The 72,089-nt window shown below is 39.0% G+C and overlaps 1 protein-coding gene across 2 annotated transcripts; it reads left to right on the top strand.

Moving 5' to 3' along the window:
- Positions 1–19,630: 19,630 nt before the first annotated feature.
- Positions 19,631–65,725, top strand: TMX4 (thioredoxin related transmembrane protein 4). 2 transcript variants are annotated; one of them, XM_004610978.2, is made up of 8 exons: positions 19,631–19,958; positions 34,268–34,383; positions 43,275–43,320; positions 46,157–46,285; positions 47,785–47,830; positions 55,760–55,861; positions 60,100–60,163; positions 61,462–65,725. In XM_004610978.2, the coding sequence occupies exons 1-8, from the start codon at positions 19,798–19,800 to the stop codon at positions 61,821–61,823; spliced, it is 1,026 nt and encodes a 341-aa protein (XP_004611035.2). In that variant the 5' UTR covers positions 19,631–19,797; the 3' UTR covers positions 61,824–65,725. The 2 variants fall into 2 exon arrangements, with proteins under 2 accessions (XP_004611035.2, XP_054987537.1); XM_055131562.1 differs by lacking the exon at positions 19,631–19,958 and adding an exon at positions 20,329–20,476.
- Positions 65,726–72,089: the final 6,364 nt, after the last annotated feature.

The following is a 72,089-nucleotide window of genomic DNA, read 5'->3' as shown; positions in this document are numbered from 1 at the left end:
TATTTCCTAGTCTCCTGAACATAGGAAAGGAGTTTTTAATCACTTTCAATGATGTGGTGAAACATGTCTCCTTTGCATGATGTATGCCTATATACAGGAGAAAGTAATTACACTTTCAAATTACGCATCTGAAAATAAAACGTAGCTCATATTTCTGGCCCTTTGGTATAGGAAAAACACTCATCATCATGAAGTGTAACTTAATTTATTTTTGTCTTTAACGTTTAAAAGGGAAAAACTAAACACTGGGTAACAGTCAGCGTGTTGTATATTGCAAACTTTGACACCTAACTTCTTAAGCTGTGAGTCCTAACCCCATGTGGGCTTGCATAACTGAATGTGGGGTGGGTAATGAAAAGTTTGGCAGAGTAAAAGGTTTCTGATTATGGAATGACCGAAAATTAATTCAAAACCAAACATGTAATGAATCTGAGATGTTAGTTTCTGCCCTCATTCATTGCTTTCCCATTTCTCTGGAGAAAAGTACCAGGAGTGGAAAATATTTAAGCACTCTTGGTTTAAAGTACATGGGGTTTTATTTTTATAAAGGCATTTGAAGGAAAAATTAATATACTTTATTAGGATTTAGAAAGTGTCATTAATCTGCCATCAAACAGGAAAAGCAACGTTCAGTTATGTCTGAAAAAGGATTATTGCGGTCCTACAACAGTACTAAATAGAATCACTTAACAACTCAAGGTTGAGTCCAGGATATTGCTCAAAAATAGAGCACTTTGTGTGGCCCTGGGTTTGATTCCCAGCACCACACACAAATTCCAATCACTAAACATATAATAAATAAATACAACCTACAAGTTATATGCCTGTTTTCAACAACAAACACAAGAAACTCAACAGTGGTTACATTTGCATGTAAAATCTCACTTAGAAATAAATGGGTTTTGGGAGCTGGAGCGATAGCATAGCAGGTAGGGCATTTGCCTTGCACACGACCAACCCGGGTTCGATTCCCAGCATCCCATATGGTCCCCTGAGCACTGCCAGGGGTAATTCCTGAGTGCAGAGCCAGGAGTAACCCCTGTACATTGCCAGGTGTGACCCAAAAAGGAAAAAAAAAAGAAAGATTTTTTTTTTATGGGAAGGGGTCCTAGCTTCTTGCTCAGGAATGACCTCTGGCAGTGCTCAGAGTCCACGCATAGTGCTGGGAATTATTTATTTATTTATTTATTTATTTATTTATTGCTTTTTGGGTCACACCCGGAGATGCACAGGGGTTATTCCTGGCTCTGCACTCAGGAATTACTCCTAGTGGTGCTGGAGGACCTGGTGGGATGCTGGGAATTGATCCGGGGTTGGCCTCCAGCAACGCAAACAGCACTCTACCCGCTGTACTATTGCTCCAGCCCCTCTAGGAACATTTTAAACTGGGTTGACTTCATGCAAAGTTAGTACAGTACTTCCTGTATTTCCTTTCTGTCCTAAAATATTTAAGCTCTTTGGCCTCAAAAGAAGTTTAAAAGAAGGAAATTTACTACATGATAAAAAGCATACAATTGAATTGTGCGTAGTCCTGTGCTTTCCTGTGTTCCGCAGAGATGCGTTAGGGACTCCCACAGAGGCAAGGACAGCAAATACCATCAAACCTCACACATAATTTCTTCCTATACATACCTGTGATAAAATGTGCCATTTGGGATAGAGACAGCCTCCCACGAAGTGCTCAGGGGGCCCAAGGTCCACTCCTGGTGATCGATGCTCAGCCAACAAGGCTACATGGTTCAATGCCAGGGTCTGAGGATACAGCACCGCTCAGACCATACCAGAATCATCAGATGCACTTGTGTGGTGAATAAGAGGTGTGGGTCGTCTGGTTCAGGTTCAAATCTTAGCAATGGCCAACCATTAAGCTCAGGGTTTAATTATAAGTTAATAGTAAGAGTGCTTAATAATAATATTAAACTATTAAAGCAGTGTAATAAAAATATAGAGGAGATCTCATCCTCATCATCGTCATCCTGTTGCTCATCGATTTGCTTGAGTGGGCACCAGTAACGTCTCCATTGTGAGACTTGTTTTACTGTTTTTGGCATATTGAATACACACGGGTAACTTGCCAGGCTTTGCCATGTGGTGGGATATTCTCGGTAACTTGTGGGGCTCTCCAAGAGGGTCAGAGGAATCGAACCCGGGTTGGCCTCACTCAAGGCAAACGCCCTGCCAGCTGTGCCATAGTTCCAGCCTCTCATCCTCATAATCTTATTATATTAAACTACCTCTTTTTATAAGGTGAATCAAAATAACTGCACAATCCCATGAGATGAGGTGACTAACAGGCTGTCAGGAGCCGCAGGTTATTCTTGAAGATTCTAGAGCTCTGGCACCCTTATTGAGTGATGTAAGATTTACTTGAACAGAAGCTCTGGGATAGCAGGATGAACAGCCTGACAACTGCTACATGAGCAATAGCTGAGTTTCATGTGCAGCATGGATCCAATGGAACAAAGAGATAATTCACATCCTGGGCAGAACAAAACAGGACATGGGAGATTCCATCATGCTACTCAGAACAACCTGAAATTTAAAACAAATGTTTGCTTATTTCTAGAATTTTTCCATCCAATATTTTCACATCAAGGTTTACAACATGTAGCTGACACTGAGAAGTGAAATGTCAGATAAGGGGAACCTATTTGATATAAAGTTCATAAATTGGACAAAAATACAAAAACCCGTATCTGTATATTTGTAGGCATTTTGGAGGGGTTTATCAAGGGGTATTTTTTTTCTTTTTGGGTCACACCTGGTGATGCACAGGGGTTATTCCTGGCTCTGCCCTCAGGAATTACTCCTGGCGGTGCTCAGGGGACCATATGGGATGCTAGGAATTGAACCCGGGTCGGCTGCATGCAAGGCAAACGCCCTACCCGCTGTGCTATCACTCCATCCCTATCAAGGGGTATTTAAATGTTCATATTATTAAGGTAACATGGCTGCAATTATGTTAGTGTATGCACTTTTTGTGAACTGCACTTCCACTAGCACCAAAGGGCCCAAGACCACCAACCCACTCTATTGTTTCTATTCTGCTCCCATTTTCCCTCTTCCTCTAATTCTTGCCCCAACCCTGCCACACACATGCACATACATTCTCTCTCTTTCTCTCTCTCCTGTCTCTCTTTCTCAACACTCTCACTCCACTCTCTCATTTTTTCTCTAATCTCTAACATAAATTTTGAGTTCAGAGCCCAAGTGTCTGTTTTCAGTGGACTATCCTTTCCTTGCCTTTTTTTAAATCATACGTCTGAGTAGATCATTCAGCAAGAAATCACACACACACACACACACACACACACACACACCAGGATTTCTTTATTGTTTGTCTTTGTATACAGGGTCATTGGGTCATTTTTGTGTTTCAGTTTTTAAATCTGAATCTCTATTGCTGAAATAAACACAGGGAAATCATTTGCTTAAATGGTAGAGTAGCATTACCAATGTTTCTGGTGAGGTGCTGCAGTCCTCTTGCATCAGAATGTGAGAATCAATTGACACATTTTCAGAAATGTTATTACCTGGTGGACATCGAATTAGTGGTTTGAACATCAGTTATGATGGAGAAATGTAGCACAGAGAAACTGGCAAACTCAATAGCTGCCTGATTTGTGCCTGATATATGTTTGCCAGCATGCCGGGGGGTATGGGCCGAGTGGTGCAGTATAGAATCTATTCTATTGTGTTTATGATTTAAAGTGTTATATTTATGCTTAAGGAAATTGTATTATTATTTAGAAATATAGAATATTTAATTATGTCTTAACATTAGTCTCTTTTACAGAATATAGCTGAACTGTTTTCTACTTTTGCTCAGGAGCATATAAATTGCTGCTTAGCAATTACCCTGAAGTATTTTATTATATAAAGAGCAAGATGGTGAATAATTGACATCCATTATCTAATCTAATTTTAAAGCTGGTATGTATCTAATTTGGTATTTTAAATTTTTATATGAGAGGGAGAGAAGCTTGAAATAGGAACAAAGATTATATAGCAGGAGTATAAATTTAAGCATAGTAAGTGCCAACCACTTTTTTCAATCCTCATTTGAAGATAAAAAAATAATTGTTTTTATTCCATGATAAGCTACCTTGGGAAATATTTGGTAAAGAAATATTTACAAAAATGAGATCTGTGAAATGAATCATTGTACAGAGACACAAAAACTGATGGTTTAAGTTACTGCCTGGAAGCAGAACAATGAATACCCAGCAGATCACGGGGTACCTTTGTTCCTTTCAATAAAAGGAGCAATAAAAATAAATCTTGACTTAAAATGGTAAGTGCTCAAATGCAGTTTCTGATTTTTTTGAATCGTACTTTTAATTATGCCATTTCCCCACCTCTGGAAACTCTCTGCACCTCTTCATTCATTCTATTTCCACCTTATTGTCTGTATAATTCTAAAATTTATTATCTTTACTGACATATTCTCAAGGTCCTATTCTAAAGTACTTTATTATTTAATTATTACTAGTGTGTTAACAATTAGTACTTTTCTCATTAAGGACAGAGAATAATACCTTCTTTGCTCTCACAATATTTAACACAAGATCTGCATATAAGATGTCCCCAACTTGTGAAATGAAATGAATATATCACCTAGTAGCACTGTAGCACTGTTGTCCCGTTGTTCATCGATTTGCTCGAGCGGGCATCAATAATGTCTCCATTGTGAGACTTGTTGTTACTGTTTTTGTCATATCAAATACGCTAGGGGTAGCTCTGCCGTGCGGGCAGGATACTCTTGGTAGCTTGCCGGGCTCTCCCAGAGGGATAGAGGAATCGAACCCGGGTTTGCCACGTGCAAGGCAAATGCCCTACCTGCTGCGCTATCGCTCCAGTACCAATACCACCTAGCATGCTCCAATATCCAGGACTTGGTGAATATTAAAGATTACCAAATGTTGTGAGTCATTTTTTGTTTTTGTTTTGTTTTGTTTGTTTTGGGGCCACACCAGGCCAAGTTCAAACCTTACTTTGAGTTCTTTGCTCAGGCATCACTCTTGGCCATGCTTGAGGACCAGAGGCAGTGCTGGGGACTCAACCCAGATACGCTGCGTGCAAGGCAAGTGTCTTTGCAATCATCTGTGCTAGCTATCCAGCACCATGAGTCTTCCTTTTGTGCCCAAATTCACAGAAGTAATTTCCTCCCATCCATGTAGAATTTTCAGCATACAATTGTTATAGAATGAGATTTGTAATTTTTTCCCATTCCAGTTAATTCTACTTTAAAATCAATACACATACATACCAGCTTCTCAAATGTCATGTAATCAGAGAGCATTTTTAGAAGAGTGAAGAGAGCCAAAGAGTTACAGAAAAGTAGTTATTGGATTTAGATTCTGCTGAGGATTTTATGACATTAAGATTGCTTGCTCTAAGCAAAGTTAATTAAACCCCAGGAGTAATGAGAGAATCTCAGATAAATAATATTTGCATCTTTAAAAGAACTTTCATAACATTTTCTCATTATGCATGAGAATTCAAACCTATTTTCCATTTGTATTTTTCTTATTCAAAAATATGTTCTCATGATTTATGTCTTTTTCATAATTATTCATAGAAATTCTAAATTTCAGAAATATGAAATCTTTGTGCATTGTGAAAACTTGACTTTACTTATAAGTTAATTTTTCAATTTTATTTGTTTGTTAAGAACCATACCTGGTGGTTCTCAGAGCTTACACCTGTCAGGCTTGGGGTACCATATGGGGTGGTGGGGACCCAACCCCGGTCTGCCCCATGAAAGGCAAACACACTACCAGCTGTACTTTCTGGACCCTAAAAGTTATTTTTAAATTTTGTGGCAAAATTAACCAAATCCTTTTTTATAATTTTTTTTTATTGAATCACCATGTCACTGTGAGAAAAAGTTACAAAGCTTTCATGATTTTCAGTCATAACAGAACCCTTTTATGGCCTTGTGCATTTCATTTGTTACCTAGGAATGCTTTATGATTCTATAAGTATTATTCCAAAATTTTGCAAATGCCATTTGTTATTTGATTGATTTTTACTGAAATTTATTTGGTGAGAGGAAGGGCAGAAAAAAATTTTTTGGTTGTTCCATTTTGAATGAAGAGAAAATTACCACAATACTACTGTGTTTTAGTGTGATGCCCTGTCCCCCCCCGAGTTTACCTGCCATTTGCGGTCATAGTAGATGTACCTCAATATTTCATTCTTATGAAAGATCATTCTTCCTATTAGGTACATGTTCCTGTGATAAGGGCTGAACCGCTATGTCATACATCTGTACCAAGAGCAAAAACTCCTTTTAGTCTCTTATTTTGCTCTTTCCATGGCATGATTCCTTGGATGGATGAGTCCTTGAGGACTCTGAGAAGGCAATGTGAAAAGGCAGAGTGCTCAATTTGAAGTCTCCTGTGTTCTTAACAAGCTGCTTACTGTGCGCCTTCACAAAGAATCCCTTAGATTCAAGGTGGATTTTGACTCACAATGAACATTTTGAGGCTCTGAGAGTTTTACTGAAGTTTACCATGGCTGTATACTAGCTTAGCCTGACTAGGATTCCACCTTTAATATATGTCAATATTAAATACGTATTTTTTTTTAATTTATTTATTTTTAATTAGAGAATCACCGTGAGGGTACAGTTACAGATTTATACACTTTTGTGCTTATACTTCCCTCATACAAAGTTTGGGAACCCATCCCTTCACCAGTGCCCATTCTCCACCACCCGTAAACCAGTGTCCCTCCCACCCTCCCCAATCCCATCTCCCCCCCACCCCACCCTGCCACTGTGGCAAGGCATTCCCTTCTGTTTTCTCTCTCTAATTAGCTGTTGCGGTTTGCAATAAAGGTGTTGAGTGGCCGCTGTGCTCAGTCTCTAGCCCTCATTCAGCCCGCTTAAATACGTATTTTTGTTTCTTGAGTCTTGGACTGGAGCGATAACACAGCAGGTAGGACGTTTGCCTTGCACGTGGCCAACCCGGGTTCAATTCCTCTGTCCCTCTCAGAGAGGCCGGCAAGCTACGAAGAGTATCCTGCCCGCACCACAGAGCCTGGCAAGCTACCTGTGGCATATTCGATATGCCAATAACAATAACAATAAGTCTCACAATGGAGACGTTACTGTGCCTGCTCGATTAAATCGATGAACAAGGGGGGCATGACAGTGATACAGTAAGTCTTTAGTCTGATTCTTTTGTTACAGTGAAAGTGAAAGAGACAAGCCTCTTCATGTATACAATCTGGGTGGTGCCTGTAACAGGCCATATGATTGGCAGATCTGATTGGTTGTTTTGTATAACCAATCAGATTAATCAGGTTTCTCATCCTCATTAATTTTCTGGGCATGACCTGTTAGACAACAGGGCTGGTATATATGTAGTATACAGACTACATCCTGGGATCCTGGAAGAGAAAGAAGCCATGTGGTAGAGCTGCATATATATGTGGGCATAGAACAAGGATCAGTTGTGTAAAATGTGACATAGGTAGGGAACACAGTTCCTGGAAAGAGCTAGTGTGGTCTCTGTTCTGAACTGAGGTTGCTACTGATCTCTTGGGTGCATAAATAAAAGCTTAAAGATACCCAGGTGTTGGCATGCTATTCTTACCCCCCAACTCCTATTCCTCATCATGAACCGAGCCAGACGCTAACAGTTTTAGCCTTGTACTATAACAGTTGTTTAGTTGTTTGCTTGGTTGGTTTGGGAGCCATACCCAGTGGCACTCAATGCTTCCTCCTGGCTCTGTGCTGATGGCTGGGCTTGGGGAGAACATATGGGGTGCCAGGGATCAAATCCCAGTCTTCGTGTATGTGGCTAATGCCCTGTTGGCTTTATAATATCAAGATATATTTAATTCCTTTTTAAATTGAATTACCATGTGAAAAGTTACAAAGCTTTCAGGTTAAGTCTCAGTCATACATTGATCTAACACCCATCCCTTCACCAGTGTACCTGTTCCACCACCAAGAACCCCAGTATACCTCCCATCCCATCCCCCAATCCCCGCCTGTGTGGCTGATGATATTCACTTTACTTTCTCTTTACTATGATTACATTCAATATTTCAACAGAAAACTCACTATGATTATTTGGAATTTTCCCCCCAAAACCAGACCTGCCCAAAAGGCAGCATTTGATAATTTGTTTTCCATTGCTGAGAATGAAGATCATATGAGGTTTTGGGTTTCTGGTATTTTAGTATCTACGTCCAGAGAAATTTCTGCCAGAAATTGCAACATTGCAAGCTGGTACCTCTGTTTAATGGGCCTTATAAGATGGCAGTTGCCACAACACCACTGGATAAAGGAAATGCTGACAGAGAAAAACATTTCCCCTCCCAGAGAGACATGGGGCTGTAGCTTAGTTCACAGTCTAGAGGCATTTCTGCAAGAAGCTGCTGGTGCCTAAAGTGGTTAGTTGGCCACTGGGATCATGGGCGTTCAGCAACGGAGAGGCCGCACATATGCGGCCGCTCGGGTCACATCTGGGCAGAGAGCAATATATTTAATTCTTGATATATATATTCGACTTGATATATATATATTCGACTGACTTTTTTCAGAATTGTGTTGTTATCCTTAAGCATAAATTTATAAGAAAATTTTTCTAAATTCTATAAAAATTTTCTTGATTGAATTTTGGATGACATTTCATTAGATTTATTGATTTATTTGGTAAAAAATAGACATCTATATAATATTAAGTCTTCCAGTTTTCTTCCATTATTGGATGAAACTATTGTCATCATCACAATTTTATTTATTTTCAAAATTTTGTTTTAAATATATTTTATTTTTGAATTACAGCAAGATAGAGCCTTTCAAAGCTGTTCATGATTTGGTTGCAGTCATACAGTGTTCCAACACCAATCTCTCAAACTGTACTACAAAAGCAATAGTAATTAAAACAGCATGGTATTGGGATAAAGACAGACCCGAAGACCAATGTAATAGAGTTGAATATTCTGACACACACCCTCAAATGCATGAACATTTAGTCTTTGATAAGGGAGCAAGAAAAACGAAGTGGAGCAAGGAAAGCCTCTTTAAAAAGTGGTGCTCAAAACTGGACAGCTATATGCAAAAAAGTGGTCTCAGACCTCTATCTAATGTCATGCACAAAAGTCAGATGAAAATGGGTTAAAGACCTCAACCTCAGACCAGAATCTATAAGGTACATGGAAGAAAATGTAGGCAAAACCTTCCATATATATATACATATATATATATTCTGTATATATATATATAGAATCACCATGTGGAAAGTTAAAAAGCATTCAGGCTTAAGTCTCAGTTACACAATGATGGAACACCCATCCCTTCACCAGCTCACATATTCCACCACCAAGAACCTCAGTATACCTCCCCTCCCCCTCCCACAACCTGCCTGTGTAATTTTCACTTTACTTTCTCTTTACTTTGATTATATTCAATATTCCCACAAAAAAAAAACTGTTTGGAGTTCCCCCCACAAAATCAGACCTGCTGAAAAGGAAGCATTTGATAATTTGTTTTTCACTGCTGAGAATGAAGAGTTATGAGGTTTTGGATTTCTGTATTTTAGTAACTAAGTCCAGGTAAATTTCTGCAAGAAATTGCATCATTGCAAGCTTGTACCTCGCTGTAGTGGTCCTTATAAGATGGTGGTTGCCATGCCTTCCCCCCCCCCCCAAGGAAAAAAAAAAGAGAGAAAAACCTTTCCCCTTCTGGGGCAGCATGGGTTCATGGTTTAGTTCACAGTCTACAGGCATTTCTTTTTCTTTTTCTTTTTCTTTTTTTGGCTTTTTGGGTCACACCCAGCAATGCTCAGGGGTTACTCCTGGCTTTGCACTCAGGAATTACTCCTGGCGTTGCTCAGGGGACCATATGGGATGCCGGGGACCAAACCCGGGTCGTCCACGTGCAAGGCAAATGCCCTACCCGCTGTGCTATCACTCCGGCCCCACAGTCTAGAAGCATTTCTGCAAGAAGCTGCTGGTACCAAAAGTAGTTTAGCTGGCCTCTGGGATCATGGTCATCCAGCAACAGAAATGCCGCACATGTGGCCACTCGGGTCACATCTCGGCGGAGAGTGGCGCCAGTAACACCCTCATCCAGAGATCTCACATGCATCCCATTGCTTCCCAAACCCTCCATGATATTGAAGCAAACGGTGTCTTCAAAGACGAAGTGCCACTGACCAAGCAAGTGGAAGCCAAGATAAACAAATGGGACTATCTTAAACCAAGAAGCTTCTGCACCTCAAAAGAAAAAGTGACCAAGATACAAAGACAGCCTACATAATGGGAAAGGTTATTCATCCAATACCCTTCTGATATGGAGTAATATCAAAGATATACAAGGCACTGGTTGAACTCTACAAGAAAAAAAAATCATGCAACTCCATAAGAAAATGGGACAATGAAATGAACAGAAACTTTCTCAAAGAAGAAATTCGAATGGTCAAAAGGCACATAAAAAAATGCTCTTCATCACTAATCACCAGGGAGATGCAAATCAAAACAACAATAAGATATCATCTCACACTTCAGAGGCTGGCGCACATCCAAAAAAAACAGGAGCAACCAGTAACCAGTGCTGGCACAGATGCGGGGAGGAAGGGACTCTCCTTCGTTACAATTTTAATGATCTCTCAATGATGTAGTGGGAGTGAATATATTTGTGCACATTTCTATTGCACATAGCTACTCTATTCTTTCTGATGGGGAACTCACAAAAAGTATTTAAGTTTCTTGGGGGTCATTCTGTGATACCTGACCAATCAACTGGACCTAAAAGTTTGCGAGGTGCTGGGGCTACTAGGGCTACATGTCATGGTGCTGGTGTGGACAATGCAGTACTTCGGATTGATGTTGTGTCCTTATAATTGTAAGGCATCTGTTCCTGATCATAAAGCTCTCTCTCTGGCCCCAAGTTGCTCCTTTCTTTGGCTCACTATTTTATAGAAAATTAAATATCACTCATGAGAATATGTCCTTGGGTTCTTGTATCGTAGAGATTTGTCAGATTTTCTTCCAGATTTGTTTCTAGTTACCAGTCTGGGACAATTCAGTGTATCTGCATACCTCATGATTTCTTATACCATCTGTTCTAGCAAGTGTCCTATTTAAATACTCCCTCCACCTCTTGTTCCTGTAAGGCATTTAGCAAATCTGTTTGTGTAATTAAATTCCTGTACCATTATTACTCTATGGACTAATTTTACAGCTGAGCATAGTTATTTAAAGTTTCTGTACCATTTTCACCACCCTCAATTGGGAAACCGTTGTATATACCTCTGTGCTTTGTTACAATGAAGTTTGCTACCTTAAAACAATTTTGTAATGTCTCATTGATTAAATCCTGAGTTAGCACTTTCTTTTTTTTTGCTTTTTTGGGTCACACCTGGCAATGCACAAAGGTTACTCCTGGCTCTGCACTCAGGAATTAACTCCTGGCATTGCTCAGGGGACCATATGGGATGCTGGGAATTAAACCGGGTTGGCTGTGTGCAGGGGCAAATGCCCTACCCACTGTGCTATCGCTCCAGCCCCCCTGAATTACCACTTTTATCAAGGTCTTTATTATTATATATTAGAACTTCTTGTCATTGGAATATAAGTATAAATTCCTTAATCATTTTGTAAATTTTTATTGCATTCTGCAATATGGAAAAAGGGTTTAGTGTACAAAAGTTATCTGATACTTATGTGTCTGCTTACAAAATCTCATCCTATTGTTTTGAATTCTATATGAACAACTTTAGCAAAAATCCTGTGAAGTTCTTTGAGAATCTAAATACTATGGTGTCAAGGCATTTGGCTGCTCAAGTGTTCAAAACCAACAGGTACCTACAGAACAAGCCCACCCACAAACAGCAAAAGGGAAGAGGAAAATCCACTCTGCTTTCTGAAAATTTCACCTCTCCAAATTCCCTAAACTACTTGACTAACCCATCAAAGAAAGAGAAGTGTAAGATGATGCTCCAGTAACAAATAATTCCATATTTTCACAGTGACTTTTTGAGAGATAGTCAGAGTTTGCCTTCCTGATGCTTTTTTGTTGTTGCAGGTAAAGTAACATATTTCATGTGGTGCTAAGAATTATGGTCATGATGTACAGCTTCCACACTTTACCACTACCAAAGTACATGATACCCTCCACCAAAGTCCTTGTGTTATTCGTAGCCACCTTTTCATTTGTGGTTTTCAAGGGGAAAAATTTAATCCCACTTCACTTAACCTGGGTTGGCCATACATAACTTGTTTGAACAATTTAATGTGGTAAAAATAATAATCTCATACTTCTGAAGTGACATCCTAAGAATCAGTGCACAAGAGGTATTGCTAAGTTCTATGGAAATTCAATTTCTATTCTTTTGAGGGATGTTCATCCTATTTTCCAAAAAGTCTGCATTCCCAGCAGCAAAGAATGAGAGTCCTTTCTCTCCACATCCACACCAGCATTGCTTGTTTTTTTTGTGTGTGTGTTTTCATGTGTTCCAGTCTCTGTCATGTGATGTGATATTTTATTGTTGATTTGATTTTCATTCCCCTGATGATTAGTGATGTGGGGCATTTTTTTGTGTACCTTTTGTATTTCTTCTCTGAGGAAGCTTCTCTTCAACATTCCTCCCCATTTTGATGGGGTTGTGTGCTTTCTTAAAAAGTTCTACTAGTGCATTCTGTATCTTTGATATTAACCCTTTATCAGATGGCTGTTGAGTAAATAATTTTTCTCTTTCTGTGGTCCCTGGTCATTGTTTCCTTTGAGGTACAAAATAGGGACCCAAAAACACAATGCAGAAAAGTCATCTGCACTCTTTCTCATTGCAGCACCATTCACAATTTCCAGAATCTAGAAATAACTAAAGTGCCTGAGAACAGATGATGATAAAGAAACTATGATACATCTGCTTAATGGAATACTATGCAGCCATTAAGGAAAAATGAAGTCATGAGATTTTCTTATACATGGATGGATGGACAAGGAGAGTATCATATTGAGTGAAATGAGTCAGAGGAAGAGGGACAAAATTAGAATGACCACACTCATTTGTGAGATATTTTTAAAAATGACATAGTATGAAAATAATACCCAAAGATAGAAAGTAGTTTCAACTTTTATCCAAAGTAGAAATAAAGACCAGGAAGACCAGTCCATGGTAGGAAGCTTGCCATAAGATGTTGGGGGGGGCAGTGCATTTAGGACAGAGAAGGGACCACTGTGACAATGATTATTTGAAATAATCACTCTGAACAAGTACTGAGTGCTGAATGGAGTTGATATTGCAAACCAAAGTGCAGAGAGAGAGAGAGGTTGAGAGAGAGAGAGAGGAGTTTGCCATAGAGGCAAGCTGGGTGGCTGGGTGGGTGGGAGGGAAACTGGAGAATTGGTGACAGGAAATGTACACTGATGAATGGAGGGGTATGGGACATTGTATGGCTGAAACCCAATCATTAACTTTATAACTATGTGTCTCATGCTGATTTGATTACAAAAAAAAAAAAAAAGAACCAGTAAAATTTCTACCCATGCCTCCTCTGGGATGTTTCTCTTACTTTAGAGAAAGTATGTCCCCAGATCACCACCTGAATGAAATACAAGTGATGATTATATAAAACAACTGCCTGGATATGAGAGATCTCTCATCAGTCTCTCAGGTTTCCACTGTTCTGACCATTCTCTACCAGAGACTGCAAGACTTAAAGCCCTAGGATGAAAGCTTGTTTCAGTCATAATATGAAAAAAATCCAAGCAAAACACTGTCCTTAAAATCATGAGACTTGATATTGTAGCAGCTGTAATTAACCCTATTAAATTTATTATAATTAAACGGCATTTAAAGATTTTTTATTTCTTATCTTGTGTTTCGTGAACACTGCTGGACAATTATTCCGCATAGTACATACTAGCAATTCAGGCTCCTCTTGGATTAGAGACTTCTGAATCATGATCTGTTCTACAATGTACATGCTAAAAGAGCAAATGCCGAGTAGTCTGGTACCTGTTATTAATTATTTCCTCCTACAAATCATACATATTTATTGCTTGCAACCCACTGGTCAAAACATTGACCCTGGAAGTGTTCTTTTCAAAGGAAATTTTGAAGCATACCTTTATGTGTACTGGGAAAGAGAAAGGAACCTGATATGCATCTACCACATTCTTTCTCTCCTGCTATCTTGTCTCCTCATCACAGTCCATGGAATTCTTGTTGTTATTCAGAGTCATGTATTTGTTGAGGGGGATGAGTGTGGAGAGATATTTTGGGGTTAAGGCACTTACCTTGCATGCAACTGACTCTAGTTTGATCCCCAGAACTGCAAATGATTCCCTGAATAGCAAGCCAGGAATAGTCTTTGAGCACTGCTGAGTGTGGCCCAATCACCCCCACCCCAAAACAAACAAAGAAACAGACTAATGTGTTTCTGTGTTACCATGGTTTCCCAAAAGTGCCACTATTGGAAACTATTTTGGGAACAACAGCTCTTTCTTGCAGGACCTTGTGCCAACCTTCTTAAAGCTGTAATTCCTCAGATACAAATGAAAAGGATTGAGAACTGACCCAGTATCTATGGTTTACCCTAACGGATTATCCCAAATGTAATTGACTTTACAAAATGATCGTTATACCTGTGGGCATTCCTGTGGGTTTGAGGACCCAATGAAACTTTTCTCTCTGACTGAGTTTTTCAAAAGGTTTAACTATCTCACTAGTAAGGGAAAATTCTGCTTATAGACCAAGGGTAAAAACATGGGCGTTTACAACAGTGATTTCCAACTGCTAATCTGTGTACATAATGTTCTTTAGTAGCAATGAGTGGTTGAAATCCCTTGGCTGGCTGGATTTTGCTCTAGCAGGGCTCTTGGACTGAAGCTTTATTTTATCACATGAAGTTGGCTGGAAAACATCACAAGATGACCCTTTTTTCCTTACAACTTAAACATCTCCATGTACTGTTTAACCTCAGAGTACGCAAAGAAGAGAATGCAATAGAAGCTTTGTGTACTTAATCACAGAAGTGATAGCTCTCGTCTTATTTGGGGGGGGGGGTTGACACATGCTCTGTGCACAGGGAATCACTCCTGATGGGGACTGGGAGACCATATTGGGTGCCAGGGATCAAATCCCATGTTGGCCACATGCAAGGCAAGTGCCCTACCCACTGTTACTCCAGCTTCGATAACCCACTATTACAAATTATCTTCATGAACCATGAGTCAGTAGACTCAGTACTGAGTGAAGTGGGATGATTACACAAATGGCTTGAATACAAGGGAATGGGTATCCTGGAAGCCAGGTGGAAAGATGACTATTCCAAGCAGCATTAAGAGATGGGTATTCTGTTATGTTGTGGCTCAGATATAACTAAGGCAAATTTTTAACCTGGAAGAGCTCCCATTAGGGGGTTGCAAAATGGAGAAATAGGGCATTAACTATGCCAAATTCCATGTTTTCTCATGCTAGGAATGTGGTTCTGAGTAATTTGATCTGAGAAGATAGAGTACCTATAGCTACTGGAGGCTTCTATACTTATAAAATTGCAGCCAAATCAATTATTTAATAGGCAACTAAAGAGTGCTCTTAGCAGAACTGAGCAGCAAGGAGGAAAACAAGTACCACCCCCACCCACTAGAGAACACAGATTTAATGACACAGTGGCTGTAACATCATGATTGTGGGTGTCTTTCTTGCCCTTCTGTGAGGTGCTAGTCATGCAAGCTGGTTTCCTTCTTTCTTTCTTTCTTTCTTTCTTTCTTTCTTTCTTTCTTTCTTTCTTTCTTTCTTTCTTTCTTTCTTTCTTTCTTTCTTTCTTTCTTTCTTTCTTTCTTTCTTTCCTTCTTTCTTTCTCTCTCTCTCTCTTTCTTTCTTTCTTTCTTTCTCTTTCCTTCCTTTATATTTCTCTCTCCCTCTCTTCCTCCCTCCCTCCCCCCTACCTCCTCCCTCCCCCCTCCCTCCTCCCTCCCTCCCTCCTTCCCTCCCTTCCTCCCTTCCTCCCTCCCTTCCTCCCTTCCTCCCTCCCTTCCTCCCTTCCTCCCTCCCTCCCTTCCTCTCTCCCTCCCTCCCTCCCTCCCTCCCTCCCTCCCTCCCTCCCTTCCTTCCTTCCTTCCTTCCTTCCTTCCTTCCTTCCTTCCTTCCTTCCTTCCTTCCTTCCTTCCTTCCTTGCTTCCTTCCCCTATTTCCTTCTTTCCCTTTTTTCTCTTCCCTCCCTTCTTCCAGATTTTTCTCCTTTCCTTTTCTCTCTCTCCTTCCTTCCTTGGTTTGGTTTTAGAGGTACACATGGCAGTGCTCAGTGGCTTACTCATGATTCTGTGCTAATGTGTCACTCTTGGTGGTACTCTGGGGGACCAAATGCATTGGCAGGGATTGAACTGGAGTTGACCATGTGTAAAAGAGCCTTATCTGCTGTACTATCTTGCTGGTCCACAAAGAGTTGGGTTTTTCTTAGATGGGTTCTTGCTACTTTGCTGTGAACTCAGAAGAAACCATACAAGATTCTGCTTAAATATGTCATTCAGAAGATGTAAGTGGGATAGAGATGTTGAAGGAAGAAGTAAAGGGCAAGGAGAATTGTTGGAGGCCTGGAGCATAAAGCTGTCATGGACTATGTGATAGAACACAGCAGTGTTCCCAGGGAACTGAAACTACTTGAATGCACAGGCATCATTGTCTGCATTCTGACAATGTCACCACAGCCCACATACTCTCGAGTTTCCTTTGAAAATAGAAACCAATATTGGCTTCTATATTAACCTTAGGAATTATTTTCAGTTTTGCTGTTTTTCTGATTACTGCACACTTGCCTCTTACCCTGATATGTAGACACTTTGTACTTGCTCAATAAATGTCCATCTGGCCAAGGGACAGTAGCTTATTCCTGAAACAGTGCCATTGCACAGCCTCCTGATGTGCTGAAATGAATGTGTGCTGTGTCTGATTGGTTCGTGGTAGGGGATGTGTTAAATATACAGAAATGAGCCAACTCTGTCTAATAAATGTTAGCATATTCATGTTTTCTACAGATATAGCGATTGTAAGTAGAATAATGCAATGCTTGACTATAAAGTAAATCGAATAACAGCATGACTACTATGGGAAATACAGAGAACTGGGGATAAGAGAAAAATGATTCTGATACTCAAATCCCTCGTCAACTACTAAGATGAGGAAGAAGTGTAGGGCCCAGTATATATTGGATCTTTAGTATTATATTCTAAAGGATTTTACGAGTGTTTGGAGGATGAGTAGTAGCTTTGTGGTAGTGGAGCACTGGGGATCATGGGAATAGTGGAATGTAAAGTGGGCAGAATTGAAGCTATTTTGAGGACTTTGTGTATCATGACAAATAAATTTGACTTTAATGCAGGAAAATTTTAGCATTTGATAGTATGTTGTTGCTTTCAAATTGTCATTGTCATTCTGTTGCTCATCGATTTGTTCAAGCAGGCACCAGTAATGTCTCTCATTGTGAGACTTATTGTTACTGTTTTTGGCATATCCAATAAGCCACGGGTAGCTTGCCAGGCTCTGCTGTGTGGGCGCGATACTCTCGGTAGCTTGCCAGGCTCTCCGAGAGGGGTGGAGGAATCGAACACGGGTCAGCCGTGTGAAAGGCGAACACCCTACCGCTGTGCTAATAAAACTTGAAATTAATTCATTTTCACCTTCATGTCAACAGAATCATAATGTTGACTGATATTTCAGGGAGTTGTGGTGGAGGTGTAGGTTGGCCTCACTGGGCTGTGCTCAGGGCATACTCCTGACTCTGCGCTTAGGGATCACTCTTGGCAGGGCTCAGGGGACTATAAGGGGTGCCAGGGATTGAACCTGGGATGGACTCAGAAAAAAATTCAGTTTTACTATCTCTTCAGCCCCTGTTAACTGGTTTTAATTCTGGAAGAGATGCTGATTATGGTACAGCAGTAACCACTTCTTGGCCCTCTCTGTGTCATCCCATCACATCCTGGCTGGCACTGTTGCAGTACTCCTTTCTTACTGACCTTTGTCTTACCAAGAAATGAAATCCTTGTAGTCACATTTGGTTATTTATAAGAAGAGCTGCAGTAAAGTTTTTTTTGTGTGTGCCTCAAGTACTACTTTGAATTTCATTTCACAAACATTCCAGCATACATAAGAGTTGAATAGTAAAAATGAACTCAGTTTCCATACTGATTATGTTGTAGTGTTGCTGTTTCTTCCATCTTTGCTCTACTCCCCTCAGTTCATTTCTGTGATATCAGATGAATTCTAGACATATTATTTCAGTTAGAAATATTTCACCACCTTTAACCAAAATCTCTAAAAAATAAGAAAATTTTATGCTATCCTCTTCCTCATCAAAACAAAATTGCTAGAATATTTAAAACATCATGCATTATTTTGAAAACTTTACTTTTCCTCCATAGATATCATATAAGCTTGACTGCAAAGAATGATGGGATTCTGACATATAAATTATTTCTTTCTACAAGCACAATGTTTTATTGGATTTTATGTTATAGCGTTATTCTATATACAATAATGATCATAGTCACATTCATTATAAGGACATTCCTCAAATTTAAAAATGTTTGTTAACACTGAGATTTTGTATTTTGATAATAAGGATTAGGTCCACATAGCTTTTAGCTTCTACTAATTAATATTTAACTCAAGTAAAAACTTCTCCTTTGGTAAAATTAATGTTTCTCTTCTATCAGTGCTGACTGGAAATAGACCTTAAGTGCCCTACAATACTTTTAATTGATTATCTGTCTTTGTCTTAATCCCAATCCCTAAATCATGTATTATTCATGTGATATTGACCATATTACCAATTTTATGCTGTGCATAGTTAGGACATGCCTGTAGCACACATTCTGAAAAATATATACTCTTTTTAATTGCAATTCAGTTATTTATACTAACAATGTGGTAGTCTTAAGGTGCAGATGTATCTGTAGTGTGCCTAGAAACATAGTCAGAAATCGTGTAAAAGTACTCATTTTAGATCTGACAAAAAAGAAAGAAAGAAAGAAAGAAAGAAAGAAGGAAAGAAGGAAAGAAAGGAAAGAAGAAAGAAAGGAAGGAAGAACGAAAGCAATCAGCAAGAGCTGTGAAGTTCATTTTACTGGCTCTTGCAACATTTTCACTAACAGACTCATTTTATCTGCTACTGCCCGCTTCTTCAAGGCTTGTATGAAATTAAAATGATTTTGCAAAAAAAAAATTGCGAAATCCACTTTCACGATTTCCTGCCATGAAGCTGTGACACTTAAATATATATTCGCAGAGAGGACTTCAATGTTCTTCTCGCTGGCCATTCCGTTTTACATGAAACAGTTTTTTTTTTTTAATTTAATACTAATTATTTTTTGCGGCCCTGGAACAGGGGATGGACCTTTTTCTCCTTTTTAAAAAAATGACAGGCCACGCTGCCCTAGGGGACAATCCGCACGCGCCCACCCGTTTCCCGAGGCGCCTGGGCACGCGCGGTGCGTGGTCTAATGGAGCAACGTGGGGTCATCTGTTTATTTTCAGCCGCGCAGTAGGGAAAGAAAGGCCGGCCGTTGCCAAGGCAACCGACGCCCGGGGCAACCGCGAGTCGCTGCGCGAGGGGGCGTGGCCTCGGCCGGCCCCGGCGGATAAGAGGCCGCGCCGGCCGCCCGCGCGCCGCGGCAGGGCCTGTCAGCGCGGCCGGAGAGGAGGCGGGGCAGCCGGGCCGCGCCGCCGACCGCCGGGGGAGCCGCAGGCCGCGTCCGGCCGGCCGCGAAGGCGTCGCGCCGCGCCCTCCGACCCCCGCCCGGCCCTGCGAGGAAGCGTGGCCGCGCGCCCCAACATGGCGGGCCGTCTGCTGACGGCGCTGCTGGCCGCCGGGCTGGCCGCGCTGGTGGCGGCCGACTCGGAGCAGGCCGCGGGGCCCGCGGAGCGCAGCCTGGTGCAGCCCATGACGGCCTCCAACTGGACCCTGGTGATGGAGGGCGAGTGGATGCTGAAATTGTGAGTGCGGCCGCCCGCACGCGGCCGGCCCCGGCGGGAACCGCTGCCCCCCGCCCGCGGCCCCCCTCCCCGTCACGAGCCGCGGCGTGGGCTTTTCCCGACGCGACCCCGTGGGGTTTGGGGGCGACCTGGGGTCCTTCGGAGCCGCCCTGCTGACAACCTGCGGCGCCGGGAGGCGATGGCGCATGCGCACCCGCGCCGCCGCCGCCGCCGCCGCCGCCGCCGCCGCCGCCGCGCCCGCAGAGGGTGTCCGCACTCCGCGCGTGGCAAGCTGGTTTTGGGATGGGGGCGGGTGGGCGATTGATCAGGAAGGGGAAAGTAAGGGAGGGGTTAAAACTGGGCTTTGAGATTGATGTGTCCGGAGATGGACAAGGATGGCGCCCCAGGACCTGACGGTGTCACAAGATCAATGAAAGTGCTAGGTGGTCCTTGAATGATACATTGTAGAGCGGCGGAGGAGGGATGCCAGTGTGTGCAAAGTCTCTCGGGCTTCCTTTTGAGTGCCTTCGGACGTCTTGGTAAAAAAAAAAAAAAATTAAAACAAAGTTTGGTGGCGAGTTTGAAAGGATTTCAGATCATCTTTTAGGTATATATATATGTGTGTGTGTGTATATATATATATATATATATATATATATACAGGAATAGGGACGATCTGCTTTAGGGTTTGTAAGGTGGGACTTTCTGGGTAATTCGATGGTGCTAGCATCTTCAAGTCAAGGGCAGGAATGAATTGCCCCTTTCGAACACGAGAAGGTAGATAGTGGAGAATGGCTTGTGCTGAAAGTACATGGGGGGATATGGTTCTGAATTAATACCAGGGAAGGGATTTATTTGTTCATCTTCGTTTTATGCCCAACATCCCCTAGGAAGGAAGATCGCAGTGGGAAGGATGTGGGCCTGCAGTGGGCAGAGATAGAAGCCAGAAACCACAATGGTGGGCTTGCAGGGAAAATGACTCATTCCTGGGGAAAAAAAAACGATCACAGAGACAAAAGCACATCGGTTTGGTTTGTGATTTCACACAATATACATACTTGATTACTGCTGTTAATTGGTTTTTGCATTGAAGGCACATTCACAGGAATGGATCATTTCTTAGGTGTCTAGGACCAAATTTCCTTCCTTTGAATTAAGATTGCAGGCAGATGGGTGTCAGAGTGGATACCTTAGCGTGAGACCAGGGCCAAAAGTGACATTTCAAAGAACATAATACAGGGGTACCCCCTTTAATCCTGTTTTTATTTTTTGGTCAGAAAGGGTATTTTTTAGGTCTCAAAAGCAAAATGCCTTTGGTATCATAATATACCAATGAGAAAATTGAAAAAACGTGTGTTCATGAAGCTTTGTTAAGATAAACCAGTTAACTGCTTTGGGTGATAGTAAGGGAATCATTTATTTTTTGATGGAGAAACTTTTAAAGTGAATCAAACTCCTCAGGGATTGTCACGTTTGTGATGATTTTTAAGAGTTTAAAAGAGACTTCATGTGGTTATATAGTACTACAGATTTTTGTTTCTTTCAGTAGGTGCTTAAACAATATTTTTTCTGGATCTGTGTATGTACACAATGAAGGTCAAAGACTAGACCAGTTATGTTGGGTGGTTTCAGTCCCTTCCTAAATTTCCTTCTAGCATAACAGATTTTTGTTTTACGTGAAAGAACACTAAAGCTCAGGTAAATAAAACCCCAATTAAGGATTACTTTAAGCTGCTCTTGATGACAGTTCCAATTTTATTTCCTTTTAAATGTAGAGATATAGACAGAAAATTGTTCCAAATTCACCATATTCCTAGGGTTTGGGTATGTTTCAGCTCCGATGCAAAAGGAGATTTGTAATCTGGAATTGAGCAGTGTAGACATTTGAGATTATTCTAGTGGTTTTCTAGTCCTTGAGTATTCTTCATAGGAGGTCAACTTGAAGCAAGACTGGAAAGCGGATTTAAACTGTTACATTCATCTTCTTTGAATGTGCAAGAACCTGAGAGATTGCTGGTCTTGAAGAAATCCTGCGGTTCTTGTCTGTTGGTGATATTTCCTCTTTTTCCTTTGACAAAATCCAGTTCTGGAAAAATACATAAAATTTATTATGTTCTCAGTGAACCACCAACAGATATTTTCTTAAGAATTTATTGGAACAATATATGACCAGATTTTTCTTCTGATCTAGACATAAAGATAAACTGTCTAGTTCTGTGATAGTGTTGTGTTGAGATGAATGGGTCACTCTGAATGGAGGCAGATTATGACCATCTATTTTACTTCTCTGAAGGAGCAAGTAAGGAAGCTTTGTGGTAGAATTTAGAATCTGATATTACTTTGACAGCTTTAAAATTAAATTTATTTTATTTGCTTGTATGCTACCTCTCCTAATACTTTTTTTAATATTTCACACAAAGCTACTATAATGCATTGCCAATTTATTTTCATGTTGATATTTTAATTTATTTTGGAGACCTAGCCTTGTGTGTCTGCTCTGAGACATGAAGAGCTCTTCTATTAGGTTTTTTTCTTTTTTAGTTCTGGACCTTTCCAGTTTGAAAAAAACATACTTATCAGGAGAAATGTCACTTAAAATAGAAATTATTTCATCATTTTCTGTAGAAACCTTTAAAAAAAAACCTCATTGCTATTTGTATCATTTCATTTAATGCTTAGCACTTACTTCATGTTCTTTCTCTCTCTCTCTGCTGTCATAAAGACTTTTTTTTGTCTTTTATTGCTGTTTGTTTTTTTCTTTTTAACGTCCCCCCCCTTAACCAATGATGAAAATTGTTTCACTTTTTGGAAGGAGTGGGTATCAGGCAACATTATTTAATCTTTAAAATTCCTTCTGATGTTTCTTCTGTTTGTATTGTTTTATATTATCTTCATTCATTTGTAACCATTTTTGTTTTAATCTTACTTGGATCCCAGTGTTTGACTCTTGATAATACTAGTTTTGCTTATTTGAAACAGGAAAATTTTCAATATAATGCACTTTGTATGCTGTTCTAGTGGTATTTTTTTCCTCTTGAGGTAATAAGTAAATATTCAGATATCCTAATTTTGATCTTCTCAATGGTAAATTAATATGTAAGAGAAAATTATGTCTTTATGTCACTCTACTTCTGTAAAGCATATAGATATTTGCAATGCTTTTCCTTTTTCTGACTTTTTCTTGGTTTGGTCATATTTAATACTTGAAATTAGACCTTTGGAGATGGAGAAGACTGATATATTTCTCTAGAATGTTTAGATTTTAGTATTTTTCTTTTGAACCAATAAGTCTCACAATGGAGACGTTACTGGTGCCTACTCAAGCAAATCGATGAACAATGGGACATGGGACGACAGTGCTACAGTGCTAATATCTTTCTTATATATGAGCAACATACCATCATCAATACCTTAATTTTCCCTGTTGAATATTTACAATTTCTTCCAATTTTTATTTCCCAATTGAATATTTGATAGTTAGTATGTGCTAAATTCAGGGCTAGGGACTTGGTTATGTAGATGAATGACCTGTATTCCTTGAATTTAGGACTGTGCTTTGAGAAAAATAACAAGCATATAGAGCATTCAATTATTTGGTAAATGTTTACTGAGTGTCTCTTGTCTGTTCTCACCAGGGCATATTGGTATTTTTGGGTGGGCAGTTCTTTGACATGTGAGAAAAACCCATGTGAAGAACCTTTATTTTCTGTGACCTCTGCTCTTTATATATATTATATATTCTAGTAGTTGTGTCACATCAAATTAAGAGCTTCCATCCAATTTTTTTCTCTCTCCCAGATTAAGAGCTTCAGTACTGTTTGTTTTTTTCTTTTTAACTCTCCCCCCCACCCCTTAACCAATGATGAAAATTGTTTCACTTTTTGGAAGGAGTGGGTATCAGGCAACATTATTTAATCTTTAAAATTCCTTCTGATGTTTCTTTTGTTTGTATTGTTTCATATTATCTTCATTCATTTGTAACCTTTTTTGTTTTAATCTTTACGTGATTTTTAAATGAACTGTGGTAAAAATTGCTGTGATGAAGAGAAGCGTATAAACTAAAATACAGGGGTTTGATTTCAGATTGTCTCCACCAAGTGCCCTCACCTTTGTCGTCAGCTTCATCATTACAGTCATTTCAATCACAAAATAATTACACTGGTTAATGTCACATGTTCTGCATGTTTGATTGAACATTGACCATTCCAGCAATGTGATGTAGGATTGTCATCATTGTCTTCATTAGAAGAGATAAAAACTTGACAAAGTTAAAGGTTGGGTAAAAGCCGGAACCTTAATAAGTGATGGATGAGGGTAGGAACTAGAATGTAGGCTCACGCCCTATGATTCGTGATGCAAGGCAGGGAGTGTAGCTGCTAGCAGGGCATGTTGGGGAAGTCCGGAGCTTTCACACCCTGACCCACTTGAAGAGAGTTCAGAGGTCCTCCCGTGCTTTTACAAACATCTCTGTGGATTTTGCAGTTCAGAATATGATTACAGTACGCTCATTCCTGACATTCCTCACCACTCAGTTGGTGCTCTGCCTGCCTTATATCCCAGCTCCCAGAAATTTCTCTGTGCCTTTTTTTTTTTTAAATCCATTGACTTTATCATAATTTATAAGATTTTGTACTGTATTTTGTTTTCCTGATTTCCCCACTGAGTAAAAATCTTTAGGAGAGAGAAATAAGTTTTATCTTCTTGTTGTTTGCCTCTGGACTCTTAACTGTCCATTTATTGTTCAATCAATATTATTTTGTTAAATTAATGAAAAATGGACTTTAGTTTTTTATTTTGGGTGTGAGGGTGCACCCAGCTAGGCTTAGGGGTTACTCCTGGCCTAGTGCTCAGCAGCCACTCTTGGTGTGGGCTTCATGCAGGACCAGGGATTGCAGTGGGGCCTACTGCATGCAGTTCCTGCACACCAGCCTGTTGACTCTTTCTAGCATGTCACATGTTCAAATCAAGAGATTTCTCAAGGAAAGAAACACGTATGTATGTTTTCTTAGGTTTTAAAGGGTCATCACTAGCATTTTCTCTCTGTTAATTGATGTGATAAATGTTTACTGTAGCCTGACATGCCTTGCTCTGTTTTAGGTCCGAGGAATGCCTCCTTTAGTGCCCTCATGGAATGTTTATTCTAGTGAAAGCAGTGAGTTCCACTTCTTGAGCAGGTGTCAGGATTTCATAGTGATGTCAGTATTTATCTTTCCTCTACATGTTATCTTCTTCATCATGTTCCTTTCATGATCCCAGAAATGATTTTGTGGCTATCAATAGGATTTTTTTTATCTCCCCGAAAGAAAACTAACATTCAGTTTAAGTAAGGAAATGTTTATTAAGTTAAAATATATAAGTTTAGCTTACTTAGCTTCATTTATTATGTATAAAAATGATTAGTGTACTGTTTTGTCTTTTTTGTCAAGGATTTTTTGACTGTTAGACCAATGTAAGTTATAAATGAAAAATTGGTTGTTTTCTTTGTCCATCTCTTTTTTTGTGAGGTAGAGAAGTGAATATGCTGGAGGCACCGGTGAAATTCTAGGCAAGAAAGAAATAACAGTTGTTCTTGATTGGAGAATAAAGTGTATTTTTAGCATGCATTTATCTGTAGGAAGAACACTTAAGTAACCTCCTATAAAGAATCACATCATAGTTAGTTTATGCTTACTGTCACCTTGTATATGGCAGAATCTAAGTGTACTTTGTAAATAAATATTAAGGTCTGTAATCAAAGCATTTTGTTGAATTTTGTTTTCCAGAATTGACTAAAAATAATGAAATTAATGTTTAAGTTATTGTGACAAAATAGTGTTTTAGCTGCTTGGAAGTAGTTTAAATGCCTGATTAGGTTTGTTAACATAATACACTACAGCCTCTAGTAAAAAATTTAAATGGAAAATACTGTTTTATAACTTCTAGGTTATAGGTGTCCCAAATATCCTCTTGGGGTTTTTTAAACAAGGAAGAAATAACATTAATGTGAAAAACAAAATGATGGAAGGTCTAGTCTTACAGTTCTTAGGACAAGAATGACTTAGGTTTTTAATAATTTGATTTTTACTTATTTTTGGAAGGGTCCCTCAAATTAGGTTTTGGGGGCCATATTGCCAACCTGGCAGTCTTTGAGTCTGTGAATTTGTTTTAAATAATATAAATGAAGATCATATTCAGCTGTTTCAGATTTTTTTTATCATACATGTATACATCCAAAGAATGTAAAAATTAAACTTTTACATCCAAAGAAGCACCATGAAAGTCAGATGACTTTCCTGTGTATTTGTTTCAGCCCTAGAGGTATTTTCTTTATAGTAGGTTCTAAGTTACTGCCTAAATTATTGTCCTTTATATACAGAAGAATACTAGTAATTAAAAAAGCTGAAACAGCAGTGCCCCAATTCCCATACCTGAGGCTGAGAGCTGATTTATCTGTATCGCTGAAAGAACACACTAGGTTAATAAATGATCTTGGCGCATTCTAACAGTGTGCTCTAATGAAATCTAAGTAATAATGACATTCAAAGTGTCACAGGCCAGTGGGTAGCAGCTACATAGAAAATGGAACATCTCAGACTGCCTCAATGGCATTTGTATATCTGAGGATCAATTATCACCAGAACCCCAATTCAAATAGTAAACTATTTTGAGATCAGGGACTGGGATTTTAAAAAATAATAACATTTTCATGATTTAATTATTTTTGATGTAGAAAATGTGTTCCAAGATATATATATAAAGATAGTATCCAAGGGAAATAAAATAAAATAAAATACAGACATGTAGTATTTATTAAACTATTTCTTCAAGACTTCTCCCATTTTTTTTATAATTTCTTTTGTTCCCTTTGTCTCTCTGTTGATGTTGAATCTTAATTTTCTTGTACCCTTTTATCACACAAATACCATCATTCTTATCTCACATTTTTCTCTGTGATATTGGTGCCTCGTAAGTTACCAATGGAGATATTAAGTTTTAGATGGACTCCGGTGTCCGTTTTGGAAACTGAACAGTGTGTTACAAAGGTAATTTGTAGCAATGGTTGTTCTAAATATGTACTTATTTTCTATGTGTCATCTAATTTCCCAATAATCATCTCAGGTCTAGTAGTTAGCACCCCATTTTGCAGTAGAAGTTGGGATTTAGAGTGTTTACTAGCCTACTCAAAGTCACACGATTAATTTATGGCTGGTCTTTCTAATTCATTCAGCAGCACTCTTGTCTAATAAAATGTCTCTATTATATTTAAGGGCAACGTGTTTTCTGAAAACTTTTTTCTGAAAGTTTTATCAGCTGCTTGCCTCAATCTCATTTACCTTTTAGATAGAAAATAACTGTTCTAAGAACATAATTTTTTTAAGTTTGTTTATATACTCACAACACATTTATTAAGTACTTGTCATGTAAATATATTTGAGACTTACTAGAAATATGTTTTTGCTCTAGGAATATAGATATCCACCTATATTTTTAAAAATCAATTTGTGTATCAATGGGCCAGGGTAATAGTACAGCAGGTAGGGTGCTTGTCTTACCTCTGGCCAACTTGAGTTTAATCGCCACACCAGATGTGTTTGCTGAGCCCCACCAGAGTGATCCCTGAGCTCCAAGTTTGGAATAACCCTTGTGTATCACTCGGTGTATCCCCCCACACACACACTCTGCAAGAACAAATCATACCCATAACATTAACGGTATTGTAACCATGCTGCCTGAAGTACAATAAAAATTAAATCAGACACTGCATTTCAGGTGTGGTGTATGGTGGGTGTGGGGTTTACGTGGGGTGTGGTGAGGGCCTGGTGTGCAGAGGTTCAGGGCAGGGGTCCCTCCCATTATGGGCAGGACCTCTCCTGTCACATGAGAAACCCCAGGAGTGGACACTGCCAGAGCTGGGCCCCACGATGTGTTTCCTCACCCCACTCTGGTCTCCAGACTTGTCTGCACCAGACGCTGGGGGTGAGATGCCGAGGGAAGGGGCAGCCAGCCTCCCTGCCACTGCCAATGACTGGGTCAGCCGGCCATGGGCAGAAAGGCGGAACGGGCGTCCCACACATGTATCTACATACACCCACACCCCCCACATATGTCCTGCATACACCCTGTGTACCCGTGTACACCACGCAGTCCCCGTATATACCTCACATACAACTCGTGTATACCCTGCTTATACCCCATGCATCCACATACACTACACATGCATCCGCATACACCTCACATGTCCCATATATTCCCCATGTACCTGCATATACCCCACATGCACCTGTATAAACCCACATGCACTCCACACCCAGCCTGCATACACCCCAAGTACCTGCATACACTCCACTTGCACCCACATATATAGACCCTGCAGATACCCCACATGCCCCCGCATATATCTGCATGTGCACCCCTTAGACTGCCCACACAACCCCTGGGGATTCCCCCCACCCGCAGACTGCCTCCGTAGATAGCTCCAGCCATGCTGGGCTCTGCCGGTGCTGGCCTCTGGTGTTCCTGTCTGAGGCCCTAAGCCCTGCGGTGATGAGGGGTCAGGAGAGAGCCGGCTGTTGAGAGACTCCAGTCTGTAGCTCCTCATCCTGGCCTGTGTGTGCGGGGCGGAACCTCCTCACTGGCGTTCATCTCCAGCTGTGACTCAGGGCCGTGGACTGGCCACAGAGTCCTTGTTGGCAGCATTTGGGGTGGAGGTATCCTCAGCAGACCCTGAGGTCTTTCACCGGGACCGTGGCTGAGGCCCCAGGTGTGAGTGGACTCCGGGGTGCAGCACAGGCTGCTGCCCTCGGCAGCCCTGTCCCTGTCCTTGTCCTGGGCCTGGATTCTGGCAACCCGGGCCCTAGCCACGAGTCATTAGTGCTCCCTCAAGCACTGGAACGACAGCACAGTATAAACCCCACATGCACCTGTATAAACCCACATGCACTCCACACCCAGCCTGCATACACCTGTGGGTTGGGCGTTCGCCTTGCACCCAAACGACCGACCTGGGTTCAATTCCTCCATCCCTCTCAAAGAGCTACTGAGAGTATCCCTCCCGCACAGCAGAGCCTGGCAAGCTATGTGTTGTGTATTCGATATGGCAAAAACAGTAACAACAAGTCTCACAATGGAGACATTACTGGTGCCCGCTCGAGCAAATTGATGAACAATGGGATGACAGTGACAATGACTGCATTTCAGGAATTTTCTCTTTTCTCTTACTCAGCAAAGTCAGTTTGCATAGATCAGTACATTGCATTCTGAATCACGTATGCGCCACACACACACACACACACACACACACACACACACACGCACATACACACTCGTACTGCTACTCAGTTCAGCATAGCAGGATTAATAAATAGAGCCAGGGGACTACAAGATGACTTAGTTACTGAAGCAGCTACCGCATGGAGAAAGCTGCAAGCTCCATCCTCTTGGCGGCCTGCGTGCCCAAATTAGGAGATTCGCAGCACTGCTGTTCGCACTTGGCAGCTCTGCCATATGTGGGTCCTGGTGCCTTCAATGATTTCCGGCAGCTGTGCTGCCAGGTGTGTGTAATGACTTGCGCCAAGGGTTGCAATCCCCCCTGCCACAATTCAAAAGTTGTGCTGGCATATGGCTAGTAGTATGACTCCCTTGATGAGCACTTATGTGAGCATCACAGCTAAAGAGTTCAGACCTCATCACCAGGCACACGTGCAGCCGCTGGTCATCACAGAAGCCACTTTAGCATGGGCAGAGAAGGGAGCACTGAAAATCATCCCTCTCCAGGTCCCCACAGAGTACGGTCCCAACGCATTCCTTGGCCTAGAAAATGATAAAAAAAAAAAAGAACTGATAAAATAACTCAATCTTTTCACAGAATTTTATCAGTTGTTTGGTTTCTTTTCCTAAAGCATTTTACTGTGTATATGTGGGCACATCCATGTGACTCTTTTGCTAAGCATTTTTCCCCTATTTCTCTCTCTTTCTCACATCCTTCCTCCCAATCAGGGAATAACAGACGTCCCTTTTTATAAAAGCAGTTTAGGATTGGAAAATAAAGTAGCAGAAATTTACTTTGCTTTACAATTCTGAGCCTGCCTATCCAGAGCTTGATATAGCTTTTAATTTAATAACGTTTTAAATTCTTTTTTTTGGGGGGTCACACCCAGTGATGCTCAGGGGTCACTCCTGGCTCTGCACTCAGGAATTACCCCTGACCATGCTCAGGGGATCATATGGGATGCTGGGAATCGAACCCGGGTTGACTGCATGCAAGGCAAATGCCCTACCCGCTGTGCTATCACTCCAGCCCCTCAAATTCTTTATTATGATAAATTTCAAGTGGCCACAAAAGTAGTGATAGTGTATAGAAACTCTATCGGTTATTATCCAGATTTAATAGTTACCAGTATTACTCCAAATCACAGGAAAAACGGAATAGAAAAATAGGGCTTTGTTGGTAAGCAAACATTTTTCCAACTGGGGAAGCATGTTTTATCGTCAAAGGGGAAAAAAGGCACTTTCATCACTACCCTGGAATCCTGCGTTCTTTTAATGAACAAGTAGAAATGGTTCCCCTCCCCCCAGTTGCATCCAGGATGACTGTCATCCCCTCTGGAATGTTCCACCAACACCCAGGAGTATGATATCTCTCACTTTGGGAATCTGTTCTAGAATAAGAAATTTGGGGTGGAATGAGGGACAGTGGAGGGTGTGTGGCATTTGGCTTTATGCACAGTAGAGTTCAGGTGGCATAATAGCCTATATACCTCTGAGAGTTTTTCAGGGAAAATCATGCATGTTTATGAGGGGAAGCTGTGAAATTAAGAACAGAGTAACACTTTTTTTTTTTACTGTGGTAATGAGGAAAAAGTGATGATCAGTCAAGGAGATCTTTACTTCAGTCTCCACAGGTCGGTCTGGCAGGGCCTGGGGTCCTCATAAGTACAAAGGTATTGCTCAAGTTATGTCTTATTCTAGAGCTAAGAGAATCTAATTGTGTAATTACTTATATGAGTAACTTCCCTAGCCTCCAGCGGTGTTAGATTCCAACCACTGACCTTGTGTTCCTATCGAAGACTTCTTTAGTACATTGCTGGCACCTCACCTCTCAGGGATCATCCTTGCTTGCGCCTGGAATTCTGCATCTAAGTTTTGTAGACATCAGAGAAGAGTCTTTTGTGTCAGAGGCCTTCAGTCCTGTGGGTTGGTTTAGGTTTCAGATACTGTTTCTCCCAACATAAGCTACCAGACCCCACTCCTATCTTCCTTCCTGCAACAATATTACTATTTTAAAGTGTAAGGCTTCCAACTGTTGTAGTTCACAGTTCTTTATATTAAGCATAATCTAGTCTGCCTCCATAATGCATCTGAAAGAAGACTAAGCTTTTTAGTTTTCAATTTAATTTTAGACACTGATTTACAGTATTAATAATGGTAGGATTTTGTGGAAATTTTTTTTCAACACCAAACCTTTCACCAGAGCGTCAGCCCTGTGCCCCTCCCACCTGATGCTATGCCCCCCATCTCCTCTATGGTGATATGCTTCCTATTAAAGACAGTTTCTTTGCCTCTGAACTTCAAGCTTTTTAAGCTTCCATAAGGTGTATCTCATCCCAAATCTTTCTAATTTTAAATGCTGTCTTTCAGTGTTAATTGATTTACTTGGGTCATTGCAATTTGCCACAAACGTTGTAACCTAAAATTCCAAAGCTTTATTCTCACAACATTGGGAACCAAGTATCCAGAATCTGCTTATTAATGGTTGGTTCCCTTTGGAGGGTCTGTGAGATTGTACATTCCATACCTCCCCTAACTTCCGGCTAGCTGCTAACCTCTCTTCATAGGCTTTGGTTTCAAGGTGCATGATGCCAATCTTGGCCTCCATCATGACCTTCCTTGTGTCTGTGACATGTTTCTCTCTCCTTTTACTTCAGAATGCGCATTCAGCTTTGGGGCTTATCCTAGCTAGGTACAAGGTGATCTCCTCTCAGACTCCTGTTTGTGTCAAGATTTATCCTGGATAAAGTCATGGTCAGAGGATTGGGGTGTAGGAGTAGGCAATTCCTTTTTGGATACTACTTGAAAACTATAAAGGATATAAGCAGTATAAAATTAGGGTGCCGGACTAATACTCAGAATAAAAGATACTGTTGAATCCTTTATACTTACTGCACAGCACGCTTCTCTGTATTCTCGTTTTAACATTTTCAGATGGTCTCTTCAGCACTCTGTAGCCTGCGTATCTGTGATGTGCTTTAGACCGATGGTAATGCCACGTGAGACCATTACTATTTTTCCGGAAAGACAACCCAGCTCTCCAGTTTCTCGTATCCCGCTCGTCCTTATCTAACCTAACCCATTTGTTCATGTGTTATTTTTCCCAAATGTAAATCTGACCATAGTTTCTTTTCCTACCATAGATTGTGCCATGGTGCTATAAATACAGACCTAACTTTTTACGAAATAGAACTTTTTACGTACAGTGGTAGGGTGGCTGCCTTGCCTGTGGCCAACCTGCGTTTGATTCCCGCATCCCAGATGGTCCCCCTGGTGTTCCAGAAGTAACCCCTGTACATGCAGGTAGTGGCCCCGAAGTCAGAAAACTCACAACCCTTAAATATAGATTTTTAAAAGACTGAATTGGTTGTTTTCAACCTCCCCTCCCATTAATGTGAACCTTCATGTAGACTGTTTTCCTATTTAATGAGGTCAGTACTTGGCACCTTATGCAGCTACTTATAGTTTTATTGCTATTTAGTTCGTTAAATAATTTACTTTTTGTTTTTTTTTGGCACAGCTGGCAGTGCTCAGGGTTTACTCCTGGCTCTGAGCTCAGGGATCTCTCCTGGCACAGCTCCGGGGATCATATGGGATGCCGGGGATTGAACCCTGGTCTGCCATTTACAGGCAAGCACTAGTACTGCTACTGATTGGGCTTCATGCTGACTACTTCCACCCTTCAGTTCCTCCTGCTCCTCCCAGGTGAATGCTTCCCTGCACCATCCTGTTGCCCCACCCTCTCCTATCCCCCAGCCTCCGAAGAGACATGTTTCCATGGTCTTTGGTATTTGCTTTTCTGCCATTGTATTTCTTTATATTCCGCAGATGAGAGAGGTCATTCTGCTCTCTCTCCTGAATAACTTCACAGCTCGATACTTTCTCTAGGTCCCTCCATGTTGCAGCAAATTGCATGACCTTATCTTTCCTTATGGCTGAGTAACATTGCATTGTGTATATAGTCAACTATTCTTGGACACTGGGTTGTTTCCAGATTTTGGCTATTGTGGATAAATACTGCTACAAGGAACACAGCGTACACATGTCTTTCTCCATTTTGTTCTAGGCCCTGTGGGGTATATTCCAAAAAGTGGATTTGCTCACTTTTTGTGATGTGGGAAAAATGGAAGCTCAGTTCCTAGATTTGTTAGGAATGTCCATGTTTTCCAGAAAGACTGAACCAGTTGACATTACCACCACCAGTGAATGAGAGTTGCTTTCTCCCTGTGTCCACTGAGGCACTGGTTGTTCCTGTTCTTTTTGATGTGTGTCATTCTCTGTGGTATGAGATGGTATCTTGTTGTTTTTGTTTGGATCTCTCTGATGATTAGTGATGCAGAGCAGGTTTTCATGTGCCTTTTGGCTCATTGTATTTCTTCTTTGAGTAAATTTCTGTTCATTTCTTTTCCATATTTTTTGTTGGGGTTGGGTTTTTATTTTTTCATCTGAAGTTCTACATGTGCCTTATATATCTTTGATATTGACCCCTTATCAGATGAGTGTTGGGTAAATAATTTCTTTCATTCTGCGGGCTGCCTTTGTATCTTGGTCATCATTTCCTTTGGCATGCAGAAGCTAGGTAGAGAGGTTTTAGTCAATGGCTTTTACTTTCCTTCTCAGAATGGTTCAGTATTACCACAGAACTGAAAAATGACTGACATTCTAGGTGAACCAGCTCAGAGGAGCTAGGTTCTGCTCATAGAATGTGAAATTGGTTTGTCTAGTTTAGGGATACCCTTGTGAAAATTGTCCTCTTTCTGTAGAGCACGTAAAACTGTTCACCGTCAAATAACAAATGCTCTCTTGAAATTTACAAAATTTGAGTTAATTGTTAAAAGCCTATTGAAGTGAAATGTTTTAATGTATGACAGTAATTCTTGAAAATGTCTCACGTTTGGTAACGTATTTCTGAGGGAGGTGATGTTTGTTAATTTTGGAGGGAAAATGTGCTGCTGTTTATAGTAAGTGAATTGGGGAAAGCTTATTTTTGTTTCCCTTTAGTTACAAATTAATTTTTATTAAAATATTGTATTTTATAGAATATTTTCCTGTGGTTATATTCATTAGCTATTTTTCTTTTACAGTTATGCTCCTTGGTGTCCATCCTGCCAACAGACTGATTCAGAATGGGAGACATTTGCAAAGAATGGTGAACAACTTCAGATTAGTGTTGGGAAGGTAGATGTCATTCAAGAACCAGGTACTGTTAATGTTGAATATTAGTTGCAGAAGAGAATTAATTTTTATTTTGAGTAGTTTAAGCACAAAGAAAAGGCAACTGATAGAACAGTTATCATTTATAAGCATATCATATCACTTGGTATCAACAAGTATTTTATATATGTTATATATATTTATATATGTTTATATATAAATTTATATATAGAGAGAGAGGGAGAGAGCTGTTGTTTTGTTTTTATGTGCTGGAGATTGACTCCAATGCTTCACAAGTGTAAGACCTGTGCTTTATCACTGAGCTATATATACATACATACATACATGCATACATATATATATACTTGCTTAGTTTTTAAATATTAATCATGTATTAACTTTGCTTTATTTTTCACATATTTAATTAATTTTAAAGTTAGGATCTAACCAGGGTTTCACAAGTGCATTTGGCTTTTACATCTTTAATTTAGTCTTTTTCATTCAGTTTTTTTCTTGGCACTGATATTGGGAAATAATAGGCCAGGGATTGGTCTAGGTGTTTTCTTATTCTGCATTTTCTATAAATATACAAAATTCAGTTTAAAGGCATGATTTTAGGTTCTAGCAAGGGTACTTCATAGATGATCCTGTGACATTATATATAACCTATCAGGGATTCCTGCTGTTAGTGTTAGTGGTGTTTGTTTGAGTCATGAATTTGTTACAGTGATGACAGTAAACACCCTATACATAAAGATGCATTATTAATTTTTGTGTATTAGTATTTTTTTGTGTGCTGTCATTTTAAGATCCATGAGAATTTTGTCTGTACCAAATTTTTTTTGTAGTTTCAGAATAGTATTTATAGTGCTGTCATTTTCTCTGTGTTTATAGATGTTAGTGACCTGCTTTTTCAAAGAAGAGACTACTAGATTTTTAAATTCTGAACAGATATACACAGTAAATTTGTATTTTTAGGTTAGAAATAGTTGTGTATGTTATATGAACATTATTAGATTTTTGTTATTCCAGCCTCAGTTTGATTTTTTCCATGAAATAGTCATTTTTTCCATCTGCATTTAATTTTTAACTATTCCATTCCTGTAAAAAAAAAAAGAAGGTAAGTTTATAATAAACATAGAGTGTTAAAAATAAAATAAAACAGTAATGAATTATCAGTTACACGAACAAAAAAAATATGGGTGGCATATTCTAAGATCAATACATTGACAAACTCATGAAAAGAGATTTCTATTTAAAAAGAGCCTTGAGCATTTGAATCAAAGCCATACTTGCTCATGTGCTCCTAGGAGCTGGGAAATTATAATTAGTAGTTCATTATTTTTGTCTATTGTAATAACTTGTTTTATCTGGAGGTCAAATCAGTGTTACTTCATTTTTACTGTAAACTTGTTTTCATCTTTTAGTATAAAGTTTGAGTTCAATGAAATTAGGTGTAAGCTTTAGTAATTAGTGAGCACCACACACATTTTATGACGAGTGCCTTAGACACGCAGACTGGCCAGTTTTTATACTTGAATGAGTTGGCACACCTACCCTGAATTTGCAGCATGATTTACACAAAAAGAGCTCCTTTGTGTTGGATTCACATATCTAAAGCCTGAGTATTGTCTTTCTATTTTAAAATGTAGATTTATATCTACTTTTCCGTTATTAGTAGATTACATGCTATTTTTAAAATGAAGTATAAATCTATTATGAATTATTAAAAATTGTTCACTGATTTATAATATTTATTTTGAGAAATCATATATTACATATGTGTATTTGAAATATTTATCAAAGAGGCAAAGTAGTCTTATTTAGTATCTAATTAACAAAAATGAAAGGGGTTTTAAAAGGTTGTTTTACCTATTAGAACAAAATTTTTAAATAGAGTGCTAGAATTCTTAGGAAATGCTAAAACTCAAAAGCTGGGAGGCAAGTTTTATGCACACATGGTTATTTGAATTACCTAGAGAATATTTCACTTCAAGATTATGCTGTTTACTTTAAATCATGAGCCTAAGGCTTTAAAATAATATTTTATAAGGTTTAGAAAAAGTGTTTACTCAGAAAATTTTTTAATTTCTATTATGTGCAAGGCTCTGTTCCAGTGCTATTGATACAGATGGTAAAAAAATTGCATGCCTAGAGAAGAAAACAAAGAACTTGTTCCCCAGTGAATTTGCATTGTAGCAAAGGAGATAAATAGTAGCTATGTAAAATGGAAAAATAATGTCAGCTGGTAGTTAGAGCTATGAAGAAAGTAAAATAAAAATGCACGTAGCCATTATTTGAATCAGGGTATTCAGGGAAGAGTCTGTTTGATCAGAGGTTGTGACAGATCAAGAAGTGGATTTCAGTATATTTTGGGTTAGGAAAGTTCTTGGCAGAGCAAATAGCAGGTTTAAGTGGTTTGTACTTGGCTGTCTGGGGAGCAATTATGATGATCAAGGGAGATGCCAGTTGAGTGTTTTCCTGCCTTTCTGAATGTCGCCCTCCTCAAACTTTTTCTTCTTGTGTCGCAGTCTTAAGAGTTGGCCCTTTAATCTAGTGCCATGGGCCCCCCATTTGTGTGCTTTTCTCCTGTCACCCTTTGGACTATCCTGGGATCCCACAGGTTGTCAGATGGCCTCTGGTGGAGAAATGCTGTTATAGATGAATGGAGTTGGATTTAAAAAAACAACAAAAAAAGAACAGCATCTATTAAAATGCTGTTTTAATTGCCAATTGTTGCTTAATTGGCAAAAGTTTCAATGTTATGTGAACATTGAGAGGAAAGCAGGTGTTGGCATGGGGTTGCTTAGATACGATATGTTCTAAATGCATTTCTTTCATTGCTCTGAAATAAACTGTAGAATTGGAGTTCATAAGTAGAAAGCAAAATGAAAATGAAGAAGTTAAGTGTTGTAGTCCAAAGTGATAAAAATGGTGGCTTGAAGTCCTAGCAGCAATAGTAAGTGGTTTGATTTGACATATCACTTTTGGTTGGTTTATATAAAAATAGTTACTTGATTAATTTCTTGTAGTATTTGGTGGAAAGCGAAAGAAGGGAGGTGGAATAGATGTGTTGGAAGGTCTAAGCCTGAGATATGTAATAGAATCCAAATAGAATTGAGCTTGAGCTGTGCATCTGAGGACAGTCAGTAGTGCAGCGGTATTTGAAAAAGGGGTTAAGTCAGATTACCTACGGGTTATGTGGCAGAGAAGAATTTTGAGGAAACGGGGAGTTTCAATGTCAGAAATTTTTCTGAAATTGTTGTAGCAGAGAGGAAAGGATAAGCCTTCTGGGATAGTAGAGAGATGAAAAAATGCAGGGTTCTAGAAGCCAGATTAAAAGAGAGAATGTCTGGGTCTGGAGATCCTAGTCCAGCAGACATGACACCTTGCACACGGCTGACCCAGGCTTGGTGTTCGGCACCATTCTGAGCCCCGCCAGGAGGAAGCTCTGAGAACTGCTGTGTATGCACGCTCCCTCTCCCCCAGGAAAGAGAGAGATAATGTCTCTAGAGAGATAGTAGAAAGGGTGTCTTACAAGCAGCTGACCTGGTTCCATCCTCCTAAGTCCCACCAGGAGTTATCCCGGTGCCAAGCCAGAAGTCCTGGGCACCACTGATGTGGCTTAGAAACAGCAACAATGAAAAGAAAACAATGGTGTGGACAGGTAGTGTAGGAGGTAAGGCTCTTCCTTTCACGGAGCATACTCCAGTTCATGCCCCCGCAATGTGTAGGGTTAGTTTCCACACCAGCAGGAGTGATCCTGAACACAGAAACACGAATAAGCCTTGAGTACCACCAGATGTGGCCCCCAAACAACAACATCCAGAAAAGAGTGTCTTATGTAATACTAATTGACTCTCAAACCTCTGGTTGCATATTGTAGAGTGTCTTATGTAGCAAAAATTCTCTCTCAAGTTCCTGGAGCAGTTTCTTTCTATTCTAAGTAATTATTTCAGTCTTCATTTCATTTTCACAAAATCTATCAACTTGAGTGAACAGTGGAAACAATCAAAAGGTTTATTTATTTATTAAAGATAGATACATTGATTATATTTTAATATATTTTCTATATTTCTGCGTATGGATTTATATTTGGCTACAGATCTCCGATAGTACAGTCTCTTAGCAGGGCTGCTTTGCCACTACAGTGATAATGCAGGGTCATTTTAATTTTTTTCCACGCAAGTAAAACTTAAAAAAAGAAAAACACTATGAAGTGCTCATGCATAGTCTTTATTTATGCTTATAATTCTTTATTGTACATCTAATAGATTTGCAAGTATTTTAATCAAAAATAGAAATATAAATGCTGGGGACTATAATCACTTTGCACCTTTGTAGCAAGACTTGTGGGAGTCACAACAAAGGCTAGGCCATACGTTAGATTACACTGCATAGTCCAGAAAAATGTTCAGTTAAGTTCAATTGAGAAAATTATGTTTAATGAGTATGTACTCGAATGTTCTGTTCTCATGAATTAGTTGTCAAGGACAGAAAAACATCACCTGTTCATAGAACACGCCTGGGTGATGGCTATTTCAGAAGATTAAAGATAATTTAGATTTTTCTATAACGACAAATAAGCATTGCATTTAAAAATCGCTGAATTATTATAGAAATCAATGTAATGGACTGCATTCCAGTAGTGTTAATATTTTAATTTTATAATGGTAATTTTTATTGTGTCAAGTTATATTGATGACATTTCAATCTTATAAATTTAGCTAATTGTTTTTCCAGTACTTTCTACTGCTACTCTATTGGTGATAATAACTAGCATTCAGTAAGCATTTAGTTTAGTTTGTATTTGTGCTATATATATTCCATATATATATATTAGCTTTATTACAATACCTTATTAACTGCATATCTCTGTATATCTCAGCAAACTGAGTCTTAGCAAAGTTAAGTAATATGCCCAAGGTAATACAGCTAGTAACTTGTAGAACAAGTTAATATCTAGTCCAAGTTTCTTAGCATTAATTAAAAATAATGTCCATATGTCATTCTTTTTCAAAATATAGTTAGTTCCCTGTCGTAATTTTGCATTTGATTTTAACATTTGCATTTGTATATGCTTTTTTGTCAACTTGCTAATTAAAAATTAATTCCCCCCTTTGATGTTGCATTATATTCCTTTGGGTTAGCCACACCCAGTGAGGCTCAGAGGTTACTCCTGGCTCTGAACTCAAAAATCACTCCGGGCAGTTCTCAAGGATTGAAGTCCATATGAAATGCCACAGCTTGAACCTGGCTTGGGCATATGCGTGAAAGTCAAGCACCTTACTCGCTGTACTAATGCTCCAGCCCCTGTAAAATTTTAAATTTTCATTTAAAAGTAAAAATTGTTCTTTGAGTACCAAGATATGTAGAAATTTGGAGAGAGTGCAGGCTGGGAGAGATAATGCAGGGAAGATAGTATCGTATCGGGGTTAAGGGCTCTCCCTTGCATATGACTGACCCAGTTTCAATCCCTGGCATTATTATGGTCAGCTGAACCTCCAGGAGTCATCCCTAAGCATAGAGCCAGGAGTAAGAATACTGCCAGATGTGGCCCTAAAACACACACACACACACACACACACACACACACACACACACACATTATGTTTCTACTATACTTCTAGGAAACTTGTTGCCGTGAACCATTCTTCAAACTCTGAAATGAGCTGCTCTCATAGTTTCATAGTTCTTTAAAATCTATTCTTGTTTTAGGGGCTGTAGATGTATTACAGTGAGTAGGATGCTTGTCTTGCACGTGACCAACCATATAACACCACCCCCGAGCACCACTCACTGAGAGTGATCTCTGGCCACAGAGCCAGGAGTAAGTAAGCCTTGAGCACATCTGAATATGGCCCCAAATCAAAAAGATTAAAAAAGAAAAAGAATAAAAGGTATATAAATCCCTGATGTCATAACTTTAAATGTGTTGATCATCTCCTTTTCAGGTGGTCAAAGTTGAAACTCACCCCTGGCATCAGTATTATGGATGAGGTGTTTTGGAGAAGCAACTTGCGACATAGAGCTTTATGAAATATTTCAGTTTCTTAAAAGTGGCATTTATTTGAGATTAATTGTCGTGGTGTCAGGTCTTTAATCTTAAAACAATATTTTAAGACTAAAAATAATGATACAAGAAAATTGGAACTTAGGGAGCTTAACTATCATAAGTTGAAAATTAGTAAAATACTGTTAAATATTCTTTTGATTTATAGATTCACTTTTTTTTTGGCAAGGGCCAATGATAACCAAAAAATATAGAAGATTTTAAGAAGCAAATTAAGTATGTTACATTCAGTTATATCTAACAATTAGAAGTTCTATTTGTTTAAATTAAACTGTAAGATAATCTTTGTTCATTCTATTTTAAAAGGCCATATAGATAAAGCACAGTGTTGTGCACTCTAATTCCCCTTAGATAAGGTTTTTTTTCTTTTTGCTTTTTGGGTCACACCCAGCGATGCACAGGACTTACTCCTGGCTCTACACTCGGGAATTACTCCTGGCAGTGCTGGGGGACCATATGGGATGCTGGAAATTGAACCTGGGTCACCCGCTTGCAAGGCAAACGCCCTACCCGCTGTGCTATCACTCCAGCCCCTACCCTTAGATAAGATTTGAGGGTAGCTATAAGAATCTGTAACTAGGGAATGAGTGAGGTATAAATGTTTTACAGTCATTCTTCTAAGTTAAATGTGTCTAAGGATTTTTAAACATTTAGAGTTACCAGTATTTTTCCTTTGTTAATTTAAGTATTCCAGACAATATTCTTGTCTGATAGCATGATATTTCAAACAATGCTCAGGGTGAAAGTGTCCATTCAGAGATGCTTTCGACAGTTCTTTCTTGAATTCTCAAGACACTGAAGTCTTTCTACTCTCAGAATAAACTTTATTTAACTTTTTAATGTATAATGATAAATGAACCTACTAAATGGGTATTTTTTTTTTTTTGGTAACATGAACTCTTACTATCTTCAGTATGCTGTTTTCTTTTTTAAGTGTCATGGGGAAATATTATGTTTGATATGGGAAACAATAGACAAAGCTTTGGGAAGAAGGCTCATCCTTAATAAGTTGTTCTGCTGAATAAATTTTAGTTTATAAAGTGGGTGTGAACACATCTCCCATGCCTTTAAAAGTGAAGCCTTAATATGTCAAATTGCAGGTAGCCATAGAGATATAAAATGTAAGCCACATTATTAGAATCGATATTTGATTTTGTACAGATAGTCCCCTTAGTGGAAAAAGCAAACTGATGAGATATAAATTAGATTTGTGATTTACATTCAATTTAATGTTACTTACAGTAAATAAAGATACATTAAATCTGTCAATTTTCTAGGATCACCAGGATACTTTATTTTTAATTTTTTTTCTTTTTGGGTCACACTAGCAATGCACAGGGGTTACTCCTGGCTCTGCACTCAGGAATTACTCCCTTTGGTGCTCAGGGGACCACATAGGATGCTGAGAATTGAACCCGGGTTGGCCGAGTGCAAGGCAAACCCCTACCCGCAGTGCTATCTCTCCAGCCATTTTGTTTTTGTTTTGTTTTGTTTTGTTTTTCGCTTTTTAATTTTTTGTTGTTGGTTGGGGGGCAAACATGGCACTTTTAAGGGACTGGCTAGTGGTCAGGAACATGTGGTTTCAGGACTGACCCTGGGCACTGTTTACAAAGCATGTCCGTTCACGCTTGTGCTGTCGCCCTGCTCTAAGGAGAGGTAGTGTAACTTTCCTTCTCCAGGTCACAGCAAGGTTCACTCACCCTCAATATTTAAGGGTGTTTTAAACAAATGCATAAATATTTATTTGTTAACATTTAAGAGCAGTCATTATTTCTTTATGACTAGTCTCATTCAGGTTTTTGTGGTTTGCTCCTTGATGTTATCTGTCTCTGTTTATAATTGTGATTATAAGTATTGGATTACATCATTTCCTTCTGCCTCTAGATTATAAGTTGTGTGAAAATCAGACCTGTCTTTTGGTGTCTGCTTATCCATGTGTGTGGAAGTTATCTCTTAGGGGAGAAAAAGGTTTTTAGTAAATATTTGTTGAATAGGGTTTTAAAAATTTATCTCTGGGGCTGGAGCGATAGCACAGCGGGTAGGGCGTTTGCCTTGCACGCGGCCGACCCGGGTTCGAATCCCAGCATCCCATATGGTCCCCTGAGCACCGCCAGGGGTGATTCCTGAGTGCATGAGCCAGGAGTGACCCCTGTGCATCGCTGGGTGTGACCCAAAAAGCAAAAAAAAAAAAAAAAAATTTATCTCTGTTCACATGCTCTCAGCGTAGTATTTTATATGTAGTTAGTAGTGTTCAATAAAGGCTTGCAAGACAGCTTGGAAAACTAATGTATGTACATTCCTTGAAGAACTTGTAAAAAGTGTAAAGATGCAAATTTTAACTTACTATTTTCTGTCTTATTTCTAAACCTATACTTGGTATAACATTATCTGCAATTTAGTCTATCTTTTACTATGTACTCAACACAGAATATACTGATCTGATTTAACTTGAGAATAATTCAGATAGGTATTAACATACCCATTTTACTGATAAAGTTATATAATTTTTCTAAGGTCACAAGTTAGTAAATAGATAATTGAATATTTATTCAGGTTTAAATTATTTCACTCAACTATTGTTCAACTCTAAGTGACGGAAAAGCTAAAAAATTCCAGTATGTAAATTACATACATACTGAAGTATGTAAGAAGTTGTGTGTCAGTAAGTGGAAAATGTCACATAAATAAAAATGATTAAAAATAAAATTTATGTAATTAAAATAGTAAATGTTATTCCATGGTAATGATTCTTGTATATGTGGTCATAAAAATAGTTGGGAGACTTCTGTTATAGAAAGAATTTAAGCTAGGTGCTTTGTTAATCTGTGTTTTTCTTGTGACTTTGTTTGTTGTTCTTCAAATAGGTTTGAGTGGACGATTCTTTGTCACCACTCTCCCAGCATTTTTTCAGTAAGTATAAAAAATTTTCCCACCTATTATAAGTCTATAAATATGTTTAGTGTATGTTTCACAAGAATACTTTTTTGTTTATTTTTTATTTCTTTTGGAACCACACCAAGCAGCATTCAGAGCTTACTCCTGGTTCAGACTCAGAGATTACTCCTAGTGGGGCTCGGGATGGGGCGCAGGGGTAGCCATGTATGTTCAAGGCAAGCGCCCTTCCTGTTTTACTGTCACTTGGCCCCTTTATCAAGACTCTTACATTTTCCACTATCGCCACTCATTCATCTTAACATTTGAAGGGAAAACTGATTTTCCTTAAAGATTCTATTTCAAGGGAGGTATGCCTATTTCAGGGTCTGGGGTGCCATGTTTCCCCAGCAGAGGCATAAAGAGACAGGGACTCCTGGGCTGATGGTGAAATGGCCCATTTAATGCAGAGCTATTAGCATACTCATAGAAATCTGAGGTACAAGGCAATTCTCTTGTTGGGATTAACTCAAGGAGACACTCTGTCTCCCGGGGACATTTATATTGCTTTTTTCTTTCCCTTTAGTTGTATATATTTAAATAGCTAGGTGTACTTCTTACTGATACTTGCAGTTATTTGGATAAACACAGTTAGAGATATAGATTCCAACATTTAGTTCTCTCGGCTCTGAGGGCATGCAAAGCTTTTACGGTAGATAAATCCCAGACTAAGTCCTTAGGCCGGTTCAGCTTGTCCTTCCTTAGTGAACTTCTCTCTCTTAAGTCATAATGGCTTGCATCAAGACTGTGCTTTTATGCTTTCTAGACTCTTCCATGTCGATGCTGGATCTATCTAAGACCCACAGTGGGACCCCCCTTTATAGAGTGTTAGGAGTTACAGCAGTCAAAGCCTGAGTCAAGTAATTTTGACAGATGCCCAGGAGTAGATACAATTGAATCAGTCAACTCCCAGATATTAGGAGCATAACATTAATGGTCTTTCTGTGTTTAAGCAAAGCACATTGCTCTATAGTCAAATATGAAAAGTTACAGGGGAAATAGAAAAGCAAGTAATTCACTTCAAATACAAAGTCTAGATTCACCAGAAGTTTTGACTTACAAATAATCAGAATATAGCAGTGAGAGTAAATCATAAAGGGAAAAGTTCAAGATAAACTTGAGTGATTAGGGATGCTCATAAGAACACTTGTTTAAGCTTCACTGGGGAAAGGAAAAGGGGCAATTCACTGAGGAAGCTTAAGACACTTAGGGTTAGTTTCCAACATGCCCAGTATGCTTCTGAGAAGGAACCTAATTTCAGGCAGTCAGTAGTGGTGAGGAGAGGACAGAGATTTTTGTGATGTTATAAAAGATAGGCTGATTTTTAATAGATAAATATGAATTGGTAAGCATATTGGGAAACACCTTTCCAAACAAAAAGAGATTTCATTGGTGGAAAAGCCCAGGAAAAACTCTTGTGCCTTCTGAGAACCATAGCTAATCTCTGCCTGGCCAAGAAAGTACAGTTGGATCTTTCTGGGTGATGTCACCTGAGAGCCTTGAGCAGTGACAGGGGAAAGATGCTTCCTAGAGAATAGGTAAAACGCAGAATTACTGAGGCTTGGTGACTGATTGACTGCAGGGAAGGAAGATCCTAGGATGACAAATAATCAACATGTTATTTATAACCAGTAAAAGCTATTGAGGAGTCGTAGATTAAATAGGATTTAATAAATAGGATTTATTTATTTATTTATTATCCAAATCCTAAAATAAATAGGATTTGGAAGATTAGAAACCAGAAGGAAAAGTATGACATTCCTTTGTTAATTTCAAATTGGAGCAGTTTGGCTAGACTGGAGATGTATAATGAGAATGCTTCCTTGTTGAGTCAGATAACAGTTAAAATAGAGAGAATATGTACTATGGGAAGAGAAGCAGGCCAAGGATAGAACCAGGATTGAGCAACTTTGGATACCTGCAGAGGCTAAGAAAGATCAAGGAACTGAAAAGTCTTGAGACTCATGCATAAGGACAAAGGATAAGGAGTAAGTAAGCATGCAAGGAAGGAAGAGGCATCAGAAGGAAGGAGGTAGGAAGGAAGGGAAGGAAGGGAAGGAAGCATGGAAGGAAGGGGTGTTTAGTAGTGCACAGTGCCAATAAAGAAATACAGGATAAAATGTCCAGTGGATGTATCACTAGGAATCATTGGTGATATTTGAGCAGTTCCAGTGGAAACAAGGAGAGAGAATCCCCATTTGCACCAAGTGGTGAATTAGTAATATAAGAGGAAAAATGCTAATATAAGGATTTTCTGTAGGAGAACTGTCAAGAAAGTGAGAGGAGGGAAGACGGAGGGGGAATACGTCAGTAGGAAATGTTTTGTTGATTTTGAGGAAATAGTGTGAATTTGGAAATGTGAGTATAATTTTTAAAAACTTGTTAACAGATACTTTTTAAGTGAAATACCTAAAACATTGTAACAAAAGTAATAAAAAGTAACTTAGTAATTGAACTCTGTTAAGGTTATAGACCCTGGAGAGTTAGTACTGCAGGTAGGATATTTGTTTTGCATGCAGTCAGTTCAGGTTTGATTCTTGGCACCCCATATGGTCCTTTGGGCATGGTCTAGGGATGATCGCAGAGTACGGAGCCAAGAGTAATAAGCCCTGAGCATGGCTGGGTATGGCCAAAAACAAACAAAAACCATTTTTTTTTTGCTTATAAACACAAGTTATACAGTGATAAAATTTAAACAGTTTAAAGCTTTCTATTTTGAAATTTCATATTGTAATTGATTAACATTTACATATTTTTTGTGCATAATACATATACAATAGCCTATAATTTTTTTTCCTGCTTGTTTTTATAACAGTGCAAAGGATGGAATATTCCGCCGATACCGTGGCCCAGGAATCTATGAAGATCTGCAGAATTATATCTTAGAGAAGAAATGGCAATCAGTTGAGCCTCTGACTGGATGGAAATCCCCAGCTTCCTTAACGTAACTTTTTAAATTGTTAAGTGCTATTAATAAAATAGAGAGTGTCCTGTCACCAAACCATATAATTTAACATCCTATACTTTTCTGTAAATTCATTTCTGATTATCCCAACTATATGTAAACTTGCTTGGCCTGTATGCTATTTCTTTTTTTACTACCTGCACATATTTTAACTAGCTGTTAGTATGCTAGTAATTAAATATTTAGATTCATAGCTATATTAATATATTAGTATTTGCTCAGATTTAAGAAATCTTTCCTAGCTTTACATTTTCATATTTGCTCTTTAAAAATTATGGTCTTGTATGCTCTTTTTCTTTTTTCTTTTAAAATTATTCTTCCATTTTAATTATTAGTAAGGTAAAGGAATAGCTCTTGAACTATATAGGGTCCATGTTAAATCCATGGATATTTTCTAAAAGATGAAAAGGTAAAGCTTATTTTTGTACCAAAGGAAATGATCCAATAGAAAGAGAGAAATTACCGATGCAAAAGAAGAAATGACAGGATGAAATCACTAGCTAGACCAAGGGTTGGATCCAGGACAGAAGTGAAGGAAATAGATTCCTTGGGAGATAGATACACCAGGCTTAGATTTGGCTGTAGGAAGATAAGAGAGATCACATATCGGCTTCTAATTTCAAAGTGACATACAAGGAATGTTTGCCCACTGATAGGGTAAGTTAAAGAGATAGTGGAATAAGGTTCAGAGACAGGAGAACATGTATTACACAATATTTTATTTTATTTTTTATTTTTTTATTTTTTAATTTTTTTTTTGCTTTTTGGGTCACACCTGGCGATGCACAGGGGTTACTCCTGGCTCTGCACTCAGGAATTATTCCTGGCGGTGCTCAGGGGACCATATGGGATGCTGGGAATTGAACCTGGGTCAGCAGCGTGCAAGGAAAACGCCCTACCTGCTGTGCTATCACTCCAGCCCCTACACAATATTTTAGAATTAGCTTTTTAGAATTTTTAGAGCCTAAAAATTCCAGTGGGATGTGGTAAAGTGTTTACTGAATTCTGTGACTATGAAGGAAGAGAAGTCAGTTGTTTGTATGATTTTTTTTTTCCCACTGACATTTAGCTACTCAGGGTTGGAGATTTTGCTCTGTGTGTGTGTACGTGGATATATAATTCATATGTTAATACTATGTATAAACTATGCATGATATATGTTAACATACAATTGCATATATTAATGTGTAATATATAACATATGGAGTATATATGTTTTATATATATGTATAACATATGTACAGAAGGAAAGAATTTAAAATAGAGAAAGAATTAGGGATTTTAGTGTATGTGAACTGGATGATTTAAATGTTTGCCTTGGGACCCAAAGCCCTGTAAGAATGGAAGTAAATTCAAGAAAGGGCAAGGTATTGAAAGTAGTGGAGAGAGGCAAACATGTAACCTGAGGATTGTTTTTTTTTTTTTTTAGTAAACCTCACTTAATGCCCTTATTTTCTTTCTTTTTTTTTTTTTTTTAGGATGTCTGGCATGGCTGGTCTTTTTAGCATCTCTGGCCAAATATGGGTGAGTAACCTTAAATTTTTCTTCCACAATTATCTTTGATAAAAGTTTTCTTATTTAAAGAATAAGACTGTAGCTTATAACAGAAAAATAATTATGAATTTTTTTTTTTTTTTTGCTTTTTGGGTCACACCCGGCTATGCTCAGGGGTTACTCCTGGCTTTTGCACTCAGAAATTACTCCTGGCGGTGCTCAGGGGACCATATGGGATGCTGGGAATTGAACCCGGGTCGGCTGTGTCCAAGGCAAACGCCCTACCCGCTGTGCTATCACTCCAGCCCCAATTATGAATAATTTTTGTGAATTTACCTTTCTTAAGCCATTCTCTCATCTATTCTTACATGGGTTCCCCAGTGAAAAAAAGTCTGTGTAGAAATGCATAAATTGAACAAAAATCTAAATAACTGTCAGTCTAATTTTTTTAGGTTAGTGATGAATTTATCAGTTCATCTTGTTTTCCGTTGTCAAAATAACCTAAGTTGGAAAGTGATTTTATATATCAGAGATCTTAAAGCTTGTGAGTTGATGCTTTTTTGTAAATATAGTTTTATTGGAAATAGCTCTATTCATTATTGCCCATTATCTATGATATCTTTCATACTGTGGAGAATTGATCTAAAAGCCTAAATATTACTCTCTGTCCTTTGGAAAAAAAAAAGTTTGTATACCCTGCTGTATAGATTGTCTAATTTTACTGAGTCATTTTAGTGAAAATTTTTAAGTATTAACATTATATAATCTTGATTATGTCAAATAACCTTTGGCTGAGTTTTATTTATAGGTGAACTTATTTCTGCCACATCTAACAGAATTGCTCTGGTGTTTTATTTTATATGATTTCTTATAGTTACTGTTTTCTTAAAATTAGTCAGATGTGTTACAGGCTGACAATTGGTAATTAAAAACTGAGAACTGAGAGAAAGAAATTCTTTTTTTTAACATATTTACACTAAGGATTGACAGAAATCTGTCTTGATAGTCATAAAGAACCTTGTTCCCTCATACTGTCTTTGTCTAGAGGATAATTATTTCAGTGTGAGGAGTAATGGAAGGTGAAAGCTTGGGACTTATGATAAAGGTCAAGAGAGGAATTTGTTCTATAACTTTAGGACAAAATTGGATCATGACCTTCAAACATTTTTAAAGAGAAGTTATACTTTCAAATTTAATATCAGGGGAGATAATAATTGCTCCTACCTCAAATGACCGGGCATTTAACACTTAGTGCTTTATATTTTAATTATATCACGTAATGACTTCAGTGTGTAATATTGTCACATCAAGGTCAGATGCGGGTGTTTCATCATTTTTGCACAGTGCCCAGTCGTGCACAGCACAGATGGATTCTGTGCCGATGAGTTGCACTCCAGAAAAGGGCCAAAGATAGAATGTGATCTATCCCTGAGTAAACAATTAAGATATTCTTCTTAATGATTGAGAAATAGTACTTATGTGTTATTCATAAAGCTACTTTTTAATCTAATTTAAATCCCATGGTTTTGTTGGTTTAGCATTTTCTGAAAGTTTTACTTTTCAGACTTTGTCATGTTTTAAGTGGGTCTTGGGAAAGGCATATAAGAAGGAGAAATTCTTATTAAAGAAATTGTTTTTGGGACATTCCTGGCTTGGGGTCAGTGAAGGCCACACCTGCTATTGCTCGGAGTCCGTTCAGTCCTGGCGATCAAATCCAGAATCTTGTCCATGCAAGTCTGATTTGCCATCTGAGCCATGTCCCAGCCCCAAGAAAAAAAATTTTCTTAACTAATAAGTTTGGTCCATTTATATTTATTTGGATCATTGATAGTATGCTTTGATAGATCTGAGAGATGGTATAGGGGTCAAGGCATTTATCTTTTATGTGGTTCATCCTGGTTTGATCTTCAGGAATCTATCCTGCCTTGAGCACAGATCCAGGAGTAACCCCTGAGCACAGCTGGGTGAGGCCCAAACTGCCCTGATCCCAAATTACATGCCCTGATTTCAGATTGGAATCACTGGTTATCACTGTATCATTGTCATCCCGTTGTTTGTCGATTTACTCAAGCAGGCACCAGTAACGTCTCTATTCCCCTCAGCCTTGAGATTTTAGCAGCCTCTCCTTACTCGTCTTTCCCAACGATTGGAGGCTCTTTCAGGATCAGGGGAATGAGACCTATCATTACTGTTTTTGGCATATTGAATGCGCCACAAGTAGCTTGAGTATAGATTGTGTGGGGGGAGAGAGTGGGTGAGGAAGGGAGAGGGAGAGAGAGGTGGCAGGAAATATATATGACCAAAGGAATAGAAATGGCAGGTTTATGCAGATTACAGGCTATTTTGATGTCACAGATATTTATACATCGCCGGAAAGTGTCTGTACTTGAGGGCCAGAGAGATAGCATAGCAGGCGCTTACTTGCCTTGCATGCACCTGATCTCGGTTCAATCCCTGACATCATGCATTGTTCCCTGAGTGATCTCCTCAGGGTAGAACCTCTAGGAGCGATCCTGACCACAGAGATGAACACTGCGATGTCTGGCTTAAAATTAATTATCAAAAATATAAGCAGAATGACAAACAAGCCTACCCTACTCCACCACCCGCCCCTAAAAGAAGAAGAAAAAAACAGTAAGAAAAGACACACCATTATTTATGCCTATGTGTAATCTCTACTGATATCCTACTAGCATGTTGTAGATACAAAAATCAGTCAGCTTTTCTTTGCAGGACTTCCTAGGATGAAGAGTTGGTTAGTTGTAAATAATTTCTTAGAGAAAATTTCATTTTTTTAGGAAGGAGCAAGTTGATAAAATAGTGTTTTATCAAACAGTATTTGATACTTCTATGGAGTTTTTAATGTGTGTATAGGAAAATGCTTAGGGAGTAATTTAATTTCAGCAATGACTATCTGATTTTTAAATGATTCCTGATTTTAAAACAAATTCTTAATGTTCTTGGTATTTCTGATTTTTTGATAATTAAAAAGATTACCCATAGTGTAAAAAAAAAAAAGAATCATAAGAAGAGCAAAGCCTGTAGAACTCAGGGTTCCTTAAGTCTTTGAATGTCTGCCATAGTGAAGCTAGTTTCTTAAGTCTGGCATTCTTGAGATTAAAAACTGGTCTTCAGGATGTCAGTACCACTTAATGAAGAGGCACCCAAATACTGTTTTCCTATGAATTCAGTTAAATTGGCTCCATATTTGGCTTTTTCAACTCTATATCAATCTCCCATATGATATTTATTTACTTTGCTTGGGGGCCACACTCAGAGGTGCTCAGGGCTTACTCCTGGCTCTGCACTCAGTGATCAGTCCTGGCAAAGCTCATGGAACTATATGGAGTACCAGGGATTGAACCTGGGTTGGCCACATACATGGCAAGTACTCTACCAGCTGTACCATTGTCAGGCCCAACCTCCCATATGTTCCTGCTTGAATAATTTTGTTATCAATTGAATCACTGTGCTATACACAGTTATAAAGCTATTCATGACTGGATTTTGATCATACAGTGTTCTAACACTCATCACTCCACCAGTGTACATTTCCTACCACCAATGTCCATAGTTTTCCTCCCACATCTCCTCTCTCCATCCCAGTCTGCTTCCATGGCAGGCACTTTTCCTCTCCCCATCTCTCTCTCTCTCTCTCTCTCTTTCTCTTTCTCTCTCTTTCTCTCTCTCTCTTCCCCCCTCCCTCTCCCTCTCTTTCTCCCTCTCTTTCCCCTATTCTCCTGTTCCTCCCTCCTCCCTCCCCCCACTCTGCTTTTTGGTCATTATGGTTTGCTATACAGGTACCGAGAGGTTATCATGTTTGTTCCTTTACTTACTTTCAGCACATAGTTTTTATCCAGAGTGATGATTTCCAACTCTCACTGTCATAGTGGTCCCTTCTCTATCCCTGCTGCCTTCTCCCCCACCACTTCCAATTGTGGACCAATCCTCTTGGCCCTTGTTTCTACTGTCCTTGGGTATTAGTCTATATTGTCTACTGGTGCCTGCTCAAGCAAATCGATGAGCAATAGGATGACACTTATACAGTGATAGAATTAAGTCATTCAAGTTAATAAAACATATTCAGAATCTAAGAGACAGTACAAGGTGGACCGGTCCTCTGAAGTAAGTATGCACAGGACTGAATATGGGAAGCATTATTAGTGGGTCTGTTGTCACAGGAGTTCTGAATCCTGGGTTTTAGATTTATCTGTGCACTTCGTGGAGAGACTTGCAAGTATTCTCATCTCTTTCCACTGTTGGCTGTAGTGATTTGAGTGCCATTAGCCTCCTCACTCAGACAGCCAAGTCATTGTTCCCTACTTTGTGTATATGTCTCAAAACCCATTTGCTTTCCCTATTATAGGCTGCTCTTTCTCAAATGCTGAATGATTTAGCCAAGAACCTGGCCCCTGGTGTGTACTTGTTAACTGTGTTCTTATTCATATACTCATCAATATTGATGTCACTTTTTTACTTTTATGAGGCAACAGGGAGCATTTTATCTTTTTATTCATTTATTGTTAACCAAGGCTAATAGCATATACACTGGAAGTTATACAACATGTTCTTTTGCTAGCTGGATTTATCAGTTTAGTGTATGTAACCATAATTTTATTCACAATCACGATCACGAAATCCCCCTTAATCATCCATTTCTCGAGTGGGCTCAGTAACCTCTCCATTCATCCTTTCCCTGAGATCTTAGAAGTCTCTCCCAACTCGGCCTCCCAGTGATGTGGCACTGGAGGCTCTTTCAGGGTCAGGTGAATGGGATCCAGCTTGTTACTGGATTTAGCATATGAATACACTATGGGAAGCTTGCAAGGCTGTCCCATGTGGGCAGGAAACTCTCAGAAGCTTGCCAGTTTCTCCCAGAGGGAGAAGTAGGCTACAAGATATTACTTCTGGGAGCTTGCTTTTAAGTCTCTGGATGTTGGCCGTTGATGGGATTATACACACCTGGGTTCCTCTGCCCATACTTTCATGCGTGAGGCCTGTTCAAATGTGTGGAGAGGGGCCTCGAGCATGGCTGTAGCTAGGTTCGGGTGGTCTTCGGCCGCCAGGAGCTCTGCTCAGGGTGGGGAGGGAAGCTGGAGTCCATCCACTCCGAGGGGCCCCATGGAGGACAGCCAGGCGTTCGGGCAAGAGACTCTCTGCATTGCTCTCTTCTGGGAGCTCACTTTTAAGTCTCTGGATGTTGGCCGTTGATGGGATTACACACACCTGGGTTCCTCTGCCCGTACCTTCATGCTTGAGTCCCTTCAAACGTGTGGAGAGGGGCCTCGAGCATGGCTGTAGCTAGGTTCTGGTGGTCTTCGGCCACTGGGAGCTCTGCTCAGGGTGGGGAAGGAAGATGGAGCCCATCCCCTCTGAGGGGCCCCAGGGAGGACAGCCAGGCGTGCGGGCAAGAGACTCTCTGATAATTTTATTGTAGTAGGTTAATTTGTTAACCTACTAATCCTAATGTATTATGTAACTCACCTCTCTTCAGTGTTACTATTCTTTTGAAAGGATGCAGGCATAATGCAAAATTTAGTTATAGTATCCTTTGGATAAGAGTCTAGGTGATGAAGAGTTAATGCTTTATAAATGTCTCATTCTTAAAGTTAAGAGTCATGAGTGTTTAGGCTGAACAATCACCAGAATGTATGATAGAAGTCCCAAACATCCCCTCCCACCATAACTGTGATCAGGATAGTGGCACCTCATCTCTTACGGTTTGGCATTTTCCCTTTGTAAAATCAGCCAGTGTGGTATCACAATGAAATGGTACACATCTCTAAGATACTTCACATACAATCCACAACCTATAAGAGACTAAGATTACATCTTACTGCAAGTATTGAGGTGAAACCATCCAAGAGGGACCCTTGGCCATCACTGAAGACGTTTTTATGAGTTATTCCTATCCAGGAAAGGTATTTTTAGGATCCTGATCTGGTCTGAAAGTGCAGGGCTTGCCCTACACCTCCCTAGGATCTAGGCTCTAGCACGAGTAGAATCTCAGTCTAAAGGACTTTTTATCTCTGGGTGCTGTCTCAGCTCTTAATGAGACTGTAACATTGGGCAGAATAGGTGTGTTTCATCTGCCTTCCAGTCATCCAGATCCCAGAGGGGAAGCTGGCCAACGTGTGGAATGAAGTCTCTATCTACCTTTTATTTACGGAAACTTTGACCTCGCTTTATTCCTTAAGTCTGTCTTATCACTGGTTAGAATATTCCATGCATTTATTCAACTTTGAATGGGGCCATCATTGTCACTCACATCCAGCTGTAGCTCAAAGTTAGTTCTAACTCAGTTGTCTATTGTAATAGTGTAGTAATAGGCACTAGGTCCAGGAGATTGGTCCAGCAAATTCTTGGGTATGTTAAGGAAACAAAGTAAAGTACTTTGCAGTGAGCATATATAATATTGAACAAGGAATACTACTTACCATAAGTGAGAACTATCATTTTTCTTGGTGATTAAACACAAATGTAAAATTTAATTGTATCCAGTTTAGTTATTATTTGGAAAGATACTACAGACCTTGAATCCTTACTATACTTTTGGTGCCCTAAAACAATTGTTGGTGCAAGACAGTAGACAGAGATTTGTAGTTTATTGTTGTAAAACAGAATGTGCTTAATGTAACTTTAGTACTGATCACATAAAAGACCACAAGATGGCAGGGTCTCGCTAGGTAGCCCAGAGAAATCATTTGAAGCATAAACTTTTCAAAAAGAAGGTTGAAATGGAACTTATTAAAGTTAGGGGATGTTTTGAATGTGTAAAAAAAAGTTTGACTGTGCTGTGAATCAAAGGCAAATGATTTATTAAATTCAAGAAAGCAACTTTAAAAGTTCCTTGAGGATTAACTTATTTATTTTGCAGGAAGGGCATATGACCCTTTAGCATATAACTGCATGATTCATTCAGTTGAATATGAGTAATGCGAATGTGCAGCTAATTATAAACCCAGTTCCTCAAGGCATGCATCCATGCATCAGCACAAAGCAAGATTAGCTCTCCACATCTTCTCATTCACTGGATATTTCAGAAGTTAATCCTGATACTGTCATTGAGTTACCAAGAAAAGCATAAACTATGTTTAGTACATGGAATTTTCGAAACTAGAGAACTTCAGAGTAAATTTTGGAACTTTTTTTGAAAACATTTTGAATGAAACAATCATTTAATATCCCAACTTTATGTTTACATATTTAAATATTAAATATTATATAACCTATATATTTGGGTAAGGGAGAGTCACACCTGGAAGTGCTCAGGACTTACTCCTGGCTTTGCACTCGAGTCACTTCTGTTGGGGCTTGGGGGAGTCTGTGCCCGGAATTGAACCCAGGTTGGACACATGCAAGGCGCTGTACTATTGCTTTGGTCCCCCAAGTATATTTTCTCCCCTTAGCCTTAGAATGCACGATTATTCTTAATAAGAAATTGCCCTGGATGAAGATAAAAGGGTGACCATATATACCTTTAACGAAGGACAGATGACAGGTTTCCACTCTAAGAGTTATTTGCATTTACTGTGCATAAGGAAGTTGAGATTTTGTTAAGGTATCTTTTCCTTCAACAGATATTTGTTAAATATTTCAATTACACGTGGCACTGTTTAATATCATTGTTAAAGCTATAAGTAAGACGTGCTGAATCTTTATATCTTTATCTTCTCTTGCATAAGAAATTAAATCTATCACATCATTGAATACCAGTTAATAATGTATTTTTAATTGTATTGACATTTTTTAAATTGAGAAGTCAGTGGGAGATAGTGGGAGATATTTCAGTAATTTCTATGTTGAGACATTAAAATAGAGTTAGACTCACGTTTTTTTGGTGGGGAGCTCATATCTGGAGAAATAATGTGCAGACTGGTGTTACAGCTGAAAGGGAGATTAATACATTTGTGGTTCACATAAGTCAATTGTTTTTTTTTTTTTTCTTTCTGATTATAGCATCTTCACAACTATTTCACTGTGAACTTGGGAATTCCTGCTTGGTGTTCTTACGTCTTTTTTGTCTTAGCCACCTTGATTTTCGGCCTTCTCATGGGTCTGGTAAGAGATAATGATAGCCTGTCTTTAAAGTTGTATAGGTTTCATGCCAAAGTAGAAAGCAACCAACAAAGAAGCACACACACATCCTTTGTGTATAACTGTGTGCAGTCTAAGCAATTTAGTATTTTTGCTTGTTTGATATTACTTTCAATGTTAATTTGAGTTGTTATAGAAGAATTCACTAAATTATCTCCTAATTCTGACCTGTAAGTCTTCTGAAGTTGCACATTTCCCAGAGTGCAGCCAGTGATGAAAGAAGGAACAGAGGCCTTTTTGAATCCACAGTTGCTTTCCAAGAGAACCAAGTCACTTGTGATTTCTCATTGTGCCTACTTGATCAGGACACTGTAGTGAGAAAAACAAAGCTATAAGTTTGTTATTTGAGTAAGCAGGCTGATTTTCTTTTTCTTCATATCCTCTAGTTGAGCCTCTAGTTTGAACCAGCTGCTTATACACATGCTCTGTTTTTCCCAAGATATATTTGTGAGATATCATGGATGAAAAAATGGTCAATATTTTGGGGGAAAAGTGAAGATGCATTAAGAGGCATTACTTTAGTTGTGCATGAAAAACATTACCTAGTCATATCTGCATTTTTCATAGCTGTCTTAGAGTAAAAATAATAAATGTATTTACTTAACTATACTTTGACTGATACTCTTTGACAATGTAAATATTTTATCTTTGTCTTTTTCTACATTGGTTAATTTGATTTTTTTTTAACCTGTAAGACAACAATATATTAAGACTGACTTTGCTGTATATTAATGACATAGCTCCTAACTCTACAATAAAAATAATTGATAATTACTAAAAATTTATATGAAAAGAGCATGTTTAAGATGATCTTAAACTTTACCCTTAAGTTTTATGATAGCTTTTTAATGAGGTCCTAAAAAGTATAGCAAACCATAGCATGATTGGACAAAACTGTACTCCATAGAGGCTCTCATACTCTTTCATGTTATGGTATAAACATAAGTATACATTTGAGGTTGTTATGCTTCACAGATGGGGATATAACACTCTTTGGGTAGGTTCCATGCTGTTCCATTGGTTTTTATTACTAATTAATATGTCATGCTTTGCCTAAAAAATTAACTTTGAGTATAAATATTCTTTTCCCATCCAATGCCCAGTCAGAGATTTTTCTACACTACTTTCTGGAGCCATGAGTGTGAGGTTCTTTCTTCTAAGTAGAAGAAATGAGATTCTAAGGTGAAATGATGGAAGAAGGTAGAATGAGTAAAAATGAAAGGTGGTTGTAAACTTCTCAATTTAAAGAATGTTTAGAATTTTATCTTTGAGATTAACTTTAAAAGTACAAGAAATATCGTTTGGAACATGCTTATGTCCTAAGTTAATGTGAAAAGTAATTCCAGTATTCAATGTAGAAAGGTTATTATACCTTGGACTGAAGATACACGAGTTAGTTGTAGGGATTTGAGCCAAGAGTAAGCTCTGAGCACTGCTGGGTATGATACAAAAACAAGACAAAACAAAATAAAGCAGTTAGTTCTAGATTAATCAATTGAATAAGTGATGTAGAACATAATTTTTGTATATGAAGTTGTGAAGAGGGCCTGAAAGATTGTGTAGGGGTTAAGGTGCTTCCCTTGCATGTAGTCAACACTTTCCCGAATCCCAGACCTGCATACAGTCTCCTAAGCCCCCTTAGGAGTAATCCCTGAGCACCTGAGCACCTGTAGGTATGGCCCAAAAACAAACAAAAGAAGGGAGAGGAGGGAGGGAATGTGCACATGCCACCAAACAGGACAAGAATGTGAAAATATAAAGATACCCATTTTTCACATTCCTGCTGGTCCTGAAGAGAATGTAGTGGCTAAGGCACCTGGCTTGCATGCAGACTGCCAGGGTTCGATTCCTGGCACTACATAGTTTCCCCAGACACCTCCAGGAGTAGTTTTGAGTCTAGAGCCAGAAGTCCTAAGCAGAACTGTTTGTGGCCCCAAAACAAAAACAAAAAATAACAAAACATTGGAGAAGATTTATCTGACATAATACTAATTTTAAAGTAGTAATAGATTCATACATTAATTTCTCGACATCACTTGTTATACTTTACCCTAAAATAGCAAAAATGCACACACATCTGCTCAGAATCCCTATCTAGTTATAATATGTGTTTTTTTAAAAAAAAAAAAAAACTACCACATAGAAAACAGCCTCATTTTTTTCTTTCAATGAGGAATCAAAATGTGGGTTAGTGCTCTCTGTTACCTTTGCCATGAACTGGGAGTGGGAAGCTGACTCTCCACTGGGACCGGGTGAAGCCAGTCTCAGTGACAAGCTCCCGTCCCTCAGCCTTGAAGCTCTTAACTTAGGCAGCAGCAAGGAGGGGCAAAATAGTTTATATAGAAAAATGGTTTCCTGATTAACTTACTGTTTTCCATACAGCTAACTTAAATTTCTGATTCCCCTTCCCCTAAATGTTAAAGCTGGAGGATCAAACAAGAATGCTAGTTTGAGTTTTATTTGTTGTTACTTCATTGGACCTTGTGATAGTTGAAACAGTTTGCTGAAAAGTATTTTTAACAGGCAAACCAAAGGCTCACTTTCAGAAAGCAAATACATACTGTGCATTTTAACCCCATATAGGAAAGACCCTTAAGTGCATAGTTGGTGCAGCGGTTTGCTCTGACAGTGTAATTCCATAATGCCATCAGCAACTCCTGTAAAGGACGAAAGACAGCAAAGCTCTAGACAGGCAGAAAGACTGGGAAACAGAGACAGTGATCTTTTGCTTCACATTGCACAGTTTGTCAATGTGAAGATTAAGTTATGGTGTTAGCTAGCTGTGAAAAGAAATGTGTACTTTTCTAAACAGACAGCTTCTTTCTATGTCAGGTCCCTTGTGGTGTGTGTAATTGTAGAGGAAGATGTCAGTAATGATTCCACATTATTCCAGCTTTAGCCAACTTCTTCATTTCACATGACACATCAACTTGAGCACTGTCTCATGCTGGGTAAGACAAGAGCCATGGATTAGGGTGAACCTGTCCTCCAAGGAGAATTTCAAGAAAAAGTCCTGCTTATACAAAGTGGAAAGTGACTCATGGGAATCAGGATTAGAGAAGTGATGTCAATTGATCACTTTTAAAATGTAATTGAGTTCCTCTCCTTGATGCATTTTCTCACAATTTGAATTTATAGACGTTTCTAGTACCACTCTTTTTTTTTTTAGAATGAAATGTTTATAGTTTTATTTTTTTATTTATTTTTTATTTTATTTATTAATTTTTTTGCTTTTTGGGTCACACCCAGCGATGCTCAAGGGTTACTCCTGGCTTTGCACTCAGGAATTGCTCCTGGCAGTGCTTGGGGGACCATATGGGATGCCAGGGATCGAACCCAGGTCGGCTGCGTGCAAGGCAAACGCCCTATCCGCTGTGCTATCGCTCTGGCCCCCAAAACACTATGTGGGTATTTGTTTCATTTTTTTTTCTCTAGTACCACTCTTTTTTATGAAATAAAGGTTTTTTTTTTTTTTACAATAGTACCTGTATTAGTTATTTCATATTTGCAGTGCTGCTATGCATTTTGACCACCAGAGTGCCAGAGTCCACACCCCACTTAACTTCCAGGTCACACTTCTTTTGAGCTTATCTCAGGGTTTGTTTTCCTTGAGGCTTGTCTCCCAGTGCTAGTTCTGAAGATGTTTAATCGATCTGATAGTTCTCTACTCAAACCTAGCATCAAGAGGCAGGTAGTGTTCGGATATGGCACCATAGATGGCAGACATGGCCTCTCATATGCTTTATCACTTGAGCTATGCTGGTGGCCTGTAGGCATTTATTTTTTTGTGTGCTCTCTTTATAGACACTAACTTCATTCTAAATTAGTAGTCTTCTCCTTTTTTTTTTTTTTTTGCTTTTTGGGTCACTCTGGCAGTGCTCGGGGAACCATATGGGATGCTGGGAATCAAACCCGGGTTGTCCGCATACAAGGCAGACACCCTACCCCACTGTGCTATCGCTCCAGCCCCCAGTCTTCTAATTTTTTAGCATTGGAAATGGGAAATTCTTATTGGTAAATCAATAGTGTTTTTCTATATTTTGTCACACTTAAAAAAATGAGACATCCATAATGATATCCTTTCGTTTTTGAGGACTGTTAATTATATGTGATTGGTTATAGAAACAATGCCCGTTTGGGAAAGTCTTTGATTGACTGTAAGTGCCCTATCTACTCATTGTAAAACTACTTTTCCTCTCTAGGTCTTGGTGGTAATATCAGAATGTTTCTATGTGCCGTTTCCTAGGCATCTGTTTGAACGTGTTGGTGAGTGTTGTAAAATATTATAAACTAATCTACTAGAGTATTTTCTGTGGTCTATAGTGTACTCTGTTGTACTCCTATAAAATGTAGGTTTCCACTCTGATTCTCTAAGTGACCAAACCACCACCATTATGTTCTCCAAGTAGACTTGAATAAAAATCCTTTCCCCCATTTTCCTAAATTAGGGAATATTTCATTTGGCAATTGCTCTTTCCCATTTAGGTATACCTTCACGGATCAGTTGATAAATTTGCCATCGTTTAATTGGATTGAGGGGGACAGTGACTCATTTGAAAAGTTTCTGTATGCTAAGTCATGTGAAAGCTCTCTCGCAATGCTTTTATGACTCCACATTTTCTGATGGAATTTAATATCTTTATTTCTATTTTGAGACTTCGCATGAAGACTTTTTTGTTCGGTTTTGTTTTGAGTACACCTGGCAGTGCTTAGTGCTTACTCCTGGCTCTGTATTCAGGTATCACTCCTGGCAGGGTCTGGGGACCATGTGGGGTTTAGGGGATTGAACCTGCATCCAGTGCATGCAGAGCAAGTCCTACCCGTTGGCCCCTGCACAAGTACTTATTTTCTTTTCCTTTTATTTTCTTTTTTGTTAAAATTTATTGAGATCCTGCATGAAGACTTTTATGAGACTTTATAATAATAGAATTTTATGAGAGTTCAAGTAAACATATTTACTTTTAGTTCTTGAGGTTTTCGAGGCCTTGAGACTTCTGTAGATAATTAGAAAATGTATTTTCAGTATCCCATCAATTCCTTAAAAGTAACAGTAGTCCAATTTAACAATATTTGGGAGGGAAGGGAAATTTTATTAGCTTACATAAGGAAAGTCCAAGAATGTTCTGACTTCAAGAGAAGATCAAGGGATGTTAGGTTTCTGTTTTCTTGTGGCTGATTCCGTGGCTGCCAACATTGCCAACTTACATTTTATCAGTGTAGCAGTCACTTTAGAAGAGAGTTTTTCTCCTTTACTTTAATCATAATTTCTCATGTCAGTACCTTCTCCAAGTTTCAATATGCAATGCCTGAAAGAACTTTTGCCCTCCTTGCCCATATGTTCTGCCAAAATTCGTAGATAGACAAATCTCCAGAGACAGATACAAGTCTGGAATGGGGGGATAGAAAATCAACTGAAGAGCTTTGCTCTCTGAAAATGCAGCTCCAAAGTAGAGATTTCTGACATGTGACTAGGGGCCCCACGTTTTATTTTATAGCTAAGAGCACTTCATTGATTTCTAGGTCGCCCATGTTGACTCAGGCACTTCCCTCTCTTTCTTCCACAGAACAGAATCAGAGGTCAGAGGAGGCTCATAGAACTGAACAGCAGGATGCAGAGGAGGAGAAAGACGATTCTAATGAAGATGAGAACAAGGACAGCCTTGTAGATGATGAAGAGGAGAAAGAAGACCTTGGCGATGAGGAGGAAGCCGAGGAAGAAGAGGAAGAAGACAACTCCAATTCTTGTGTGGATGAGGAAAAGGGTGATGCTCAGGATCAGGGGCCTTTGAGAGAGACCCAGGAGGAGGCAGAATCTGATGGGACTGGAGACCTCCCGGAGCAGCCCCCTGCAGCTGCCTCAGAGGTGCCAGAAGAGGTGCTGAGGAAGCGCAAACTTCCACATGCTAGTAAGGGACCATCAGTGTGATGCAGTGTTCCCAAGGAAACAGACCAGAGGCATACATCAACTTCCCTCTGCTCTGCTGTTCAAACCAAATCCTTTTCCTGAATGAGCAAGCTTCTCAAAAAAGATCTCTAGTCATGTGATCTCGTGGCATTAAGCTTCATAAACATTAATGAGAATGTTTTGGGCAGGACAATCAGGATACAGAAAAATATGGTGTTAGCTTCCTTTGGGGGTGACTTTGGCGGGGCACAAGTTCTTTTCATTGGGGCTATAGCATCTCTAGCAGAGGATGCAAACCCCCTCATTAGCACAATTCGAGGCAAGACTCCAGGTCCTCTACGATGAAAATGAATGCCCCAAGCATCCTCGAAGTGCAGCAAAGGTCTCACCTCCCTTCTTAGGTTGAGTATTAATTTTTGTCAGACTCTTAGAAGCATCAGGCAGCATAGTTTATGGCACACAATTTTAGAAATAGAAATTGAGAAGGCCGCACAGGATATTTTAGCTTAGAGATCATCCCAATGTTCTAAATCTCTTTGTTGCATTTTATTTCTTGAAGTTTTCCAGCTTTCCCACTGTGGGCCTACTGGCTTCCCACACTTTTCACCAGACTTCCTTCGTAAGAAGAGAAAGCCAACACAGACAGCAGCCAACTTGCCGTCAGTTGCCTTTATTCCAACTTAAGACTTCAGACAATCAGGAACCGCAGTTCATGAAGCCATGACTGCCAGGCATCTTGAATGAAATATTGTAATCTTTGGAGATTCAAAAGGAAGTAGGGCTTTTACAGGATTTTTTTTTCCCCACAATGTAGTAATTTTCCCCCCAGAGTTCACTTAACAGTATTCTTTTTGAAGCACAAAGTCTTGCTGGTATAAGAGAGTCTTGTGAAGAAACCTTAAATGCTATATTGTTTGATTTTCATCTCAAGGGGTTCTCTGGCTCTTGAGCCACTTTAATAATAACTAAAAAAAATCATTTCTGGTTTTCTTTCTGTGATGTGCTTTAGGTGAAAGAATTAATGAAAGTGAGTATCTGGAAATGAAAGATTTTGTTTCATTTCCTTCATTCCTAATCTTATATAGAATTGTATCCCTGTAAATCTCTCAATACTCAATCTACCCAAAGTACCCCGGGGGGCCAGTTTCTTTTTGAAAAATCCATACATCTACTTCTGCTTTACCTGATTTATGTCCTAGAATAAATGCATAAAATTAGATTCCAAGTTTATGAAAGATGACTAGAGTTGATCCTGTACCGCTTGAGTCCAGACAGAATAATAAGTAGAACAGGTTTATGAAATTCAAAACGTTTCTGTCATCTTTAAAAAGAAATACGCAATATTCTTCTTCCTGACTGTTTAGATAACCCTTTCCTATGTTAACTTTCTCTGAATACAGGCTCACATAGGATGAGGTTCTGAAGCTTTCTCTACATTAGTGTGGTTGAATAAACTCATAGCAAGCCTCACACAAAGAGTTTTTATTCTAACAAAATTTTGGTTTTAGAGAAATGCCCAACTGAGAGACTTTTGACTTTGGTCTTTGCCCGCCCCTCCCACCATGTAGGTCTCTGCCACATCCTCACCCAAAGTGCCGCAATTTTGATACTTCTGCCTCCCACATAGCAGGAACTGGTTCAGATTTGAGCTGTACCTGCCTCCTGTCACTGTGTAGCTTCCTCTTATAAGCAGCTGAAACAAAGCTTTCAGGATGATTCAGTTCCTGTTCAGAGGTACGGAAGGAGTTCAGATAGTCCTCTCTCTCTGTCCCCACACTAAAATTTGTGTTCCCATCAGTCAATCTGTGTGCGCGCTTGTGTGCATGCCAAGTGGATTACTGAAAACCAGAGGAGTGAGAGAAAGGGGGAAAAAAAGCCACTTTAGCTTTTTATAAATGTAAGGCCAATTTCCAAATGTACCCCAGATAGTATCTAATTGAAAGGGAAAAGGTATTTTCTTTCTCATTAAAAATAATTTGAGGGAGGGGAGAGAAACCTGTTAGAGAGGAGGTATGTTAAAATTTTTAATTGTCAGACTGTAGGAACCATTTTTTCATTTTTAAAAAATATCTTGAAAAAAATAGTTGTTTTATTAATAGTCTGATAAGTACCTAATTGTACTTCTTTCCATTTAAGGTCGTTAAGTTTATTTTCAAATGTAAAATAAAACTAAAAGGAAATTGTTAGCCAAAAATAATTTAAAATTAGACTGAACATTTTGGAAAGATTTTATAAATTTTTTTCTGTAGCTAATGTTTTTAGACCAGAATTCAACTCAGTGACAACTTGATTTTAAATTAAATAATCGGACATCCCTATGTTGTAATTTCAGTTATTTTATTCCATCATAGTATTTATATTAAATTATAATTTGAATAATTAAATATATAAGTCTGCATTTTATAATAGGGGTACCATACTTCATATATTAGTAATATAAGCAAAGACATTTTCATTGTTTTGTAGGAAAGTTGGAAATGTCTATTTTTTTCTATTTTCTTTATTCTTCTCGTTCTAGATCTGCAAAACCATCCCAACTTGACTAGAGATCTAATATTGGCAGATCATATAGCCAGTCCCTCCCTCTTCCTTTGAAATAAAAGCTTTGGTCCTGGGAGAAGCAGGACCCACTTAACTTGCTGTACTTTGTACTTCCTGGACAAGAATCTGTTCTCATAAACATGGTCTTTGTTAGACTCAGGCCTCTAATATTAAAAAAAAAAAAAATCAAAATTGCTCTAGTGGTCAGTAAACAAGCTTTGGACAGACAGTTTGATTTTTGACAACAGAGAAAGCCAAATTTTAACTTGTATTTCCTAAACTTTTGTTTGATAGCCATGGTCACTGAACGGTTAGAAGATATTTGTATCTGCGGAGCCTGAGTGCTATTATCACACCTCTGTAGTAAATGCTTGAAAAATGTCTTTCCAGGCAAGTTTATTATTAAGGCATCAAAAAGTTAATCCATTAAGGAATATTCCCCCAGAGTAGAAAAAGGAGGGTGTACACCTTAGTTATCAGCATAAAACCTTAAAATGGTCTGAAGTGAAAGAACGGAGAAGGTTCATTTGCTAATGTAGAACAGTGTTTTATCTGTATCCTTCATCACAGTGTTGAAGTGTTATTTCTGCTAGTGTTATAAAAATGTGTGACTGACCAATCCTACCAAATATAATGTTTTGGGAAGTGCTCATGTCAATCTTTTGTGCCAACAGACAGTTTCCTTCTTGTTTAGTAGTATCTTGTTACCTCACCCGTTTTGGTCGTCTTGAGAAGATTATAGCTTGTTTTGGAAAGCCAAACTGGAGTCAGCTCTGATGCATGTTGAGGGGGGAAGCTTGGTGAAAGCTTTTCTGAATCAGGAGGCTCAGGTAAAAGACCTTTGAAAGCCTGAGATAAGGATGCGACTTTCAGATACACTCGTTCTCAATAAAGTTTCATGTGAACTGTGATGATGTGTAAGTGGACTGACAGCTTTTGTCAGATTTTAATGTAGTTTAATCATTTGTTAACAAGTGTAGCTTCATTGTGCAAATGCCATTTTTATACTAAAACGTTGTTTGTTTTGTGATACATTATAAATTTGTTATTTATATTATTTTAAATAGGCTTTGTTCTTTAGCCTCGTGATATATTTAATTATTTTTCTCTTCATGTTTGTTTCACTTCCTCAGATAGCATCTACAGCAACTGGAATTGAAAATCAATATATGAGTGTCAAGCAGTGAATAGCCTGAATTACAACTTACCACAAATTTGTACATATTCTTTGATATTTTATTTTCATTTTATTGTAAATTTCCATTGTATTCAAAACCCAATAATAGTGAAAACTAAGGTAAAATGTTGTGATGCTTTTCATGTATTTTCACAAAAATTTGCTTAAGCAATGAAAATATTTGTTAAAATTATTTTTTCCTCTGTGCCTGTTCTCCATGCAGTCTTAATTTCTTCTTTCTCATTTTTTCCTTTGACTTAATGAAACCCAAACTGTATATTTTTTTACCCTCTCTGCCAAGTGCATAAAGTCAAGGACAAGTTCATGTGCTCGGCAGGACCTTTTGCATTGTGTGTGGGAACTCTGCTTCTCTTGAGTGTCTTTTTGTCATTGGGGCCTGTTTCGACCAAGGCTGAAGCAGATGCCAGGGGAGGCCACTGATTGGTCCATCCAAACACTGTGGACTAACATGGTCTTCCTTCTGGTCTACCACTCATCTTCCGCACTACAAAAGCCAAGATAAAAAAACAAAGGATGGGAGGGGATGCTTCTCAATGACTTCCCTTTCAAACAATAAAATAATGGAGATTTGATTTTTCACTTGTGAAATGTGGTAATGGGGTATATAGTAGGAAAAAAATTTTCCCAGACTTCTATACCCCCAAGCACCTAACTCAGAGCAATAGGCTAAAAATGCTTATCTGTCTAAACAAGTATCATGAGATTAACAGGAAAATAAAAATACAAGGTGACTGTGGTGGAGCTAGAGAGAAAGTACAGCAGGAACCTGTTTGGCAGGTGACTCACCCCAGTTCAGTCCTTGGCACTCTTACAGTCCCCCAAGCACCACCAGGAGTGATCCCTCTGCACAGCTGGGGGAAGTCCCAAACCCCGACTTTGGACTCCCAGGTCATATGGTATGGTATTTTAGCCTACATGAACTTGGCCATACATGCTTTGTGGTAGGTAACATCACAGCTTTTGAAGCCAATCACCTTGAATTGCAAAACAGTCCACTTTAAATTGAAGTAAGCAGATCTTGAAGGAACTTTAGCAGGTATTCCACAATAATAGGAATTCTTGCTTTGAATATATGGATTTCATGAGGGTATTCATGTTAGTAGGCAAGTGTACATTTACAGACTCCCAAATCCCAGTGTCTTTAGGACAAGAATATTACAGTTTACTCTGTCCATGTCAGGTATCACGCAGTCGCCACCCTGCTTCATGCAGGTTTTCTGGGACGCAGGTTGAGAGAGACTATGCTATCCAATACATACTGGTTTTAAATCCAGTCTCCACATGACTTCTGAAGTGTCTTTGGCCATTTTTAACTTCAACCCGTCAGTAGAGGAAAGAGTGTTGAGGAGCATTCCTGAGAGATTTGAAAGCTAGGCTGCCAAAAACCACACATACTTCACTTCGTTTGCCTTTCCAGCTAGAGGACTTTGTCACAGGGTCACATCTCACCATATGCTAAGCCAGGCTATGAAGTTTCGCCATGTTCTTATTAAGAACAGAGAGATTTGACACTTAACATCTCTGCCACAGTGACTTAATCTTATTTCCCTTTGTAACCTAGAGTTTGTACAAGTGTTGTACAAGTTCCTGAGAAATTTCAGTAAGAATTCATAGTACAGGAGAGAAATGGATACATTGGAACCCAATATTGGTTGTCCTCCTTATAGTTTTCTTTTTTGGTATTTAAGAGCAAACCGTGAGTGATAGATTTTCACAGGGTTTATGTTTATTTGGGAAGATAATAGACTGGAAAAGTTAAAGCATCTGATGTGATATACAGAATATATTAAAATAAGTTTGTTAAAATATTAAAATAAAAGAGATGAGGGATTGGAGTGATACTACAGCGGTTTGGGGATTTCTGCTTTGCACATGACTGACTTGGATTTGATCCCTGGCACCACAGACAGTCCCCAAAGTCCACCAGGAGTGATCCCTGAGCACAGAGCCAGTAGTAAGCCCTGAGCACAGTGTGTAGCTCAAAAGCGAAATGAATAAAAGCTGATCTAGTATGGGGATTTGCATGTGAACAGTATTAGTTGTTGAAGTTGAAAAAGATTTGTGAGCTCTCAGCTGTACACAAGTAATCTTTAAGCTGTGTATGTGATGTGGATGGGGTAAGGGGACAGGAACCACTAGCAATAATCTCAATGGAAAGTTCTTTGTAGACCAAGGTTTGGATTCTGAACCTCATTTTCCTTTTATATAGGAAAATGATTGGGCCATAATTTGATATTAATCTTTGGATAAGCTTTTTGTCTCACTTATTTTTCATAACTAATCAGTGACATATGCTCTACAAATAATAATTTATATACTCTAAGTAATCTCCATAGAGGGATTGAATCTAACAAGTGTGAATCATGCTTGTTTAATTATATACTTTGGGAATACTTGTGCTATCAGATTTCTTTGTGCTCTCTTGTAAATGGTGGGACATAATTTAGTTGCTAAATTTTTAAATTATAATTAGTTACTTAGATTCAAGGCACATTTATACCTCAAAGGGACAACCTGCTAGATTCACAAAATTACAGCGCTGTCATTTTCCCATTTTCCTTCAAATTCTAAGTTTCTATGGAATAAGTTCTAAGCATGAATCTCAGTAACATTCAGTAATGGCTATTATGATTTGATCACTAGCTTTTAGCTATTTTGATTAATAACATGACCATTCATTTTAAGACTTTTCATATCTCTTGACTACTCCACAGATGAGAACCAGCTGTGGCCAAAACCATGTGATTATACTGTGGCACCAAGTCATTTGATCCTCTTCCAGAGACTTTAAATTGTAAAAAGTCTAATATTTTTTTCTTAATAGTGCAAATTGTACTTTACATAGTATTCAAAAATGAGTATCTTCTATGTTTTAAAAGTATGTAAATATTTAGCATTTGTTTTTAAAAACTGCAGATTTGTTACATCCACTAGTAGACAAGCCCATGTGCTGTACAATCCTTGCAATCACAAGTTAAAGTTGTGACCTCGGGAAAAAGTTAATACGTGATATTTTTTGTTTGTTTTGTTTTGAGCAGGGAGAATCATCTCTTCATAATAATCAAATGTAATGAGGACTTGGGGGTAAAATCAGGTCAGGAGTGAGCTTGGTGCATACTGTTTCAAAAGGAAAACCCTGCTGTTCTAGAACAGGCTAATGATTTGAATTTCCTAAGAGTTGAGCGTTTCCAAAATTTACTTGAGGAGAACACTGTGGAACAGAAAATTGGAAAACCCTTCTACTACAAAAGTTAAAAGTGTTGGCTGAAAGATAGTCGATATATTTTTAAAAGCAGCACTCACCACAAAAGAAAAAATTGCAGCCTCAAAAACCATGAGCAAAATAAACAACCTGGTAGTAAGGCCAAGCCAGTGACAGCATTGGTTGTGGTGAACTTCTCTCCTCAGTAACCACAAAATGTGTGTTTTAATGGCCGCATATGATTAGTGTATTTGATTATGGCAAGATGGAAAGCTGGAATTGGAAGTGAGGAACATTCACAGCTACAACAGTGAAACAAAAAACCATCTTGCTAGCACAAGAAGACTACAAAAAGTGTTTTTATCTTCATCAGATCTATGTGCTGAAAAATGATACTCTTCTCTGGGAAGTAATAATCAAAGCCTTGGTGATTACAAATTAAAACTGGAATTTACACTAGTTTCATAGTCTCACAAGGCTCCAAACTAAGAAATCTTATTTAATAGGGAGACCAGGAAGATAACTCAGTGGGCTGAATGCATGCTTTGCATGTGGGAGATTATGGTTTGAACCTTGGGATTTCGACACTGTAAAGCACACACGGGATGTAGCCCCACAAAACAAAAATATACAGAAGACAACAAACTAATAAGGAAGAAGAGTTGTTCACTGGCAGAGCCAAGCATAAAACTAATTACTCTTGAAAATATTCTTAGCTTGGTATAAAGATTCCCCTAAATAAAGCCTCATTGAAGATGAACTCAGAATCTAAAATTGCAAGGAAACTTCTTTAAACAGTAACAGGAGACTTTTTCTAAGCCCTTAGAGAGGATCATATACAAAGTCAGGCTTTTACATTTAGACATTTAAACTATCATCCACTATTTCCCCTCATTTTAGTATTATCCATGCTGCTCATATGATTTACATCGTGTGTAGTATTAAATTTTATGATTGTTCAACTCATTGTTTATCAACTGGTAAATGAAAGAATGTTTAAAATTTAGGGCTGGCACTTTGACTTTTCACATGGGACATTCCTAGAACTTCCTTTACTGTTACTTGGGTAGAAACACTGAAATTTCAAAAATACATTTTTAGGATTTCCCAAGATTTGTTCATGCAGCACAAAAAACCAGCAAACATCATCCTTGCTATATGCAGAGCTTTATAAAGATGACTACTGACTTCCTGAGATTGAATCCCAGGTTAAACCTTTGTCAATGAAACGAGCAAATTACAGAAATTCGCTGAAGGTCCATAGATTTTAACCAATTTTTTAAATAAGGACAGTTAGAACAGTTGCTTCAAATGAGTAATAAGTACAATGCATATAAAAATAGGTTTTTAAATAATTTATTTTAGGAAGAGATCAGGAAGCAGAGAACTTGAAGGCATGTGTCAGCCTATAAAATAATGAAGGATTAACCAGGCTATGCAGTTGTATTTGGGGCTGTCCCCCTCCTGTCACCCCTCCGGGCAGTGTTTTGAGATTGAGTGATGCTTTAAAACACCTTGTCTGTGGGGATATGGTTCTGCCAGGAGGTCAACCTATACCTACAGGGTAAGAGCTTCAGCTGCCTTCAGCGCCTTCAGACTTCCAGATACCCCAACATTGCTGCTGTGCCTTTGGCCGGACCCCAGCAACTTGGCGCCAAGTTTACCAAGAAATTAAACAGCCAAAAGTTAGGTATGTGGGAGCCACACCCACAAACCACCTCCGGCTCAGCTATATAAGCTCATTTATTGGCCTTATTTCAGACCCATAAATCTCGAAAGAGATCAAAAGATGCAGTTAGGACCGGTGGCGTGGAGCAATGCGGGTGAGCAGGCACACCCTGCAGGGCATATGCCAATAGTTCATTTCTCTGGAAAAGATGGAAATAAGGGCCATGATCCAAAGACACACAAAACAATCTCTGAACCAAGCAGTTCACTGCAGAGATGCCTCTGGACTTTAAGCCAGGCTGACTTCACTGGGGACAGGCATCGTCTCTCCGCCTGTCCCTTAAGAACCCCGGTGGTCGACAACTTTCAGAACCCAGTGAGAAGTGCGGGTACATGGGTTCAGTGATGACAAACTCCAGGCCTCAAGGGATAGGGGATGGGCTGGTCCCTCTTATGCGCCTCCCCTCCCCCTGTCCCCTGGGATCCTGGAAGTCTTGCCACAAACTGCCTCCAGCTGCTACTTAACAGCCATGATCCAGAGACACACAGAAGAATCTCCGAACCGAGCAGCTCACTGCAGAGATGCCTCCGGACTTTAAGCCAGGCTGAATTCACCGGGGTGCTTCAGATGGGGGCAGGCATTATCCCTCTGCCTGTCCCCTAAAAATCTTGGTGGCCACCAGCTTCCAGAACGCAATGAGAAGTGCAGGCTGTCTTCACCAGGACACCTTGGAATGGGGCAGGTTGAGTTTCTCTCCCCAAAGAGAATCCCGGCAGCTGAAAACCTCCAGAACACAACCACCTCCATGCCCAAGGCCACTCTCCACATGCTCAGACGAGCCTCACCCAAGAGGGGACGAGCCTCACCCAAGATGGGATGAACCTCATTTAAGAGCAGATTGGCAGGAAAACCCAGGTATGTGGAACCCGTGACTGAGATCTCCAAGCCTGCTTGGATCGTGACTAGGCCTCTCCCCCTCCTAGATCCCCAGTTTTCCAGAAGCTTGGCAGTCACACCCACAAACTGCCCCTGACACCATGTAATCTCATTAATGGCCAAGACCCAGAGACTATCATCTAAAGCTCCCAGAAGAGAATGACACAGAATTTCCTGGACATAATATTCTATCCATAACAAGCAGTACAAAACAAATCTTCTAGCATTGCCTTTTTGGCAGGTTTGAGTGATGGCATTGAAATATCGAATATAACCAAAGTAGAAAGAGAGTTGGGGGAAATTGTCTGCCACACAGGCAGGAGAAGGGGTGGAATGAGGGGAGGGGATACTGGGGAATGTGGTGGTGGAAAATGTGCACTGGTGAAGGGATGGATGTTTGATGATTGCATGACCAAAACTCAAACATGAAAGCTTTGTAACTATCTCCCAGTGAATCAATAAAAAGGAGAAAAAAAATAATAATGAAATAATAAGATAGAATTAGCTTTCTGAATTTTAAAAGTATATATATGCATATATATATGTGTGTGTGTGTGTGTGTGTGTGTGTGTGTGTGTATGTGTGTGTCTATGTATATGTATGCAGAGTCTCTTGCCCCCATACCTGGCTGTCTTCACTGGGGCCCCTTGGAGCAGGGTGGGTTGAGTTTCCCTCCCCACCCCAAGCAGAGCCCCAACAGCTGAAGACCTGGAACGCATCCAAAGCCATACTCAAGGACCC

The sequence above is a fragment of the Sorex araneus genome, chromosome 3, assembly GCF_027595985.1.
Source record: "Sorex araneus isolate mSorAra2 chromosome 3, mSorAra2.pri, whole genome shotgun sequence".
NCBI lineage: Eukaryota > Metazoa > Chordata > Mammalia > Eulipotyphla > Soricidae > Sorex > Sorex araneus.
Note: the sequence above shows the minus strand (reverse complement) of the source record. Positions and strands in the feature narration are given on the sequence as shown.

What these genes read in the sequence shown, in the direction of transcription:
- TMX4 (XM_004610978.2), top strand. Translation starts at nt 19,798, where the DNA reads ATGGCGGGCCGTCTGCTGACGGCGCTGCTGGCCGCCGGGCTGGCCGCG. An exon ending in AGATGTCATTCAAGAACCAG is followed by an intron (nt 34,384 to 43,274) that starts GTACTGTTAATG and finishes TTCTTCAAATAG; the next exon opens with GTTTGAGTGGACGATTCTTT. An exon ending in TCGGCCTTCTCATGGGTCTG is followed by an intron (nt 55,862 to 60,099) that starts GTAAGAGATAAT and finishes TTTCCTCTCTAG; the next exon opens with GTCTTGGTGGTAATATCAGA.